A 72089-nucleotide genomic window follows, 5' to 3' on the forward strand; every position below is an offset into this window, starting at 1 on the left:
TATATATCAGTGAACCTTGAGTAGCAGGGGCTTGAACTGTGTGGGTGACTTCTTATATGATAATTTTCTTATAAGCAAACTGACAATATTCATAAATATTGTACATTTCTCTACCTTTATTTCAATTTCCTCTTTTTATGTGTGTGTGTGTCTAGGTTTATCACTGAGGCTCGGTGCAGGCACTGCAAACCCACTGCTCCGGTTGTCCTTTTTGAAATATTTATTTATTTACTTCCTTTTTGTTGCCCTTGTTTTTATTGTTGTAATTATTATTGTTGTTGATGTCGTCATTGTTGGATAGGACTGAGAGAAATAGAGAGAGGAGGGGAAGACAGAGAGGGGGAGAGAAAGATAGACACCTGCAGACCTGCTTCACCACTTGTGAAGTGACTCCCCTGCAGGTGGGGATTTGGGGGCTTGAACTGGGCTCCTTAGGCAGGTCCTTGGGCTTTGTGCCACGTGCGCTTAACCTGTTGTGCTACTGCCCTACTCCCCTGTTGTCCATTTTTCTTTCCATTTTATTGGGTAGGACAGAGAGAAGTTGGGGGGGCAGGGAGGGAGAAAGAGTGGGGGCAAGGGGTGGCAGAGCTGGTTAAGCACAGACATTACAGTGTATGAGTGTAGGGCTGAGCTTCACTGATGGGAAACAGCCCAGGACTCATGGTTGAGCTGTAGGCAGTATCTCTTTATTCATGCGGAATACAGCACAATCTAAGCCGAGCTAAACTAAACTAAAACTAACTAAAACGAACAATGCTGTCCTTATATATACTTTCCAAGTAGGGTGTGAACAGGATGTGACATAGAGAGGGTGGAGAGAAAAGTAACTGGTGAAAATCAGGGTGTGACAAGGAGAGGGGGCGGAGCAGGCGAGAATTCTACCACTGAACCACTAATGCCCTGGAGGGAGGGTGGTGCTTTATGTAAATGTTAAAGTGATTTATGTAAATAGACCACGGCTTTGAGTGGGATCAAACCAATCCCATACAGGCATATCGGTGCTTGGTTAAGCAGAAGCCAGGGGGAGCTGGCATACTATCCAACACATGAGGACCTGGGTTCAAGCCCCTGGCCCCCACCTGCAGGGAAAAAGTTTCATGAATGGTGAAGCAGGGCTGCAGGTGTCTCTCTGTCTCTCTTCTCTATCCTCTCAAGTTCTCTCTATATATCCTCTCTATATATTCTCTCTATATATCTATATATCTATATATATTATTAATAATATATAATTACATTATTAATAATAATATAAGATCATTTTTTAAAAAGAGAGAGGGAGAGAGAAAGAGAGACACCTATAGACCTGCCTCACCGACTGTGCAGCATCCTTCCTGCAGGTGGGGAATGGGGTCTCGAACTAGGAACTTTGTATGGGTCAGTAACTTCATTAACACTTAATTTTATGTGCATTTAACCAGGTGCACCATCACCTGCCCCCCTCCACAATATTTTCTTTTCTCTAGCCTAGTTTATTATAATACAGCCTAGGACACATATCACGAACAATGTATATGTCAGTCATGTTATCAGTAAAAATTCTGATTGGCCTGGGAGATATCACAATGGTGATGCAAAAAGTTATCATGCCTGAGGCTCTGCGGGCCCAGATATAAGCCCCAGCACCACCATGAGGCAGAACTGCACAATGTCGTGGTCTCTTTTGCTCTCTGTATATCTCCAATTAAAATAGAATGTTTTAAAAAAAGAGAGATTCTGGTCTAAAGGAGACTATTATTAAAAGGAAGGGAGAGTCAGAAACTAGAAGCATGTTTCTTACTGTGTGGGGAGTTGTTCAAGGAAGGGTCAACTGCATACTAAAAAAATCCCTCTCAGGGGGAAAAAAAAAGAAAGAAAGAAAAGAAAAGAGCTGGAGAGCTCCAAGCAGAGTGAATATAGAAAAACTACTACCTTTATTTATATATTGGATAGAGACAGCCAGAAATCAAGAGGGGAAGAGGAGAGAGAGATAGAGAGACAGACAGAGAGAGAGAGGGAGAGAGAGACATGCTTACAAAGCTTTCCCCCTTCAGGTGGGGACCAGGGGTTTGAACTCAGTCCTTATGGATTGAAACATTCCACCACCTGGCTCCAGTACAGAAAAACTATCCTCATAAGTCAGATAAACAAAACGGGGACTAACTAGGAAGAATTTTGTGAATCTTGGAGACAATGACAGTGATAAGCGGGTAGGAAGGAAATGTGGGGCAAGGCAGCAGGAAACACCCACAGGGTCTGCCTCTCAGTGAAAAGCACAGGGGTTAAACTCTGGGGAAAGCTGACACGGAGTCATCCTTAGATGAACAGACAGAACAAGCGGTATAACCAAAGGTGGGAGTTAAGATGAAATAAAGGAGAAACCTCCTACTCCACACCCCCAGGCAGCACCCAAGGTTGGAGCTGAAGTCTCCCAGAATCCAGGGCTGCTTTCAGTCCTCTCTTGCTGCCCTCTGGCCCTAACCCATTCTGATGGGAAGGACTGAAACCTTCTACACTCAACAGCAAACCTACATCATTGTTACAAACGGGGTCAGAAAACAGGATGTGAATGTCATCGCTCTCTATGTGGTTCAGTGAAGTCAGAGTTAACGGATTATCAACACAGTCGGGGGGGGGGGGGGCGTAATGCTTCCCACAGGGTGTTCCCAGTGGCCCTCATGGGAGAAACACACAGGTGCACAGAGCAGATCCTTTCGAGGGGGGTGGGGGGCACTCTCCCGGCTGTGGTGAGCGGTGGCCTCTCATCCAGCGCATTTCACCAAGTCCGAGTCCTGGGAAGGAAGCTGGGATCCAGGGGCCTGATCTCAGTCACGTCCTTTCTCCATCTCAACTTCTGCATCCACACTGACATCTTTCTTCGGACACCCACAGCCACCCTCTCTTACTGGACCTGGTCTTTCCGCAAGGATCCCACGTACCAGTAGAGCTCCATCAGGCATGGTGCCCACCGTGGGGATCTTGGCACTTCAGCTGTGATGGGAGAGAGGGCGGGTTCAAGGACAGGTCATTGCTTCTCGGGGGTTTTTAATGGGAGATACTGAGACTTTTGTAAGGAAGAAAAAAAAGTCAATGGAGAGGTTTACAATCAAAGGATGAGGCTGAACAAACAGGAAAGGAAAAGGAAATCAATAGCAGGTTTTGAAGAAGGCAGTTTTGAAGTTCTGAAGAGGAGATGGGGGTCAGGAAAGGGTGGAGCCACTGGCCTTACAGTTAATTAAATTTGCAGTTTATAAACTCACAAAATGACACTGAGTCAGCAAGCAAATTCTGAGACCAAACTTAATTACTTCAAGAAAGAATGAAATAGGAAATGAAGAATCGCCAACAGATGATAAAAAGGACACAGTAATAGGAACACTGATTTTATTTTGTCAGCATGGTTATCACTGAGGCTCAGTGCCTGCATGAGCCCAGTGCTCCCTGAGGTCATCTTCATTTTTCCTTTTAGATAGAGAGTTAGAAAGAGAAAGAAAGACAAAAGGAGAGATAACACAGCACTGTTCCACCACTGCTGAAGCTTCCCCTGTACTCATGCTCCCGTAAGGTAGCCAGAGGCTAGAACCTGGGTCCTTGCACATGGGAATATTACACTGACCAGGTGAGCCACCTCCTGGCCCCATGAGCACATATCTTAGAAGCAAGTATAAGAGATAACATCATAAATTAATTCTGTTAAGAAGGAGATTTACAGAGATTAAATGAAACTCTTAACTTTAAGTCTTAAAGAAACAGAAAAGTAGGTAATGAATGTAATTAAGAACCATAAAGGTTAGGAACAGGAACATAACTTTAACCACAACTAAGAAATCCACTTTTTTCTTACATGATATGGACACTACTTCAACCCTGCTGATAAAGTTAAAAATCACCATAAGTGAAATAGTATCTGATAACTATAAATGATAAAAATCGATTTATGAATTACATAATTAAAGTAATTCTATAATCACAGATAAGCCTGAAAGAATGGTGACAGAACATATATACGTAGTATATAAAATATGTATTTGCATAAGTGTTAGGTGAATTATTTAATACACATATACTAATAATATATGTATATTAAAGAAGTTGTACACAGGAAACATTCATATTCTCAGAGAGAAGAAACTTAGAGTTGTCCCCAGGCCCATGATCCCTTATTTACAATCTCTAAGACCCTAATGCTCTGCAAACACAGTTTGCATATAAAACATTTGAAGGCAAAGCCTGACTGAAACTCATTTAGCAGTAAAACTTGACTTGAATTGATATCTGTGTATCGATCAACTTCTCATCTGTCTCTCAGTTCATCCAGCCAGCCAGCCAGTCATCCTTCCACCCACCCATCCATCCATCATAAATCTGTATCAATATCTATAGCTATGTGGTCTGTATTCCAATTACTGCTTCAAGTCATGGTGTGAAATAGTAACATTTTCTTATGCGCTGCAGGCCCTGGATCCCACTTGGTGAGATGTGTGATATACAGAGTTATGCTCTTCATTACCTTTCTGAATTATGAGATATAGATGGTCCAAAGGTTGAAGAAGAGGCTCTGTGGATCTGGACAAACTATTAGAGAGCACTGAGAGAAGATGAGAACTATCTCAACTGCATTAAGAAGCTTGTTAACTCTCATCAAAATTTGGCAAAAGACAGTTCGCTCAAAAAGGAAAATTTGTAGTCTGATTGCTTTTAACTAGGGAAGCACAAAGTTTGGGTAGAGGATGATTTTCACTTTCTCAACTCAGTGATTAAAAAAAAAATGCAGCCATCACTACGTCTAAGACAGTCTCCCCAGAGTTCCATGTGGAAGTGCTCAGCATCTGTACCTGATGGTATGGCTCATTTTCAACATGGAGGATTTAGAGACATACATGAGTTCAGATGAGGTCACTGAGGTGGGCCCTACTCAAATATGACTTGTGCTTTTTTTCCATTTTTATTTGTTATTAACAGTGGGCTATTGGATTGTAAATACACAGAGTATATTTCTGCATCACGCCCACTAAAAAGTTCTATATTCCCTTCCTGCCCCACCTCCCAGTGAGAACCACCAGAGTTCTCATAAAGTCTTAGAAACAGTTTGTTTGCTTGTTTTTGTTTCTTGTTTTTTTTTTCCGAAGTTCATGTGTATCAGTTTTCCAGATTCCACATGAGTGATGCCATTCTTTAATTGTCTTTCCTCTCTCTACTTATTAAGCACAATCACTTTCAGTTCCATCCACTTTGTCCCAAAGGACATAATAACATCTTTTTGACTTCAGAGTAGTATTCGTTGAACATATGTCCCATAAGTTCTTTAGCCAGTCATCCACAAGTGGGCATTTAGTCTACTTCCACTCTTTGGTGATGGTTCATGATGCAGCTATGAACATAGGGCTGTATATGTCCCTTAAAAATTATTGTTTCATGTCCTTTGAAAAAATGCCCAAGTGGCATTGCTGGATCACAAGGTAATTCCATTTTTATTTGTTTAAGGGCTCTTTATATCCCCACCATGACTGGTGTCTTTTATGAAGAGGAAATTGGGACACTGACAGGCACGGAATAAAAGTTCACTTGAGGATACTGTGGTGGTTAGCTCCAAACCAGGAGAGAGGCCACGGAAGAAGTCAACTCAGCCAATACCTTGATCTCGGACTCCTAAGCTGTGAAGAGTATGAAGCAACAAAGTTCTACTTTAATCCACTCATACTGTGGTGATTTTCTGTGACAATCCTAGCTTACTGAGATGCTTTAATGGTCAGGTCTATATATCACTGATACTCATCCTGCTCTCATAAATTTATCTTTATTTTCTCACTAGGTGCCATTTTTATTAAAATTCCAAGAATTCCCAGGTCTCTTACTCCATGCAAATAGCCACAGCTGATTACCAAGTGACTAACAAACTAGCTAATCTGACTGGTGCACCACAGGACTAACTATATTGTGACACAGTGCCTGTTGCAAACAGGTGAGCCAGAAAAAAAGGATCAAGCTTATCAATGGCCCATACTCCAGCACTAGGGGTCCACACCTCAGGGTCACTGTCCCAAGCCTTGGCATACTTGAGGCAAACACTGCACAAGCCTATCTTGGCGAAGGTCTCAGATCACAGGGTAGGAAGAGGCTGCAGCTCTTCCCAGGTAATAAGCTTGTGTGAGGTGATTCTCCACATTCAGTGGCTGAGCTCCACACACTTGACCATTCCCTTTAAGGTGCTTGAACCTTCCCAAAGTCACTGAGTCTAGCATAGGGGGCTGGGCATCATCATATCACGCACACTGACTTAATATCCTGCCCTATACACTCAATGTCTTGGCCTCATGAGGAATAGTCATCCTTCCCAGAATAGATTTCAAAGCCTGCTTATTCCTGTCTAGTGTGGGGCATGTTATTTTCCAGGGGTATATCTGACTTTGTCAAATAGAAGTTGACCTGGGAAAATGGAACAAAATCAAACAGAACCATGCAAAGTGGAAAGAGGAGTGCTCTGTAGCTAGGCTGAGGTTAGGTCTGCAAGACAGCTCACCTGGGTAGTGGGCCTGCTTTGCCATGAACACAGATCAGGTCTGAGACTGGCCAGAGTTAAGGTTATTCCAGGAATTCAGCGTTAATTAGAAGAAAACCAGAAACATCATCTCACCAAGTAAAAGAAGAAAAACTAGTTTAGCCATGGAAAGACAAAATGATGAGTCCAAGTATGCATTTAAACGAATTCATACCCATAATCACCAAATCAAAGGTTGTTCATAAACTAGGAATAGAAGGTGAGCTATTTTGACAGAAAACAAGCAAAAATCAAAACAGATCTAAAGTCAGACATCAATAATTGCTGGTTGTAAAATGTAGTGTGCCCACTTTCAGAAAACAGTGACACAAGGTCACCACAGCCCGGGTCATTATTACAACAGTCTAGAAGCTCTAGACTTATGCCGTCCAAAATGACAGCCCTGAGTCACTGAACTGTGGCTCATCCAAATTGAGATGTGGCCAGTGTGAAATACACAGCAGGATATGAAAAACAAGTCTTTTTTTTTTTAATTGCCACCAGGGTTATCTTTGGGGCTCAGTGCCAGCAGGACAAATCCATCATTCCTGGTGACCACATTTTTATTTTTCATATCTTTATTTGCAGGGACAAGAGGAAATTGAGAAGGGAGGGGGAAGTAGAAAGGGAGAGAGACAGAGAGACACCTGCAGACTTGCCTCACCATTCCTGAAACTCCCCCCTTCCCCAACATACACACACAGGTGAGGGGACAGGGACTGGAACTGAACCCAGGACCTTGCACATAGTAACAGGCATGCTTAATTAAGTGTGCCACTGCATGGCCCCCATATTTAAAATTTCAAAGAATTCAAAATAAAGAACCAATAGCAGTGATTTATGTCAAAATAATATTTGGTATATATTGAGTTAAGGAAGAGTTTATTATTGAGTTAACTTCATGTGTTTCCTTTACTAAAGATTTCAGTGATTAAAATTATTTCTGCCACTGGAATTGTATTTCTGTTTGACAGAATTCCTGTAGACAGCGTAATAAGGTAAATGAAAAGAACAAACCTTCAAGCACAAGAAATAAGAAGGTGTGATTATCACTGTTTGAGGATTAGATTTCTGTTTAGATGAGAAGCTATTAAATATTCTAAAAAATAATTATCTAGAAATTAATGACTACTTCTGTGACAGCATCAGCTAGTTAGAGAACAGAATGCAAAAAAAAATAAATAAATCCAAAAATATCTACAAAATACACAAAGTAATTAAGAATAAATTGTATATACAATGCAAGACAACAGTAAATAGTGCTAACAGTTTTAGCTGCTTCCTCTTTGTCTATAGTTGAGGGAAGAACCAGTGGTGTTCTGTAAATGGATCTTTCCTTTCCCACTGCACTAGTCATTATACCTATCAGACCAATAGCAGATCCTTCACCTCCTCTTCCTTCTCCTCCTCCTCCTTCTTCTTCCTCTTCCTCTCATCATCATCATCACCATTATTATTATTATTATTATTATTATTATTATTGTTATTATTATTTTGTAGACTAGGGTTTCACAACACATCATTTCTCCACTCCTCTGCCCATGTTTTCATCCATAAAGAGAGACAGAAAATCAGAGGAGGAAATGCTATGATGTCAGAGTTTCCCCAAGTGCCAGGACACTCCCATCTGGGTCCAGGGCTCAAAGCTGGAATGTGTGTCTGATGGGCTACCTCTCTTGTTAACCCCCTCCTTTTTTCACACTATGAATCCACTGTTCCTGGAGGTCATTTTTTCCCATTTTTGTTACCCTGGTTATTATTATTTTTAATGTTGTCATTGCTGCCATTGTTGTTGGACAAGACAGAGAAATGGAGAGAGGAGGGGAAGACAGAGATGGGGAGAGAAAGACAGACACCTGCAAACCTGCTTCACGGCCTGTGAAGTGACTCCCCTGCAGGTGGGGAGCCGGGGGCTCGAACCGAGATTCTTACTCTTTGCACCATGTGAGTTTAACCTGCTGCGCTACTGCCCAGCCCTCTCTCTCTCTTTTTTATGTAGAAATAGTTCTTCCCCTTCACCTAGGTGAGGTGAGCAGTCATCCTGCAATCCCTTAGAGATAAACACAGTCTGTGTTTCTTCCCCTCTGTTTTTCTTTCTTTTTTGAAAAAAATTCTTAATGGAACTACTTTGTTTATTGTACTGTATATACTATGTATATAGTCACTATATAATTTGTAATATGTACATATAATCATTTGGGAAAGTGTATAAGCTTATTTATGGGCAGAGATGACTGTCCCTTATAAGCAGAGAGAGAATCATCAGAAAGGGAAATGACTGCATAAGTGAACATTGTACCAGGCTTTCCAGTTTCAAGGGAAAAATGCACAAAGCCAGCATGTGTTCTGGGCACTGGGAACATCTATCTCCAGCTATGAATAAAGGTGAATTAAACTTCTGAGGAGATGCTACATCTCAGATTCTTGCAGGACCCTTCCCAGAGATTATCTTTTGAAAAATCTTACTGGAATTTCAATAGTTTTCATTTTAAAATTTTTGTTCTAAGCAGGCAATTTGTTGAACCACAGTTGTGTTAGTTAATCACAGATTTTCAGTAAGATTGAGCCTTCTCAATATATGCCTTTGTATTTCTTCTTTGCCATTCTTACAGAGAATGTCAGTGCTATTCTACATTTCAAATTCTACCCCAACTCTTCTGTTTTTTTTCTTCTTAAAGACTTTATTTTGATTTATTTTCCATTTTTGTTGCCCTTGTTGTTTTAATAAAGAATATATATATATATATATATATATATATATATATATATATATCTTCCAGGGTTATTTCTGGGCCTCAGTGCCTGCACCATGAATTCACTGCTCCTGGAGGCCATCTTTTCCCCCTTTTGTTGTCCTTGTTTTGGTAGCCTTGTTGTGGTTATTATTGTTGTTGTCGATGTCATTTGTTGTTGGATAGGACAGAGAGAAATGGAGAGAGGAGGGGAAACCAGAGAGAGGGAGAGAAAGACAGACACCTGCAGACCTGCTTCACTGCCTGTGAAGCGACTCCCCTGCAGGTGGGGAGCTGGGAGCTCGAACTGGGATCCTTAAGCAGGTCCTTGTGCTTTGCTCCACATGGGCTTAACCTGCTGCGCCACTGCCCAATCCCCTGTTTTATGTTTTCTTTTTTTTATGTGTAAAGATATAACTCCTTCTCATGCTGGGCTTCTGAAAATTCAAGTTTACCACCCTTGATTTTGATAAATCCTGCAGAGGCTATGGAACACTGTGGTCTAGTAGTTGTCAAGATAATTCCTACTTACATATGAGGACATTTCATACTGACTAAACTTTTGCACTGTATTTGGATGTTAACTACGATGTCATTGGAGGGAGGGAACTGGTATATGATTTCCCTGAGTCCCTCACATTCCATAAAGGCAAGGCAGAGAACCATTTTCTCATGCAGGGGCCTAGGGGACTTACTGACTGTGGGATGTGTGGAAGGCAGGAGGCTCTAGGCTCACAGGAAAGGGCAGGTGTGATATTTCCCAGTACAAAGAGCAGCAAAATGGGAAGGTGAGGAGCTGAGTTGGAAACATATTTACTTACAGATTTAAGTTCCAAGTGAAGACCTTCAGATCTGGGATTTGGGAAAGACAGCCCGCTTCGAGACTCGGGTAGTAGTAAACACAGACCTAAACCCAAGGGCCCTTCTTCTTTCTCCCTAGCAAATCACCTGGTTCCCCATGTTAAAGGGCACACAGATGACATATTTCAGAGGACATACAAGAGGAATCCAGAGTAGCCAAACTGACCTCTCTCACAACAGAGGTGGCTATGAACTTCTGAACATTGTATGTCCATTTTCAGCTGTTGCAAAGCAAGCGATCATCGGGAAGGGTAGTGGCAGCGGTGTACCTGGTTAAGCGCACATAGTATGAAACTGAAGGATCTGGGTTCCAGCCCCCAGCACCCCACCTGCAGGGAGGATGCTTCACATGCAGCAAAGCAGGTCTGCATATGTCTATCATTTTCTCTCCCTCTTTGTCACCCCCTCCTCTCTCAATTTCTCTCTGTCCTATCCAATAAAGTGAAAAAAAAAAAAAAAAGGCCGCCAGGAGCAATGGACTTGTAGTGCCAGCACTAAGCCCCCACGATAACCCTGGAGGCAGAAAGTAAAAAAAAAAAAATATCACAAACTAAGTGGCTTTAATCATATACTTTCATTATCTCATAGCTTCTAGAGGTCAAGGGCATGGGCTTAACTGAGCTGGATATTCTTCTGAAGGTCTCACACAACTGCAGATACAGTTTTAAGTGGGTTGTGTTCTCATCAGGAAGTTTGACTGGGGAAGAGACTGGTTTTCAAGCTCACTTGGTTTATTGTCAGAATTTATTTTCCTGTGGCTTAGGGCTGAAAATTCTAATGTGACTAGTTCTTTGCTGGCAACTGGTGAGAATATTACACTCCATCCCCAGGGACTCATATTAGCTTTCCATATGTCATCACTTTCTTCACCAAGACACCAAGAGGAATATTTGGAGTAAACCTACCAGCAGATTATAGTTTCTTATAACACACCCTTAGGAATAACTCCCATCATGCCACCACTTCCTGTCATATTGCCAAATTGGTTAGAAGCAAGTCAAACCCAATGCACACTAAGGCTTACATATTACACAAAGTGTGAATAAGTCAGAAGGAACAGAGGGAACCATGTCAGCTACATACATGGTACACAGGTGGGGAAGACATGGAAACATGGCAGGAACTGTCCCCACAGGGCAAGCATACAAGGTACAGGACCATCCATCATGTGTTCTACCAATGGCAAGTCAGAGAAAAGATCCTCAAGAACAAAGACCTGGGCAGTGAGATGAGAAAAAAATGCATTTTGGTTGCTGTCCCCATTAGCCACTTACTTATTCCTTTTCCTTGCTAAATAAAACCCACTGGGCTTAACTCCACTGTGAGAATCCCTAGCATACATGTTAGAGGTGTTCAAGGTGAGGGGGAAGAAAGCTCATAAGCCACCTGACCATAGCCCAAAAAACGTATTACCTGGGATAATCTTCAGGGAGCTGACAGACATGGTGAGCTGAGCTTTGAAAGGAGACAATGACTGGTCAAAGAATATTATGGTGAATTGCTTTCCCTGCTTTCCTATGAAAAAGAGAGGTTTCTGTGAGATCGCAGAAAGTAATCTGAAAGCTTCCTTCATTCAGTAGTCAAAAATGTACACATGGACAGTGTCTCTAGGAAAGGCCGCCAAGTTTATGAGACATGGGCCTCGGCTGACCTGCCTGTGGGCTAACTCCCAATCCCAGGGCCTCCCTGTCAGAGCTGGCAGGGACTCCAAAGCTGTCCATACAGAGAGTTTGTGCAGTTTTGTCTCAACCTTTTCCCCGCCAGAAGCTTGCCCACAACACTGCCATCTGCTTGGCAATATGGCATCCAGTGACACGGTGGGGACACTCAACCTTTCCTCTTTCCAGGGCCCTTTCCTCTTGACACCGCAGAGCTCGCCTTCCCCCCTCTGACACAGGACAGGCTTGCCCTATTTATCAAAGACCCAAGCTAGCAGAATCACAAATATCATTTTCACATCTATGCTGTTGCTTTCCATAATGAATGTGAATGCCATCTTTTTTTTTTTTTTTTTTTTTGCCTCCAGGGTTATTGCTGGGCTCAGTGCCTGCACCATGAATCCACCGCTCCTGGAGGCCATTTTTCCCCCCTTTTGTTGCCCTTGTTGTTGCAGCCTCGTTGTGGTTATTATTGCCATTGTTGACGTTGCTTTGTTGTTGGATAGGACAGAGAGAAATGGAGAGAGGAGGGGAAGACAGAGAGAGAGGGAGAGAGAAAGATAGACACCTGCATACCTGCTTCACTGCCCGTGAAGCGACTCCCCTGCAGGTGGGGAGCCGGGGGCTCTCACCGGGATCCTTACACCGGTCCCTGCGCTTTGCGCCACGTGTACTTAACCCACTGTGCCACCGCCCGACCCCCGAATGCCATCTTTTATGAAGGCAACTTGCCTTTTTCATGATAGAGATTTTTGTTTGTTTGTTTGATGTAATCAATAAACTTTGGTATGATAAAAAAAGAATTGTAAATCTCTTCTAGGTGATCCTAAGACTTCAAGTGTATCTAGTAGGAACGGAACCCCATGTGTTTGACAGCTGCTTCTGCAAAGCCAGATTCCATGAGATGGTTTGTGGTGAGAAGGGACCCCTGCAGAGGACCTGGTAATGCATGTGCAGAGAAACAAGCAGGGAGGGAAGTACAGCTCCCCCAAGAGGCTGATGGGGAGATCCATTGCCCTTCCCTTTACCTCCCCACTCTGTCACAGACAGGGGAACCAATACCACAGAAAGTACACAGAAGTCAGCTAGGTCAGGTGTTATGCCAAGGGGGAGGGAAGGTAGATACAATTTCACTTGGATTCTGAAGATGTACCTATTGGATGTGCCTTGTTTCTTTGCTCTCTTTCTTTGTCCTTTTGCTCTGGTAAATTTCCGAATAAAGTGGTGTTCAGGGGACACTTTGCCAGTTTGCAAAAACGTACAATGAAATAAATTAAATAAAAATAATTTAGGTCATTTTTTAGAAGAGACCCCCAGGTCTTTAGAAACAACTCTAGCTCACTTAAGTCTACTCCCTCGTCTATAGAAAGGCACTTAATCTCGGGGCCAGGTGGTGGTGCGCCTGGTTAAGCACACACACACACACACAGACACACACACACACAGACACTCACACACACACACAGACAGACACACACACACACACACACAGACACTCACACAGACACACACAGACACACACACACACAGACACTCACACACACAGACACACACACAGACACACACACACAGACACACACACACACAGACACTCACACACACACACACAGACACACACACACAGACACACACACACACAGACACTCACACACACACACAGACACACACACACAGACACACACACACAGACACTCACACACACACAGACACTCACACACACACAGACACACACACACACAGACACTCACACACACACACAGACACACACACAGACACACACACACAGACACACACACACACAGACACACACACACAGACACTCACACACACAGACACACACACATATACACACACTGCACACACACACACACACACACAACACACACACTCTGCACAAGGACACAGTTTCAAGCCCCTGGTTCCCACCTGCAGGGGGAAAGCTTCATGAGTGGTAAAGCAGGGCTGCAGATGTTTCTCTGTCTCTCTCCTTCTCTGGCTCTCCCTCCCCTCTTAAATTCTCTGTCTCTATCCAATAAAAAAGAAAATTTTTCTTTAAAAGGCACTTAATCTCAAGGGGTTATTGCCTTGTGAACACACATGGAGTGGGCACAGTACAGAAGCACACAGCAGAGTTGACGTCTGCCTCTGAGCTCCCACACCCACTCAAGCACCACACATCTTGACACTAAGACCCATGCTGGGAAAAGGACTCGGCCAAGCTCTCTTCACCAGAAAGACTCAGCTCCGATGAGTGCTTTCATCCATGCTGGCCAGAATGAAGACAGAATGGAATAGCAAAAGTTCTGCATCCCTGCCTGGAACTGGGGAGAACCACTGTCAAGAGTGAGGCTGAAGGAGACATTCTGAGCTGAGTCTTGAACTTCACTACCAATGACAGCTCCATGCTGACCTGTGGCCACCCTTGGGCCCTGTGGCTCCAGCTGTCTCTCACACTCCAGTCTGGCCCCAGCTTCTAAAGGAAGGTTCCCTGCAGGCTGACAGGTCTGCATGTCTGCACAGGGCAGCCCCACCTTGCGGTGCCTTGAAAGCTTCACGCACATATCTGTTTACTCCACTCGCCGATATGCAGTTTGCATAATATTGAATCTGGAAAGGACACTGCCTCCTCTGACAGGAATTTTCCCAGCTGGAAAAATTTTTATAAAAATATATATAGAGAGAGACTAGAAAGAAACCAGCTTTATGTTTTTTGGTTTTTTTTTTAACATTTTCGTGAGGGAAATAAAGACATGCACATCATGTGCCAGGTTTGGTGAGGATGATGGCAGGCTTGTGGCAGGGTGGGGCAGGCCAGGCCCTGTCTGCAGTCAGGCTGCATTGCCAACACCAAGGCATTGTCAGACGACTTTCTTGTAAACACTCTTGGCAGCTCCCGGGATGGCTCTTTTGGTAAAAAGGATGTGCTGGAAGGAAGCATGGGCCTGCCGCCAACACACATTTCTTCCTATAAAACAGAAAACACACACAAGGTCATGCTGAGATCTGAGCTGAGGTGCAAGGCAGGGCGCAGAGCTCCCAGGATCTGGACCACCCTGTACCCCAGTTAGCTAGTTTGCTGACTGATCTGATTGTTCTAAATACCCAGCTTGAAGGCCAGTGCCAGAGGGTCCTTCCAAAGGTAGAAAAGCAGTTTCAGAGCACAGAGCCAGGGGCTGGGGAGGAAGCCCACCAGCAGTGGATAGACTCTGGGACTCTCTTTCCTCACTCACACTATGCCAGGCCCTTCTCCACGGCATAGCCCTCCGGCCTCCGCAGCAGGCTCCATCTCCAATGCAGAGCTGCATGGAAGCAAAGGCCACTACACATATGGCATGAGGCCCAGGGCCTCCTCCTCAGTGCGTGGGCCCAGAAACAACCATGAGAGCACCATTCCAGGAGTCAGTCACAAATGCAAAATCTCAGGCCCTGCCCACAACTGCTGACTCTGAACTGTGTGTTTGCAGATTCCCAGGTGATTCATAAGTATGTTTCTTGTTTGAGCGGCACAGTCCCAGGGGTTTACTAGAACTTTCTCCAAGGTCACACCTGCTTCCTTCAAGATGTTACCTGCTGAGGACAGACAGCAGAGTGTGAAGTGGCAAAGCCCACCCTTAGTCAAAGGCGCTGTGACTGACAGATGGCATGTCCCCCAGACACTGGTTATCTCAGCCACTGTCCTGTACAGAGGGAACACGTCTGCTCCATTCTCCCCCAGCCTACAGCCTCCCTGCAGAGGGAAAACCAAGGAGCTCAAATCCAAGATGGCTACAGACATCAAGGCAAAGCAAGGCAATCAGTTGTAGGGCTGCTCCTTGTGAACCTCTTACCCTCTAGCTGGTATGACGTTAGCTCCCCCAGTGACACAGTGAGCAGAGATCCCATGAATCTCGGTGAAGGTGGGTGTGTTCCTTTGTGATTGGGTGGACACAGAGTGCCCAGGCCACACTGCATGGAGCACACCCCCAGCTTGGAGCCCACATCTGCTTCCTCACTTGGTTCATTCAGCGCTGCATCTGGAGAACGGATGAGCTCACTTTTGTACAGGTCACCAAAGTCTGCAGATGACTCCATGCCAGTCCCCAGTCAGGGGCCAAGTGGCCCTGCACACCAGTCAAGATGGAGACCTGGAGCTGCCCTGACCACTTAAGTGATGCCAACATGCACATTCAGCCACCAGTGATCACTAAACTAGAGCTGTGGGTGTATCCACACCCCTTCCTGGGTGTGTGTGTTGGGGGGGTGTGTGTGTCACAGGGACCACTCTGTCTGGGTCTGGGCCATAGGTATTAGGGTCATCTCACGCTGTGTGGTGGGCGTGGCACCTGGGAAGTCTCTTCTTCTTTGGCTAGTGCTCTGGCTTACATTACACCTTCTAAGAACAGCAGGCAGGGTTGGTCAGACACTCCACAGAGGAGAGTTGCTTGGTATTGCACACCTCCATGGTGGCAGTGGAGTTCTGGCCCATCACCTCCATTTATCATCAGTCATGCCTTCAAACTGAAGCCCAGGGTGAGCGGGGACTCGGCCAAGGCCACGGTTCAAGTTTTGTTTTGTTTTGTTCTGTTTCGCTTCAAGGGCTGCTCCAGTGAGAGAGTCAGAGGAGCGCCAGCTGTCTAAATCTTGTTCAGATTAAAGCAGTTACAGCAGATGACTTTCCATGAAGCGCTGTGACCTTGACTCCCAGTTTTTTCATATTCCAGACCTAAAGTGGTTTTTCTGAAGAGAGTTATGGCCCTACATCCAGATAGATCCTGGCTTATCTCCAAAAGGAGGTTCAAGAGCTTTCTGTTCAGGCAGGAGTTCTTGTAAGGTGACACAGTTTTGACAAGTGTGTGTTAATCTTATTCATACCTTGGGTGACTGTGAGAACATAAGGCTCTACACCTACCCACATCCCTGCCGCAGAGAATATGTGTATACCTGGCAGCTGCCAGGGAGTATAACTTTGAATGTGGTGCCCTAGGTTAGAGGAATGGGCTTTAGAGTGAATTTCTCAAGGGGAATTGCATTAGCTAAGTCTTAAAAGGCAAATCTCAGATTCTCCATGGCCTGGCTTCTCATGCATGCTTCAGTGAAAGTTTCTAGCTGGTTGGCTCTCCCCAAAGCCCTCAGGAGCCCAGTCTTCTCTCTCCCTATGGCTCCATCCTCCACTGGGCCTTTACTGTTTCCCCATTCACCAAGCAAATGGAAAAAAGGAACGAATATTCACTTCCTATTGCTTCAACTCCAAATTAATAATTAATAATAACACCTCAATTCTGCTCATATCCAATGCCAGGGTCACACCTGGCTGCAGAGGATGCTGGGGAAAGCACCCAGGAGGGAAGGAAACACAGGTGAGTTCAGAAATAGCAGGGAGAGGCACTGCTCCAGATCCCTTAAATGGGCCCAGTGTGTCAGTTCACTAAAGAGGGGAGTATCTGGAGGCCACCACAATGCTTCCACAGAACCGCTCTCATGGGACAGCTGGAGGGAGCATTAGAGGATGGAGGGGTCCCCTTGAGGTGCTGCCTAGGCTGCTTGGTACCCACCTGATGAAGCTTCCTGTGGAGGAGGAGTCCAGAATCCTCAGGGAAGCGACCCCTCCTCCCCCCAGGAACTGCTCTGTTTCTGTTTAGCTGTACCGTGACATCCACCATTCCTGTGCTCCTCTGCTGCTGGGACCTACACAAACTTAGCCCATCTCTCACACATCACAGATGTGCTGGGCATCCAAGGAAGAACGGTTTTCAAACCAACCTCACTGGGTTCTAATTAATCACCCTTTCTGCTCCCAATTCTCCTTTGCTTCATTTTCTGGATATTTTTTTCCCCTGGATGTAAGGGTTTTTCATAACTGCCTGATTCCACTGCTCCCAAAAGACTCTTTTCTTTCTTCCTCCTTCCCTCCTTCCCTCCTTTCCTTCCTTCCTTCCTTCCTTCTTTCCTTCCTTCCTTCCTTCCTTCCTTCCTTCCTTCCTTCCTTCCTTCCTTCCTTGTCGTGACGCTGTATACCCCCACACAGTGATGACATCAGGCTTGGTGACAGAAGGCTGACAGAGTGCAGTGGTCTGCACAGGCGCATGGTGGACCGCAGGTGAATCCAGTCTGTGCTGGTGTGCAAAGCATTGTGGGTAGGCTGAAGAGACTTAAAAGGACAGCAGCCAGAACTCTCGCTTTCTTTGGCTGCGGCTTCTTCTCCTGGTCAGATGTCTCTCAGCGGAGGTGCTCCAGGCATCCATCTGCCATGTCTACTTCTCCTGGTAACTGAACACGTGTGACTCTGCTAGCTGGTAAACTTTTAGACCCTCTACAGCCATGAGCAACCTTCACCAGAGCTGATAATTGTTTATCTTATGGGACTAAACTTTGATAACCATATTCAGACTTTATAGAACTAGAGTAAGCTTAACCCTTGATGATAAGTGCTTATTTTGCCTTTTACCTGTTTCACCCTAATAAACCCTATATTGATTAAACCAGTTCCCAGCTCCCTGTAGTGAATCCTTCTATCCTCTATAAGCAGCAGCCCCTACCCCCAAACCTCTTTTTTAACTTCTTTTTTTATATATATATTTATTTTATTTATTTATTCCCTTTTGTTGCCCTTGTTGTTTTATTGTTGTAGTTATTATTGTTGTTGTCGTTGTTGGATAGGACAGAGAGAAATGGAGAGAGGAGGGGAAGACAGAGAGGGGGAGAGAAAGATAGACACCTGCAGACCTACTTCACCACCTGTGAAGCGACTCCCCTGCAGGTGGGGAGCCGGGGTTCGAACCGGGATCCTTATGCCGGTCCTTGTGCTTTGCGCCACCTGCGCTTAGCCCACTGCGCTACAGCCCGACTCCCCCCAAACCTCTTTTTAAGTTAATTTACAACACTTCCTTCCTTCCTTCCTCTTTCCTTTCCTTCCTTCTTTCCTCACTTCCTCCCTCTCTCCCTCCCTTCCCCTTTCTCCCTTTCTTTTTTTTTTCTCTTTTCATTATAAGACTAAGATACAGAGAGCAGGACACAGGTTGAGAGAGAAATAAAGGAAAGACACCACAGTACCGCTTCTCTGTTTGTACCTTTCGCATGGCTCTCCCATGCGGCTCTGGGACTCCAACCTGGGCCCTTCTGCGTAATGAAATATGTGCTCCTCTGAGTGAGCAATCTCCAGTCCACTAGAGGTGTCTGCCTGTTTGTTGTTGCAAGGCATTCACTGCTGCAAAATGACATTTTCCCCAGATATAAAAAGAGTCAAAGACACAGTACTTTCCAGGAAAAGCTCTCATAGCATCTAAGCTTTTCCCCCTGAGGCAGAGGCAGGCTCAAACCTGAGTCATGCCCAGGACGGAACAGGCACACGCTCCACGTGAGCTTTCTTGCCAGCTTTAGGTTGTTTTGGTTTGGTTTGACTTCTTATCATCGTGCTGTAGTCCAACTACCTTCACAAACTCATCTGCAAGCAAAGAGCTTAAGAACATAGTCACAGGGTGCCAGGGGAGCAATGAGACAGGAGCTAGTAGAACATGAAGCACTTCCATTCTTCCCTCTCTTATGACCTTGATCTCATCTCATCATGCTTTATCCATCGTCTCTTAATGAGACCTGGTGCCGTATGTGTGTGTGTGTGTGTGTGTGTGTGTGTGTGTGTGTGTGTCCCATACTCAGTGCTTTGGCAGCCTTACAGAAGACACCTGCCATGTTGTCTCAGTGTTCTCAGACTCTAAGAGGAACCTGCTCCACTTCTCAAGAGGAGAGGAGCCTTTGGGTACATCTTTTTGTGCAGAAGTCCTGGTGTCATCACCGATGCACCCGCCACAGTGCCCTGTGTTTTTTGCCCAGTCTTTCATCACAATGTGCCCGCATGCCAAGAATGGCATGGCCCACCTCTGATGTTACTTTGAATTCCACGGCAGGTTAGAGCAGCTGAGCTCAGAGCAAGACTGAGGGGAGCTCTACCCAGTGTGGCATCAGGCGCTTGACATGAGGCAAGTCTGCAATGAGATGTGCTGTGTGTGTAAGTCACAAACCAGATCTTCAAGATTTAGTAAGAAAGAAATGACATAAATTACCAACTTATAAACTTCTAACATTCTTTGCTTTAAGTAGTTGGAGGAGTGAACCCATAACCTCTCAACCTCTGCTCAATTTTCTTTCTTTTTTTAAAAAAATTTTCCAGGTGGTGGCGGGTTAGTGAGAGGCGTAAAGACCTGCACAAGGATTTGAGTTGGAGCCCCCAATTTCCCACCTGCTGGGGGGGGTCACTTCACAAGTGCTGAAGCAGCAGGTCTGTAGGTGTCTTTCTCTCTCCCTCTCTATCTCCCCTCTTCTCTCAATTTCTATCCTATCAAAAAAAATGGCCACCAGAAGCAGTGCAGGCACTGAGACGCAGCAATAACCCTGGAGTAAAAAAAAAAGTTTACATTCTGTTTATTTATTATTGGATAATGACAAGAGACAAATTGAGAGGGGAGGTGGAGGTAGAAAGTGAAAGAGACAGAGAGGTGCCTGCTTTATCACTTGTGAAGTTTCCCTCTGCACTGGGGGACCAGGAGCTTGAACCTGTACACTATACTCTGTGCCCTTAACCAGGTGCATCACCGCCTGGCCCCCTCAGTTTTTCTGTTATGTTTTCATGAGGGAAAGCCACTAAGGCAATGATTCACCATCCATGGAGCCCCACCTGTCTCTGTCCTTGGTGCCAAGGATAGAACCAGGGCCATGTGCATGAAAGACTTGCAGTCTACCCCTGACCGCCTCTACAGCCAGTCTTCAGGTGGGCACTTGGTCACTAGAGGTGGACCCAGTGCTTTGGAAGAGCCTGGATTCATGTTAAAAGAGAGGGAGTGGGGATTCTGTACCTCTGCCTGTGAGCAGCACCCCCCACCTCCTGTCTGAGGCACTCAGTTCTCAGACTCAGCCCAGAGAACAAAGGCTTCAAGGCCTCTTTCACCTGCATTGTGTGGGCTTTGTCTTCAAGGACAAAAAAATTAACTTAAAGTGAAAAGTCATTTTGGGATTTTTCTTTGGTAAAATTAAATCTTACCTGGAGCAACTTACTTTTTCAAGCAAAGCAACTCTACTGCCCACCCCTAGTCCTCTAAATAGCAACAGAGAGAGAGAGAGAGAGAGAGAGAGAGAGAGAGAGAGAGATGTATTTTCCTATTCAGAAATCACTTCAGCAGCCACAGGCCCTAAGTAGAAGATGAATGAGCAACTGACTTACAGATGTTCACTAACAAAGCCTGACTCTGTGCTTCCCAGGACTTGGCAGGGGCTGTGTGTGGAGTAGAGGTCCAATGAGTGGCAATGTTCTTTTTTTTTTTTAATATTTAGTTTCCTTTTTGTTGCCCTTGTTTTTTTATTGTTGTTGTAGTTATTATTGTTCTTGATGTTGTTGTTGTTGGATAGGACAGAGAGAAATGGAGAGAGGAGGGGAAGACACAGAGGGAGAGAGAAAGATAGACACCTGCAGACCTGCTTCACCGCCTGTGAAGCAACTCCCCTGCAGGTGGGGAGCTGGGGGCTCGAACTGGATCCTTATGCTGGTCCTTGCGCTTTGCACCAGGTGTGCCTAACCCGCTGCACTACCACCCGACTCCCAAGTGGCAATGTTCTAAGTGCCACATATGGGGCAGGGGAGAAGAGCAGGAGGAACTCCAAGCAAGGATACAGGAGCACCTGAGGATGCACATGCTTGCATGACCCAGCTGCTAGAGAGAGAAGCCCCACTCCACTGTACCCCAAAGACCTGGCACACTCAGTGAACCCACCTTAAGCTGCCCAAATGCCTCCATTCCCACCCCTGCACCCTGCCACATCCAGAATGCCTCTTCTCCCCGACACCTGCACTCACTGAGACTTGCCTTTATCTACATGTACAGATTCTCTGTGAAGTCTCCAAGCTTTCTGCTTTGGGAAACACAAAACAGTTCACTGACCAAGTGTTCTTTTGCAGTCCTCTGTGCTCACAGCACAAGCCAACAAGCCAGCATGTTTCATTCTGTACACAGTGGCACTTCCCTAGTCATTGCTGCCTCAGATGCTCTTACTTATTTTTTTTTCCTTCAAAATCATTTTAGAGGGTGGGGGTTTAATGGTTCACAGAACCATTGTTGACATATGGGTATAGTCACGCATCTCCCTACAGGTGTCTGCGGAGCACTCTCACCTCCCACTTAGGTCCTGTCTCTCCACCAGGGTACCAGAGCCCCTTTACCTCCTCCCAGCCATGTTGGGCTCAGTATAGCTGCTGACCATAGGCAGCTGGACACAGCACATGGCTGACGTCAGGTCGGCAATAGCATATGCACAGATCTGCACAAACGCACAAGGGATTGTAGGTGGATTGGTGGAACACAGGCAGCTGGAAGTCCGGCTCTTTTTTTCCTCTGCTTCTTCTCCTGCTCACACGGCCCCTGGCTGAGGCTGCCCAGGTCCCTCCAAGCTGCTCCTGACCAGAGGAACTGAACACATATAACTCCGTTAGCCAGTAAACTCTAGACTCCTCCACAGCCATAATGATGGGGTTGCACTTTTGGTAGCTAATTTATGGACTTATGAGATTAACTTATTTTTAGCCCTGCTGATAATTGTTTATTTTTCAGTACCTAAAATATAACATCTAATACTACTGTACCATTTAGTAAATCTTTGACTGCTTAAAACCTCTCCCAGCCGCCACAGCTTAGTCCTCTATGCACAAAGCCAAGTCTCTTTATTTTATTTACAAGACACCCATCTTCCCCCCAGAGTCCTTTGCACTGGTGCCATGCACCATACCTCACTCATGGTTCACCCTGTGTTCTTCCTTTCCGTGTTCCCTAAGTACTATCTGTAAGTGAGGTCTTCTAACATTGGTCCTTTTCATTTCCATTTATCTCACTTAACATGGTCCCTTTGAGATCATTCACAGAGAGGCGAGGGAGATGGTGTCATCATTTTTAGTAGCTGAGTACTAGTCCATTGTGTGTATGTACCCCAGCTTTCTTAGCCACTCATCTGTTGTTTGGATCCTCCAATTTCTCAGAAGCACAAGCCTTGGAGGTTACAAGAAATCTATCCATTGCCTCAGGGTAGCAGAGACCCCAAATGGAAGAACTTATAGAAGAATTCAGTAGAGTCCTGTAGTTACCGCCAACTGGTTCTGATCCATGCATAAGAAAACCATTTAATCCTTATCGGGGATTTATCCAAAAATTCCTGGAGAGAATTCAGAGATCAGTGAACTTAGGTGGGAAACGTTCCTTTATTCTGTCACCTCTGCCTGAGCTGTACAGCATGACCCACCATCACAAACACAGGTAATGAGCCACAGTAGTTTTGCCCCTAAGGGATTTACTCACGGTAGAAACCAGATATTTTAGCAGATTATGATCACTTCAGATTTCTTAAAATTTTGCTTATTTCAGATGAAGGACAGTTACTAGACCTAAAAGTGAAGCTTTTTATCAATGAGTTAAGAGAAGCAGCACACGATGACTCTCTCACATATCTGTGTTATTTCCGTGTTGATAACTACATGACAATGCTGTTGGTGCTCTTGTAGGCCTCTGTATTTTTTTTAAATATTTATTTATTTTCCCTTTCATTGCCCTTGTTGTTGTTACTGATGTCATTGTTGTTAGATAGAACAGAGAGAAATGGAAAGAGGAGGGAAAGACAGAGAGGGGGACAGAAAGATAGACACCTGCAGACCTGCTTCACTGCCTGACCTGTGAAGGGACTCCCCTGCAAGTGGGGAGCCTTGAACCTGCACTTAACTTGTGTGCTACCACTGACTCCCAGGCCTCTGTATTTCATCCTGCACATCTCAAAGTGTTATTCAGAGAACAGATTCTGTCTTAGTATGTTTGGACTGCTGTAATATTACTATGGCCTGGGACTTAAACAGCAGATGTTTATTTTTCACACTTCTGGAGGCTGCAAAGTCCAGGAGCAAGATGCTAGCCAACTCCGTTTCTGACAAAAGTTCTCTTGCAGAAATTTGTTTTCTTGTTGCCTGTTCACACAGTGGGGGTGAGGGGGTAAATGGAGTCAGCTCTACCAGGCCCCTCTGCTGGCACCACTTGTAAGCCTGATAGAGCTTAGGGAGAATCACCCCAGTCCTTGGATGGAGATTTGAGAAGATAACCTCTTGGTAAGTCTCTCTCAACTGAGGTGAGCATAAGGGGGGAAGCTCAGACTTGCTTCTTTCCTTCTTGACTCTCAGGCCCACAGAAACCCCAGTACTTCCCTCCATTAACTGCAGGCCACATGGCCACAGATTCACTTATTCAAAGTCACCTTCTGATCACAGAAGAACACACCTTATCACACACTTCATCACACACCTCAGACCCCAGACAAGAGAAATTCCAAACTATATGGCTCTTTGATATCCATCTTCTCTCTGCCTCACCCTACGGGTTTAACCCCTATGCTTCTCTCAAATACCTTTGGATAATTAAGTTGCTTGTGTCATGGAGAATAACTGTCTTGTATCTCATCAATTCCTGTCATACCAGCCCCCTACCTTAGGGGCATGCCAACCGTTAAGAAATCTGTAATTTCTGACATATTTCAACAATAATTCCCTTCATTGCTTTTCTATTTAACTCATGTCCACTTCGCTAATAAACGGATTCTAGGATTCTAGGCACGCTAAGAGTCTTTTACTTCGTGTCACCCCTGTCGTGAGAGAGAAAGAACCAGCCCGTTACCTTTCCCCTGGAGACCACCCCACTAGAGAGAGACCCCGAAATTAACCAGAGAGAGAGAGATACCCTGAAACCCCTCATAAGGCCACTCATACCTTTCATGAAGGCCCCAGCTGCACCCTCAGGCATCAATATCCTCCCAAAGGCCCTCCATGCAGCTGCCACTACACTAGGCATTCAGGAGGTCTTTAACGTATGAACTGGAAGGAAGGAAAAGTATCAGCATCACTAACAAAAAGGGGTCTATGGAAAGAAAGAAAGATGGACTAGATCCCTCACCACCATCAAGAGACCCAGAAACTTACTCTCACCTCAAAGGTCCCTGTGATACTGTCCTCGGGGTCTCTGTTTGTGGCACTCTAAGCACTTTGCAGGCCTGAGAGCCTCAGACAGTGATAAATACCTGTACACCTGTCAAAAGCAGGAAAATTCAAAATTTAAAATATTTATACAGAGCAAGGCTAGGAAAGGTGGAAGAGAGAGAGTGAGGAGCAGGACACCAGGGCCCTGGACGTCCCCAGAATCTATGTGCCACCCGGCCAAGGAAAGGACCACTATTCATCCCGTGATGAATAGCAGGGAGGTTGATCCTGTCTTCAAATTAGTCTCCAGCCAGGAGGCGACTGCCAATTCCAGACCAGCGGCAACTCTCATCCCTCCCAGGAAAGGAAGAGGGAAAGTCTTTTGTGAACATAATTCTAAACTGGGTGAGAGATATTGTTAGCTCCTCAATTCCCTACCCCTCACACTAATTAAACAAGCGCTCTGGGTTAATTAATTTGTAGGAGAGAACCATATTGCTGAGCTCACTTTTTTTTTTTTTCTGGGTTTCAACTGCTCTACTTCCCCAAGTTGAAAGAACTTTCTTATTACAACTTTTCTCTCCCCTTTTCACTCTAAACTTGTTTTTTCCTCCTGCAGTTTTGGAGGGAAGGGAGGGTAGAAGAGGGAGGAGGGCAGGGGAAAAAGTTATTTGACTCTTTGAAGAGAGAAATCCTGCTCATGGATTTTCTGCACTGAATCCAATGGAGACAGTGGAGAGACTGAGTGCACAGGCTGTGAGAGGGAGGACAGGGAGAGGGGAGGGGGCTTTGACCTCCTCTGGAGGAGGCACAGAAGCTGCTCCCAATATCTCAGCCCAAGAGGAGCCCAGAGGCTCATGGAGTCCCTTCTGCCACCAGGCCACATCAGACTGACCTGAGAACTGGGGGCAACGGGCTCTTGAAACCTTCCAGAAGCAGGAGCAGGAGACATTGCCTCCTGGAGCTCACTGCCTCGGGCACTTTGATCAGAGGAATAAAAGCTGAGAACTAAGAAATCATTCTGGGCTAGAGCCAAGGGGCTAGGCTGATAAACCTGGGAAATACTCTTTGTAACAGGAGCTTGTATGTCTCCCTTCATCTCCGGGCATAAAGAGCAGAAGCAGAATGCACCGCCATCAATACTCGGTGATAAATGCTTAGAACTTCTGGGTAAGCTCAAGGGCTCACTCTGGCCCACAAAAGAGAAAACTCCAGACACCTAACTTTGGAAGTACACAGCTCCTTCTTCCACCCCTGCCCCATGGAAGAGGGCTCTGGAAATGCACACCTGGCGTTGCAGAGTCAATGTGACATACGGACAGTGGGCTGCATGTCCCAGCAGTCAGGAGTCTGGCCACTGTTCCATTCAGCTTAAAAATAGAAAACCTGGAAGTCGGGTGGTAGCGTAGCAGGTTAAGCGCAGGTGGTGCAAAGGTCAAGAACCAGCTTATGGATCCCGGTTCAAGCCTCTGGGTCCCCACTTGCAGGGGAGTCACTTCACAGGTGGTGAAGCAGGTCTACAGGTGTCTACCTTTCTCTCCCCATCTCTGCCTCCCCTCCTCTCTCCATTTCTCTCTGTCCTATCCAACAATTATGACAACAATAATAACTACAACAATAAAACAACAAGGGCAACAAAAGGGAATAAATAAATATTTAAATATTTTAAAAAAATAGAAAACCTGAGGGCCAGGTGGTGATAGACCTGGTCAGGCACACATATATTACCATGAGCAAGGATCCCGATTTGAGCCCAGCTCCCCACCTGCAGGGAGGTCATTTCACAAGCAGAGAAGCTGGTCTGCAGGTGTCTCTCTTTCTTTCTCCGTCTCTATCTCCACTCCTCTTTCAATTTCTCTCTGTACTATCAAATAAAATGAGGAAAAACATTTAAAGTACATATATATATATATGGAACTAGGGAGATAGCTCAGCAGGTAGGGTGAGTGCCTTGCTCTGCATGCAGCCCAGGTACCGAATGGGCAGTGCTGTGGCACTGGGGAAGCTTCAGTGCTGTGGTGTCTTTCCCCCCACCCATAGATGTGTCTCCTCTCTCTGAATGCACTCAAAGTCAGGGAGCAATGGAAAGAGATATGCAAGGTCTGACCAAAACACAAATAAATAAATGGGAGCATAAATCTCAGGGCCATAGGACATAGTTTAGCATTAGAACACGGGACTTGCATGCCTGAGGACACAGAGGCCCTGGGTTCAGTCCCAAGCATCACATATGACATATGCCAGAGCTGAGTGATGCTCTGGTCTCTCTCTCTCTCTCTCTCTCTCTCTCTCTCTCTCTCTCACACACACACACACACACACACACACACAAATAAAATAAAAACAACATGCTCACACTTGTGAAAATGGCTTACTTGAGCCAAACAGGAAGTGGCAGCTACTGGTGAGGAAGTGGCAAGAACTGAGCCATGTTCACACTGCTGGCAGGAATGTGAACTGGTGTGGCCCCTATAGAAGACGGTTCAGAGAGGACTTGAGTAAACAACATGGGAGTGTCCTGTGACCCAGCAATGCTACTGCTAGGCACATGCCCTAGTGGCATGGAGCACAGACTCAGTGGTACTACGTCTGGGCCCCTATGTCTGTAGCTACATTCACATCTACTCATAAGAGCCGCAGTGTGGGAGCAATCTAAACGTGACAGTGACGGACGGTGTGTGACAAAGAAGCTGCACACACACACACACACACACACACACACACAGGGACACTACTTGGCAACCAAACAGGATGGTATTGTAACATCTGGAACAAAATGGATGAAACTGGAGGTGGTTATACTGAGTGAAGTAGGAGGTGAATGACAACTACCAGATGGTTTCTCTCACATGTGGAATACAGAATACCAAAGCAAATAAACTTAAAAAATAAAATAAAATGGTAACCAGACTGCCTCTTGTTGGTCACAGGAGGGGTAGTGGTGGCGAGTACAGTTTGATGTGTGGTGAGGTGAATTACATGCACCAAGTCTGAGGCATCATGAAACTCCTGCAATCTGATAATCATGGAAGAAACTATGTTAAATCACTAACAAACACCTAAAATAAGACCGTCAGCCTTAGCAACTGTTAAGTGTTAAGCCCTGCCTAGGAGGAAACTGGAGCGAGAGGATGAAGAGCATGCCCCATGGTGCATGCACTGACAACAGTTCATTGCCAAGTACTCTAAAGCCCAGATTCTCAAGGCCAAGGATAACACAGAGGAGCTGGAGTGATGGCTTACCTGCAGAGATGAATAGTAAGTAAGTCTTGGTGAGTGAAGAGTTTAGACCTGGCTTTCTGGGCTCTGCAGCTGGAGGGAAGGGAGCATGGGCAGAAGTGTGTCCTAGTCAGTGTGTGAGCGGATATGGGCAGGTGGGTTCTGTTTCATTGTGGGAGAGAGGGCAGGGGGTCGCCCCACCATTCATGATGCTCTATTTACTTTGGTCATCATGGCTGTTACGCAGATCAAGAGAGCAGTGCTTCCCTGCCCCAACACGTGGACTTGTAGGTGTGTTGATAAAGATGAGTAGGGACAAGGGGGTACGGGTCCAGGCCTCTGGGAAAGGGAATCTACTGGGAATGCAGACCAGAACAGGCCAAAGATGGGGGTTGCCATCAGGATGAAGAAACAGACAGAGGGGCCAGGCAGTGGTGCACCTGGTTAAATTCACACATCACAATGTGAAAGGACCTGGGTTTAACCCCTGGCTTAAGTTTTTGCAGGGAGAAAACTTTACAAGTGGTAGAGCCAGTCTGCAAGTGTCTCTCTGTCTCTCTCCCACTCTATCTCCTCTCCTCCCCTCTCAATTTCGTTCAGTCTATATCCAGTATTAAACAAATAAAACTATTGAAAAAAGAAAAAAAGAGAAAGAAATGGAAATTCCACCCCTGTGACTCACTGATTGAGAAACTCCTGCAATAGGCAAGAGCCGGGAGGGTTTGAGGAGATGAGTCCCCACCACTAACTTTGCAGAGGTGGCAGCTGTGGCCCTACTAGTCTGGTCACTGCCTTCTGGGCCTGCCTGCCAGGAGCACATCTATGGGCCAGGGGTGGAGGGAGAAGAGAAAGAAGGGATAACTGGGCAAGGTAAGATTCAGAGTTTTAATTGTTGCAGTTACTATTGTGGTTAATGATGTCGTCGTTGTTGGATAGGACAGAGAAATGGAGAGAGGAGGGGAAGACAGAGAGGGGGAGAGAAAGATAAACACCTGCAGACCTGCTTCACCGCCTGTGAAGCGACTCCCCTGCAGGTGGGGAGCCGGGGGCTCAAACCGGGATCCTTATGCTGGTCCTTGAGCTTTGAGCCACCTGCGCTTAACCCGCTGCGCTGCCGCCCGGCTCCAAGTTGAGAGATTATAACAGTCAGATTGCTGGGAGGAATGAGGGGGCAGCTATGGGTTCCCACTTTGTTGTCTCTATTCCTTTTCTCTTTCTCATGAACTGCCATGCCGCTCAAATGCTATCTCTTCCAGGAAGCCTTCCAGGAGCCCACCATTGTCTTCCAGACCCTAGACCAGATTTTTACACAGTGCTTACCACATGAGTTCCAACTTTGCATGGCCAAGTCACCAAGACCTCTCATGACTACAGCCAGGAGGCCGATGGGCATATGGTCATCTGGATTCTAAGGACAGAGAACAGACAGGACTGCACCCCAGAGCCGGGACTCAAGAATTAAGGGCAGGAGGCATCCAAGCTTGCTGGGAAGACCAGCAGAGGCAGAACTCTAGACAGAGAAGCATGCAGAGGGAAGGAGAAGGAAAACCAGAATGGAGTTCCACAATGAAACACAGGGTGGCCCTGGGAGGCTTTGCAAAAGCCACCCCCACGCCCACCCCCAGACCCCCACAGCCTGAGCTGCGGGCTGGAGAAAGCTCCAGGATCCAACACTCAGCCTGCAAATTCTGGCAGAGACAGGACAGGATGATCTAATAGACAGTTTCCAGCCTCCGTGTCTATTATCCCCAAACAAAGTGACATGTGCTTCCGAGCAGCTCCTCTCACGTTATGTGCCCTATAATTAAACGCCAGGAGTAAACCCACCTCAGTCTGCACAGAGAGGGTGGGGCAGCCCACTGCAGCACAGCAAGGCTGTCTCAGGCACAAACACAGGCTGGCTTGCAACTCAGCCGCCCCACCTGGCCCATTGGTGGCCTCTGAGAGCCGAGTCCCTTAAGACCCCAAAGAGTGGGAAGGGGGCTGGGAGCAGAAGGATTCTGATTCTGTTGTGTCCTAAATGGGGGTCCCTTCCCAGCCTGTGTCTCCCTTCCATTTATTTGTCCAGGTTAAAAGATATTTTTTTAAAAATTCATTTACTTTTACAAGGACGGGAGGTGGTGGGGGGGTGATTGAACACTGAAGAACTGCTTAGCTCTGGCATAGGGTGGTAACAGAGACTGAACCTAGGCCCTCTGGGACGTCAGATATGCAAGTCCTGTGCTCTGGCACTGAGCTCTCTCTCCAGCCACTCGTTCATCGCCTCACGTGCCCTCCACACCTGGCTCTGCTCTCCACAAGCCTGGTTCCCTCCACCCCCTTGGTGCTTGGCGCTTTCCAGCCCAAGAACCCTTAGGCCTCAACCAGCAGCCACGCTCTGTGACGCATTAGAGCCTCTCGCACCCCAGTCGTCCCCAGAGCCTGCCTGGAAGCCTGTCCAGGTCTTCCCAGCATGTGCTTCAGGGATACACATCTGGATTCCACCGGGGCCATTAGCAAGCTTGGAGTCCCATGCCCCACTCCCCCGTGCACTGCTGCACTCTGGCTGGAGGCACCAACATCAGTAGTGGGGACCCTGAGCTCTGGTGACCGTCCCCAGGGTCTGCGACTTCCATTGGCCAAGTCTACAGCAGGCTCAGGGCAGCAGCGGCCAGAGACTGGGAGGCTTATGCAGTGGGGGTGTGAGACTTGGCATCTGGGGACCACGGTAGGTGACTGGGTTGCCTCCTGCTCCAAGCGGCAACCTAGGAGGCCATTGGCCTCTCCAGACCCAGGAAAGCAACCTGGAACCAGGGAAAATGAGCTCGAGCAGCAGGACCTGAGGCCCTTCCTCACTCTCTTCAATGTCAGCCCTCTCTCTGTACCACCATCACCACCCAAGACATCAACACGTGGAGCCCTTGCACAGCCCTCCGGCCTCTTCCTCCCACCAGAGTGCCTCCCTCCCCAGGCCCTGCTTTGTAGTTTTGCAGCTCCCACCTGAAGGACAAGGTTTCAGTTCACAGGGATGCAGAGTTCCCAGGCTTTACCTGAGGTCCTGAGGTCCTGCTTGGGAGAGATGACAGGGCCCCTTTGATGGCCCCTGGAGGAGCTGCCCCCTTGAGGACACCCTTGGGAATTACCAGGCAGCTACTCTGAGGAGGAAAAATCCTTCTCTAGAAGCTCCTGGCATCGCTGGGATGGTCATTCTCCTCCTCCCATTCTCCTCCTCTTCCAGAAGCAGGGGTAAGAGCAGTGTGTGTATGTGTGTATGTGTGAGTTGAAGGTATGTGTCTGGGTGAGATATGTGTTCTGAGTGAGCCCTGGAGCCCTGCCCCCAGGAGTAGCTGCATTCTGTGTGCACCAGTCAAGAGCTTGTGTTTTCTGAGAAGACCTACCAGTCATCTCCAGTCTTGAGTTTTGACACTGATTACAACTACTGCCAAAAAAGAAAAAAAAAAAAAAAAGGAAAACAAGTTGGGGCCAAATTGAAAATCTGTTCATTACATCTTCTTGTGTCCAGGGTCTCTTGCTGGGGAATTTTTAAAAGGCTCAGCTCCACAGAAGCCAAGGAAGGGAATGGAGACAGATGGAGTCATAAGCTTTCACAGAGATTCTTAAGAAGTGTCCTCATGGAGAGGACTTCTGTCCATCCACACTCCAGCGGGGGTCCCACCCATGGCCTGCTCTTACTAAAGATATTTCTCTACACATCTGACAGCCCAGACTCGTTTTTGTGAAACCCACCTGCACTGTGACCTTCAGGAGCTCAGAAAAAGCCAAACTCATTTGGGGGGGAGTGTGAGGATCACCTTTCTGCCCTGTGACATAAAGCAGGCACAATATCCTCCAGTGGAGGGACTTGCTATCAATTAAACCCACTGTATTCAAGAAGTCACTGGTCTGCATTGGGGCTGGGGGCCTGGAAGAGACACCCTGTGGAGGGAGCCTGACTCAGTAACTGCCCTCAGGTCTGCACTCACTCCCAACTCCCCAACAGATACTTTCAGAGAAGTAGCAGAGTTATTCAGAGACACAACTAACAGGATAGATGAGCAAGAGAGAGAGAGCGAGAGAGACAGAGAGAGGGAGATACACTGACTTTTAGAAGCTGGGTCACTTGAAGAAGGTTAAATCTAGGCTTAAGAACACAGCACCAGCTCTCCCTCATCTCTCCAGGCTGCCTTCTGCTCCCAGGCATGCCTGCCTCCTCTCTCCCCAACAGACACACTCACCTCACTCAGACACAGTGAGTGAGGTGAGTGTGTGACTGTGTGAGGTGAGCATGTGTGTCTGAGTGAAGTAAGTGTGACCGTGTGAGGTGAGTATGTGTGTCTGAGTAAGGTGAGTGTCACCCTGTGAGGTGAGCATGTGTGTCTGAGTGAGGTGAGTGTGACCCCATGAGGTGAGCATGTGTGTCTGAGTGAAGTGACTGTGACCCTGTGAGGTGATAATGTGTGTCTGAATGAAGTGAGTGTGACTGTGTGACGTGAGCATGTGTGTCTGAGTGATGTGAGTGTGTCTGAGTGAGGTGAGTGTGTAACTGTGTGAAGTGACTGTATGTAACTGTGTGAGGTGACTGTGTGTAACTGTGAGGTGATTGTGTGACTGTCTGAAGTGCATGTGTGTCTGAGTGAGGTGAGTGTGTAACTGTGCGGGGATGAGTGTGTGTAACTGTGTGAGGTGACTACGTGTAACTATGAGGTGAGTATGTGACTGTGTGAAGTGAGTATGTGTGTCTGAGTGAGATGAGTGTGTAACTGTGTGAGGTGACTATGTGTAACTGTGTGAGATGAGTGTGTGTAACTGTGTGAGGTGAGTGTGTGACTGTGTGAGTTGACTGTGTGTAACTGTGAGGTGAGTGTGTGACTGTGTGAGGTGAGCATGTGTGTCTGGGTGAGGTGAGTGTGTAACTGTGTGAAGTGAGTGTGTGTAACTGTGTGAAATGAGCATGTATGTCTGAATGAGGTGAGCGTGTCTGTTGGGGAGAGAGGAGGCAGGCAGGCACGCCTGGGAGCAGAAGGCAGCTTGGAGAGATGAGGGAGAACTGGTGCTGTGCTCTTAAGCCTAGATCTAGTGGGGCTGCCGACTGGAACCCAGCAGGTTCGTGTGCCACAGGCTCCTGATCTGGGCAGTTTTGCTCTATGCTCTGAGGGCCGTCAAGGATGGACTGAGGCCCACGCAACTTATGGAGGGCATCTGTGTGACTCAAAGTCACCTGGTTTAAACCTTAATTAACCCCATCTGTAAAAGACCTCTGCAACAAGTCCAACAATGGCTTTCTAAGGTTAGTTTAATTTTTGTCACCAGGGCTTTGTGACTATGCCTCCTATGGACTTTTTTTTCCCCCAGATAAAGGGTGAAAAACTGAGAAAGAGAAAAAGGTAGAGAGAGGAGAAGCCGCAGCACCACTCCTCTGCTAGTGAAACTCCCAGATGTGTGATGTTACCACACAGTGGCCTAGGGCTTGAATCTGGATCGTTGAGTATGCTAGTGTTCCCTCCCCCAGCTGAGCTATCTCCTGACCAAAGTAGCCTGCATAACACATTCTCAGCAGCCTGTGTCCATTCTCCATCCAACCCACTTAGCCAACCTGCCCCTCTGTGCCTCTGGCTATATCAACTTCAGGTCATAGAGGTTCACTTCCAGCTCATTCTGTGCCAAGTAGAGGCTTTCCCCTTCCACTCACAAGCTCCTACTCATGCCTCTGTGACACTGAAAATCCTTTCTTCCTTTCTCCCTCCTTTCCCTAAGACCAAGCTTCAGACCTACTACCTAGGTGGATTCTTCCCAAGCCTTTCTGGGCTCCAAATGTCCACTGCACCCATGCCGCCTGCCTTTGATCACACACCTCCTGAACCACTCCTTCCCTGTCTCATGTCTGAACTGGGAGACCTGGGGAGAATACAAACACCCACTGGGTGACTGATTTCTCTGCCAGGGAAGAACAATGATGGTAAACTTCTCTGCGACAATAACAATGAAAACAGAGAAAGTGTGTTTGAACTGAGCTTGAAACAAACACAGAAGAGAGGCAGGCTGAAGAAGGTGACCTCATTGTGGATAAACACATTCAGTGGCTCCTGTCCAGGCTAATCTGTGGAAATGAGAGCTATTCTGGCCTGGCCACGAGAGCTCCTTCAGAACTGACACGGGGCTTCCAGCAGGCACAGGGACCCCATTTAGGGAGGACTGAGTGATTCACTCTGCAGAGGGGCCTCTCCAAGCAGGAGAGTTACAGGTCCTGCTTTTAATCGATTCAGCGTTGCTATCACTGGGCATCATTTCCTCAGGAGATAAAGGCGGCTCTCATTACCCAATAAGAAGTGCAGGCAGCCTTGGAGAACCCACTGCCAGATGGGGGGAGGGAGCTAGCTGGGGCCTTGCCAGACACATGTGGTGCCCAGCACAAACTCTAGTCCTGGAAGTCAGGATGGCTGGGGCCTCTGGTTTGTGAGCACTGAGAGGGACAGGAAATGCAGTCAGTCATCGAGCACAGGAAGTGGCCTACACATTGCAGTAGATGTAAACAGACAGCACTAAGCCCTGCCTAGAGGGGGCGCACATCCCAGCAGAGAGAACAAATGAAAACAGCAGGCAAGGATTATAAATCATTGCCAAGAGGGGCCCTGGTGATGGTGCACCTGGCAGAGTGCATGTGTCACCAAACACGAGGGCTCAGGTTCAAGGCCCCAGTCTCCAGCTGCAGTGATGAAGTTTCATGAGTGGTGAAGTACTACTGCAGGTCTCTCTCTCTCTCTCTCTCTCTCTCTCTTTCTGCTTTCTCTCCCCATTTTTCCCATACCACTCAATTTCCTATTAATAAATAAATAAACTTAAATTAAAAGTTATCAATCATTACCAAGAGATAATATGCTGGTGACACACAGTTCTCAAATGGCCACAGAGCATCATGGGACTAAAAGGCCTTTCCTTGGTAAGATGGGCAAAGGCAGGGGCAGAGGAGGTGATGTTTCACGAGTGACTGTTGATCTGTAAGTAAAAAGCATCCAGCAACACCTTTGTTCCTGAATCCTCCAGAGGATCCACCCAGCCCAGGGAAGGCTGGCACTAAATGGGATCCCTGCTACTACAACCAACGATGCCCTCCCGACACACACTGTTCTGCCCACGAGAAAGGCTGGTGCTGGATTTTTAACAGTTTTCTTAATCCATAGTCTCATCCACTGGACACTCAGCACTTTGAGGGCAGGGGCACTGCCTCCAGGACTTTTGGAGAATGGGACACATGGGTGGACAAGGTTCTGAGGGCCGCATGTCTGGTGTGCATGGAGAGGGACTTTGCTAATAGTGGAGGCTGGCACTGTTTGGGCAGGTATTATGTGTCAGACACTGCTAAGCACTTGGCAAACATTGACTCATTCAGTCCTGGCAATAATCTTTTGAGGTTGGCATTGTTCTAGGGAGCTAAAATTCCGAGCAACCAAGTGACCTGCCCAAGGTCACACAGCCTGGGACTGGATTCAGACTCAGAACTCTCCCTGCCCACTCCCCCCCACACACTCTAATGCCCACCCCGGGTCCCTGGAGGATAGCCTGCTCTCCTCTGCTAAGAAGGCGAGTCACAGAAACTGCTCCCTGACAGGCGAGAAAGAGCCGTGAGTGGTCAGGGGACATGCAGGGGAGGTTTGGTTGTGGGTGTCACCCCAAAGATGAATCACATAGACCCTCTGTAAGAAGACAGGCATCAGACTTAATGAGGCTTCTCTCATGGAAAGGGGAAAGACTAGGGCAGGACCAGGGTTGGAAATGTCTGGAATCAATGTCCCCTCCTATTCATGGCATCTCTCAAGCTTGTCCAGCAGCCTTCCTGAAACTCAGGGCCCAGAGTCTGCAGGAAATCTCAGAGCCTATCCCAGAACCAGAGAGAGAGAGAGAGTCACCATGAGGTCAGTGCCCAAAGTGACACAGACACCAAAGTGGCAAGAAATCTACCTGTTGTCACCCAGTGAGCCTTAAGTGGGGTGTGAGGAGATGGTGCAGACTGATCTGGCTGCTGTGAAGATAGGCTTCTCCCTAAAGAGCCACTTCAGCTGACTGCTACTCCCCTGTGCGAAATTAAGAGAGAAGTTGTCATCATCCAGAGAAAGGGAAGTCCCTCGCACTTCATCACAAAAGCTCCCGGCCAGCCGCTGGCAAATGGCCCCGCTTCCTTCCTTCCACCTGATTTATACGAAAGCCATTGTTCACCCTGATGGAGCTCAATATATCACCCAAGAGAGCGCTGTGCATCCTGGGATCGCCCCCTCCAGAGTCTCTCAGAAAAAATGGACGCTAATGAAGAGGCCTTCTGTGTTTTCCTAAGAAGGCTATCACCTCTGATAATGCAGAGTGCTGCAGCAGATCGATAAGGGCAATAAATCAATGCAGTTTATTAGATACAAAAAAGCACTTTCTCAGGCAAGTGCTCAGAGCTGAGTCCAGAACAGCATGTCGCTCACACTCAGAACAGGAAAAGGTGCCGGTGGCCACCTATGAGCTAAGGCCCAGCCAGTCCCTCCTAAGAGATTTAGTTACAGCCAGGAGTCGGGATGTTCACAATCATTCCATCTCAGGCCCAAGCTGAGCTCTCCTCTGGGGAGTGGGTAAGCAGGGTCCAAGTTACCACCTCTTCTGCAGAAACACCCAGACCAACTCTGGGGACAGATAACACAGAGCAAGTGAGCAAGGACAAGTTCTAGTGGGCAAAGAAACCTGCCAGTGGGGTGTGACCAGACACAGTGGGTTCCAGAATGCGGGGGTTCACCTCACAGCTGTCTATTCTGCCTAGAGAAGTGGTCAGGACTGACTTTGCATCCTGCCATCCGAAAGTGATCTTCAAGGAGAGTCCACATCCCACCCCGGGTTCTGACACAAAGACAGAGCAAGTTCACCAGCTTACAGGAGAGACAGACCAGGAACTGCTCTTTCTCTGCAAACAAGAATGCCCAGGTACTACAGTGACAAAGATGAGGTCATACTTCTCTCCAGCTAAGCCAGCCCCAAGCTATCATTCCCTCACCTCAGCCTCAGCCTCAGCTTCAACCACAGAAGAACAAAGGGACCCTAAAGCAACTAGAAGGACAGAAATAGCTAAAGTTAGGGCAGAAATAAATAACATTGAAAATAAGAAAACCATGCAAAAGTAATGTTGGTTCTTCAAGAGTGAACAAAATTGGAAAACCTTTAGCCAGACTCACAAAACAAAAAAGGGAGAAGACCCAAATAAATCAGATCATAAATGAAAGAGGAGATATCACAACAGACACTGCAGAAGTTCAACATATCATGTGAGGCTTCTAAGACAACTAAATGCCACAAGCTAGAGAACCTGGAAGAAATAGAAGATTTCCTAGATACCTATAAACTTCCAAATTAAGTAAAGAGGTACTAGATAACATGAACAGATCCATCACAGCTAATGAAATAGAAACAGTTATCAAAAACCTTCCAAGAATAAAAGCCATGGACCATATGGTTTTACAAATGAATTCTATAATACCTTCAAAGAAGAACTAATACCTCTACTTCTAAAAGTCTTCCAAAAGAGTGAAGACACTGGAATATGCCCTTCTAGCTTCTATGAAGCCAACATCACTCTGTTACCAAAAGCAGACAAGGGACACAACCAAAAAAGAAAACTACAGACCATTATCTCTAATGAACATAGATGTGAAAATATTGAACAAAATTCTAGCCAATTGGATATAGCAGTATATTCAAAAGGTTGTTCATCATTACCAAGTGGGGTTTATCCCAGGCATGCAAGGTGGGTTTAATATACGTAAATCAATCAATGTGATCCACCACATCAACAAAAGCAGACCAAACACCACATGGTCATATCAATAGATGCAGAGAAAGCCTTTGACAAAATACAACATCTCTTCATGATCAAAACACTACAAAAAAAGGGAATATATGAAAAATTATATAGCAAACCTACAGCCAACATCATACTCAATGGTGAAAAACTGGAAGCATTTCCCCTCAGATCAGGTACAAGACAGGGCTGCCCACTATCACCATTACTATTCAACATAGTGTTGGAAGTTCTTGCCGTAGCAATCAGGCAGGAGCAAGGAATTAAAGGGATACAGATTGGAAGAGAAGAAGTCAAACTCTCCCTCTATTTGCAGATGACATGACAGTATACACAGAAAAAGCTAAGGAATCCAGAAAGAAGCTTTTGGTAATCATCAGGCAATTCAGTAAGGTGTTAGGCTACAAAATTAACATACAAAATTCAGTGTCATTCCTCTATGCAAGCACTAAGTTAGAAGAAGATGAAAACCAGAAATCAATTCCTTTTACTATAGCAGCAAAAACAATGAAATATCTAGGAATAAACCTAACCAAAGAAGTAAAAGACTTGTATACTGATAAGTATGAGTCACTACTCAAGGAAATAGAAAAAGACACAAAGAAGTGGAAAGACATTCCATGTTCATGGGCTGGAAGAATTAACATCATCAAAATGAATATACTACCCAGAGCCATATACAAATTTAATGCTGTCCCCATCAAGATCCCAACCACATTTTTTTTCTTTTTAAAAAATGTTTTATTTGTAAAAAGAAAACATTGACAAACCATAGGATAAGAGGGGTACAACTTTGCACAATTCTCACCACCAGACCTCCATATCCCATGGTCTTCCCTGATACCTTTCCTATTCTTTAACCCTCTGGGAGTATGGACCCACGGTCATTGTGGGATGCAGAAGGTTGAAGGTCTGGCTTTTGTAGTTGCTTCCCCGCTGAACTTGGGTGTTGACAGGTCGATCCATACTCCCAGCCTATCTCTCTCTTTCCCTAGTGGGGAAGGGCTCTGGGGAAGCGGAGCTCCAGGGCACATTGGTGGGGTTGTCTGTCCAGAGAATTCTGGTTGGCATCATGCTAGCATCTGGAACCTGGTGGCTGAAAATAGAGTTAACATACAAAGCCAAACAAATTTCCCAACCACATTTTTATGAGAATAGAACAAATGCTACAAATGTTTACCTGGAACCAGAAAACACCTAGAATTGCCAAAACTATCTTGAGAAGAAAGAACAGAACAGAAGACATCACATTACCAGATCTCAAATTGTATTATAGGTCCATTCTCATCAAAAATGCTTGGTACTGGAAAATGAATAGACACACTGACCAGGGGAATAGAATTGAGAGCCCAGAAGTAAGCCCATGCACCTATGGACATCTAATCGTTGACATAGGTGCCCAGACTATTAAATGGGGAAAGTAGAGTCTCTTCAACAAATAGTGTTGGAAAAAATGGGTTGAAACCTGCAGAAGAATGAAAATGAATATATTTCACCAAATACAAAAGTAACTTCAAGGTGGATCAAGGACTTGCATGTTAGACCAGAAACTATCAGATACTTAGAGGAAAATATTAGAAGAACTCCTTTCAGCATAAATTTTAAAAGATATCTTCAATGAAACAAATCCAATTACAAAGAAGACTAGGGCAAGTATAAACCGATGGGACTACATCAGATTTAAAAAGCTTCTGCACGGCGCCCTATTCAGGGTGTCCTGAGATTCCCAAACAGATACGTTGGGCCTAGACCTTGAATAAATCCCTCTCTCCATTGTTACTGGTCATTCCTAGTAAGAACAACACAATAGAACCCATTGTGGGCCCCCATAGGGCCTTGCCCTCAACTTGGATCAACAATGGGAGAAAATGTCCCAACCTCTCAAGGGAGGTTGAACAACATACTCTATGCTTCATCTGAATAAGATAGATCCTGATACTTGGGAAGCTTGGAACATTCCTACTTATGACCACAGAATGTGAGCTCAGATCTAGAGGGATACAAAGGTCACATAGGCTGCTAAGCTAAATATGGGCCCCAGATCATATCAAATCAATGGGGTTTAAATCAATAATATTTATGCACCTTTCCCATATTTGGGAGCTATTCTCTTCCCAGATTCAGCTATCTGGTCCTTCTGCCAGCCATGACACCACCTCTCCAGACAACAATTAGAATCTGCCTGCATATCAGATTTCAAGCTCAGGCAAAACAAAAACAAACAAACAAACAAAAAAAACCCCACTAATATAGCCACAGGCCCTTTGGAATATAACTAAAATATGCCTACTAGCTATCTACAAAATGGAGGACTCCCCCAACTATTCATCTGCACTATTCCAGCCTTTAGGCCCATGATTGGCCAACAAATTTTTGGCTTTGTATGTTAACTCTCTTTTCAACCACCAGGTTCCAGATGCTAGCATGATGCCAACCAGAATTCCCTGGGAAGACAACCCTACCAATGTGTCCTGGAGCACAGCTTCCCCAGAGCCCTTCCCCACTAGGGAAAGAGAAAAACAGGCTGGGAATATAGATTGACCAGTCAATGCCCATGTTCAGCAGGGAAGCAATTACAGAAGCCAGAGCTTCCACCTTCTGCACCCCACAATGACCTTGGGTCCATACTTCTGGAAGGGTAAAGAATAGGAAAGCTACCAGGGGAGGGGAAGGGATACATAGTTCTGGTGGTAGGAACTGTGTGATGTTGTACCACTCTTATCCTATGGTTTAGTCATTATTTCCTTTTTATAAATAAAAAATTAAATAAAAATAAATAAATAAAGTAAAAACATTAAAAGGCATAATGTAATGCAAAAAAAGCATCTGCACTGCAAAAGAAACCATCACCCAAACCAAGAGACCCCCCTCATAGAATGGGAGATCTTTGCATGCCATACATCAGACAAGAGGCTAATAACCAGAATATATAAAGAGCTTTCCAAACTCAACAACAAGAAAACAAATAACCCCATCCACAAATGGGGAGAGAACATGGACAGAATATTCACCTTTTGGATAGGAAGAGATCCAAAATGCTGAGAAACACATAAAAAAAATGATCCAAGTCTCTGATTGTCAGAGAAATGCAAATAAAGACAACAATGAGATACCACTTCACTCCTGTGAGAATGTCATACATCAGAAAAGACAGCAGCAGCAAATGCTGGAGAGGTTGTGGGGTCAAAGGAACCCTCCTACACTGCTGGTGGGAATGTCAGTTGGTTCAACCTCTGTGGAGAACAGTATGGAGGACTCTCAGCTAAAAATGGACCTACCCTATGATCATTACAGTTCTTCTACTGGGGATATATCCTAAGGAACCCAACATATCCATCCAAAAAGATCTGTGTACACATACATTCTTGGCAGCACAATTTGTAGTAGCCAAAACCTGGAAACAACCCACGTGTCCAACAACAGATGAGTGGCTGAGCAAGTTGTGGTATATATACACAATGGAATACTACTCAGCTATTAAAAATGGTGACTTCATAGTTTTCAGCTGATCTTGGATGGACCTTGAAAAAATCATGTTGGGGAGTCGGGCAGTGGCACAGCGGGTTATTGCACATGGCAGGAAGTTCAAGGACTGGCATAAGGATCCCAGTTTGAGTCCCCTGTTCCTCACCTGTAAGGGAGTCGCTTCACAGGCAGTGAAGCAGGTCTGCAGGTGTCTCTCTTTCTCTCCCTCTCTCTGTATTCCTCTCCTCTCTCCATTTCTTTCTGTCCTAACAATGATGACATCAATAATAATAACTACAACAATGACAAAAGAAAAAAATCCTGTTAAGTGAAATAAGTCAGAAACAGAAGGATGAATATGGGATGATCTCACTCTCAGGCAGAAGTTGAAAAACAAGGTGAGAAGAAAAAACACAAGTAGAACCTGAACTGGAATTGGTGTTTTGCACCAAAGTAAAAGACTCTGAGATGGGTGAGGAGAGTACAGGTCCAAAAAGGATGACAGAAAACCTAGTGGGGGTTGTATTGTTATATGGAAAACTAGGGGATGTTATGCATGTACAATCTATTATATATACTGTCAAATGTAAAACATTAATTCCCCAAAAAAGAAATTTAAAAAAAAGTAAGAAACATGCAGTAGCCAGGCTGAGGCCTGTGGCTGCGGCTTTGACTTGCACACAGGTAGGATTTGCTTCACCTGTGGTGATCGTCTCGGGAAGACCGCCCAAAGGTTTTACCTCCTGACAGCAAGCCGATGCTGGATGCTGCATATGCATTCAGAGTGAGGTGGGTCAGAAGCTGCCCCTGTGGTCCCAAGGCTTGGAGGGTCCTCGGAAGGAGCCTGGAGTTTCCTCACCCACCCCACCCTCCCTCCATGCAGGAAGCACTGTCCTTTGAGGCTGAGGGGCTCATACTGCAGAGGGATCACCCCCTGCCCGGAGATCCTCCTGAGTCTCCTGGAAAGCCCAGTTGACTTGTCTGGGGCCGGCAGTTCCAGCTCTACAGATCCACATGGTCCTTTCAGTGCTAAATGTATTTTCAATCCTTGCAGCAGCCTGTGTAATTATAACTAATGGGCATACACTAGTTAAGTGACCTGCTGTTGGAAGTCCCCATCTCCCAAAATGAGAATATCCATAAATTTGTGACAAAGATGCCAGGCTAGGTACCAAGGAGACCAAGGAGACCCGACAGACAGACCAAGGAGACCAAGGAGACAGACCCAAGGAGACAGACCAAGGAGACCAAGGAGACCAAGAAGACCAAGGTTCTGGCCCTGAGGCCTCTGACTGCTGCACAGATTTCACCCAGAAGCCATCCACCAGCCCCCGGACACCTGCGTGGTCAGATCAAACCTTTCTGGCAGTGGCGAGGGTGGACAGGATGGGTCATCCTGTTTGTGAGCTGCCATTTCTGAAAGCTCCCTGACAGTAGCAGAGCCCCCGCTCAGCCCCCTATGAGGATGTGATTGACCATGCACATTATTAATGAGCTTCAACGCAAAGTTATTCTGGCTGCATCTGGAGCTTAGAGGACTGGGGAGCACATCCTGGCAGGGTGAAGGGCCTTAAAATGCTATATATATATATATATAATCAAAACTCAAAGAGGAAATCAAAGAGTGGGGGGTGTTGGAGGGCTAAAACAAAAATGGACTGGAAAGAGTAAAAGAAGAAGAATGCTTCATGTACAATCACCTCTGCTTCTGTTCTGCACTGTGCCTCCCAGTCTCGGGGCCACTCTCCTGTCAGCAAGGCCATCCTGAATTGCTCTGTCTGATCAAGCCACTGGCAGAAACTCCACCGATCTCCCTGGATCTTGATGCACTGATCCTCCTGGACACTCCTGCCTAGCAGCCTGTTGGCCCTTCATTCGTTTAATTATTCACCAGAATAGGTGCAGAGCTCTTGCTGGGAAGCAAGTGTAGCAGATGTTCCTCCCTGTGCTGAGAAAGGGAAGCTCTCCTTGCAGGTAGTGTGTCTTTTTCCAGAGGCTGAGTTCTCAAGAGCAGGAAGTGCAGCAGGTAGCTGGCTGCACTGCCCAAGGTCCGGGCCCATCCTGGCCCAGTGGGGAAGGCCTGCTGGATGGTCAAATTGGACTCAGCGTGATGGAGAGCAGCCATGCTGGCCCATTCTCATTGACCTCTGATGGGATGTTGTCGATAACATCATAGTCCATCTTCCTGGGGGACAGCCAGGAGCAGACGACTAGTCCTTCAAGAGGCTGGTTCTTGGGTAGAAACCTTGCTGTTTCCTGGAGGATGACAGAACCCCTGACTCTTGTAAACCCTGCATGGCACCTGGGCCCCACCTATCTGGGGACTCTGGACACCCAAATAATAGAGGTGGTGATGGTGAGGAGACTAGCTCTCGATGGCCAAAGACAGATGGTTTGTTTGTAGCGAGAAACAGACATTTGTTCAGTGGAAAACTTGGGGCCACAAAAGACTGATGAATGGGGAACTCTGTGGGCAGATGAAAAGGATATCGAAGTAGAAACTTGGGAGAAAGATACTGGAGATTGAACAGTAGGGAGATTAATCAGTGCTGACCTCTATAGAACTGATAGCTATCTCAACCCAAATTCGGGGAGCGGCTGCAGAGATCCTGTTCACAGTGGTTCCTGATACAGCACAGTCGTGTTCCAGCCCAGCTCTGCTGCAAACCGAACAGCATCACCTTTGCCACTCAGTGGTCACTCACTTTGTCACAGGCTTCCGTACAGTGAAAGTGTAAGCTCTTGGCAGGCACTGGGAAAGTGACCTGGGATGAAAGTCTCCTGGCTACAGACACACAAAATTGAGGAAAGCCTGTCCTTGTTTGTTTGTTTGCTTGCTTTCCCTTTTGTTACCCTTGTTGTTTTTCATTGTTGTTGTAGTTATCATTGTTATTGTTACTGATGTCGTCATCATTGTTAGATAGGACAGAGAGAAATGGAGAGAGGAGGGGAAGACAGAGACAGGGAGAGAAAGACACCTGCAGACCTGCTTCACCGCTTGTGAAACGACTCCCCTGCAGGTGGGGAGCCAGGGACTGTAACCAGGATCCTTACACCGGTCCTTGCACTTTGCACCAGGTGCACTTAATCCGCTGCACTACTTTCCGACTCCCTGTCCTTGTTTTTTAAAGGTTCTTAAGCCATGCTGTTAATACTCCATCTGCTGAAGGATTTCACACTTTGTACATATGAAATCAAGTTTCCTTGATCCAAATATTTTTCAGAAGTTTCTGTGATGCTTCAGTTACTCTTACAGCTGCAGTGAGTCTACCGCAGCTCGTTCTGGACTAGCAAGAGCTTAACCTGGGATCACCAGGTGCTCTGTCAGCAGAGCCCTGGGTCCCTGCGGGTCTGGCTCCACCTGAGTGCCTGGGGCTCCTCCTGGCAGAACACTGGCCCCTTCCTCATGGAGGAATGAATGAAAAGCCCAGAGGTAGCCCACCATGTCTGCCACCCTTCCAAGAGCCAGGCTGAGCTGTGAGATTCTGGATGGAGCAACATACTGTTCTCTGTAAACTCCCTGCTGTGTCCACATGTCCACAGCTGGCCACTCCTGCACTTGGGGGTGGGGTGGGGGGTTGGGAGGGAAGATGGCAGCTGGCCATGTCATTCCTATTGCAAGATGTGACCAGACATCAGCTTTCTGCCCAAGGGAGCACTGGCTAGGAGGCATTGGGCCTCCACCCACATTCCTTCCTCAGTCACTGCAAAAGTCCTGGAGAGCTATTTCTTTCCATGAGAAGACACCCTATCCAAACCCCAAGAGGCAGACAAGGACATTCTCCAATGGAACACTTTGGCAAGCACAGCACTACATCAGTTAAGTGCATCAGAGTGAGAGCCGACGTCTCATTCTGTACATCTGTTTTGAGTCAGGATCTCCTAGCTACGTGTGGCAAACATCAACAACTCTGTAACGTTTTGCTCTGGATTGTCACATCCAGCTAAAAGCACCTATCTCCCCCTCCATTTTTGGAAAAGTCTCCACGTGCCACGTGTACTCAGCGGGCTGCTGTGTGTGTGTGGGGGGGGGGGGCGCTGTGCCTGCCTGCAGGAAGGGAGCTCATGAGGCTTCATCTTAAAAGCGCACACAGAATCTGTCAACTTGTTCTCTTCTTTCCTGGAAAGGTTGCAGTCTGGGTTAAATAACAAGTGATTACAAAGTGCCTTTCTCATTGAAATGAGAATTAACATTAATGCAATTATATGTTGATGGCTTCAACTTGCTGCTGAAATGGATCAACTTTTAAACTCTATCACTTAACAAAAAAAAAAAAAAAAAGAAACGATTTATCCTACAGAGACTTCCACAGCATGTCAAGAGGCAGAAATGTGCAAAGGACTCTGTTGGGTATCATTTTTGCAAGACTGTTCTAAGAATTAGAGTGGAGGGGTAAATCACACCACTCTCCCAGTCGAAAATGTTTATTCCCATAAAAGGTAACCGTTGATTTATTTTTTACGCAACACTACAAATGTGTTCTTGAAGTCACTGAATTCCTCAGCTACCTCACCTCAAATCACTGCTTTATGGAGCTTTTAAAGCCTTCAAAATTCAGCACTGGAGCTAATATAGGGCCATTCCCCCAAGCCACAGGACTGTAAATGGAGTGCTAAGGGGAAGTAATTCTTTCAGAACAGTGGAAAGCAGAACCATATTTCTTTGCACCCACATGGCATGATTTGGGGGCAGCACGGCAGCATAAGACTCTTCATCCAGACACCCCTGTCTCCCCACTTATCTGAGTCCCACAGAATCTTCCCCTTTGAATCTTTTTGTCAACTTCATTGTCAAAACAAAAAGGCCACTTCCACCAAAATATGCCAGGTTTAGAGAGGACTTGGAGGTCATTGGGTCAGCCCAGCCCTGGCTCAGTGAGGGACACGCAGGCCCAAAGACTCAGCCTAAGTCGGGTGCTAAGCTGTGGACAGAATTTATACGCAGGCCAAGGTCACTAGAGTCCCCACTGATAACTGATAACTGACTCTGCATCCTGAGATAACACACACACACACACACACACAGACACACACACAGGTACGTGAAATGTCTAACCAGACCTATAACCTAGAATGGGACCTTCTTTAGAGACTACGTATTCACAGAGAAGGTCAGCAGGGTACGACCAATGCCTGCTGCACTTGTAAAAAAAAAGGTGTGGCGGGGATGGGTCTTGGACACTGAGATGGATGAGACGCAGCAGAGAAGATGTCAAGAAGCCAAGGGGAAACACCTGGACGCACTGCTCCTGCACAGCACTCAGGAGGCCCAGAGCTGCCTGACAGCCCCATCTATAGCACTTTGTAGGGCGGCCTTAGCACACTGATGTTCCAAATACCTGCCCTTGGGGGATAAGAATCTCTGCATAAATGTCCACATAGATGTGAGATGTTAGTTAGTTAATGTTCATCAGCAAACGTTAATTTGCTTTAAAAATGCTCCAAGTCACTGATTGTCATAGAAATGCACATTAAGACTACAATGAGATACCACTTCACTCTTGTAAAAATGTCACACATCAGAAAAGGTAACTGCAACAAATGCTAGAAAGGTTGTGGGGACAAAGGAACCCTCCTGCACTGCTGGTGGGACTGTCAGTTGGTCCAACTCCTGTGCAGAGCGGTCTGGGGAATTCTCAGAAGGCGAGAAGTGGACCTATCCTATGACCCTGCATTACTCTCCTGGGGATATATCCCAAGGAACCCAACATATCCATCCAAAAAGATTTGTGTACACATATGTTCATAGCAGCACAATTTGTAATAGCCAAAACCTGGAAGCAACCCAGATGTCCAATAATAGATGAGTGTCTGAGAAAGTTGTGGAATGTGTATACAATTGAATACTACTCAGCTTTTAAGAATGATAAATCCACCATCTTCACGCCATCTTGGATGGAGCTCAAAGGAATTCTGTCAATTGAAAGTGAGATAAGCCAGAAATAGAAGGAGGAATATGTCTCCCCTCATGGACATAATTTTAGAAACAAGGACAGAAAGGAAGAAACACAAAGTAAAACTTGGACTGGTTTGGTATATTGCAGCAAAGGGAAGGACCCCGGGGAAGGAGGGGAGGGAGAGGGGTGGCAGGAGTGAGTTTTCAGGCCCTGGTCCATGATGATGGATCTAACTTGGGTGTGAGTGTTGTGTGGACGGTGTATGTTGGTGAGATGAGAAATTATATCCATATGCCAATAACTGTATTTTAAACCATTAACCTCCCACTAAAATGGAAAGGGGGAGCTCGGGTGGTGGCACACCCAAATTAAGTGCACATATTACTAAGCTGGGTTTAGGTCCCTCCCTCCCCATCTACAGGGGGTCTGCTTCAGGAGTGGTGAATCAGGTCTGCACTTGTTTATCTTTCTCTCTTCCTCTCGATCTCTCCCTCCTCTCTCAATTTCTCTCTGTTCTGTCAAATAAAAATAGAAAGGGAAAAATGGCAGCTGGGAGCAGTCAATTCATGGTGTAGCCACAGAGCCCAGCAATAACCCTGGAGGGAAAAAAAAAAAAAAGGAAATAAAAGAGGTCACAATTTTCCAGGCATTGTGAGGTAGCTCATCCAGTAGAGAACATGCCTTACCATGTGTGAGACCCCTGTAGGTTCAAGCCCTGGCACCACAAGAAAACACATGGTCAATGGTAGTGGAGAAGTTTTGGGTGTAGTAGAGCAGTGCTGATCTCGCTCTTCTCTATCAACCAATCAACAACAAGAACGAAAAATCTGGGCCTGAGAGGTTGCGCAGAGGTGCCATGATCTGCATGGCCCTGAACTTCATTCTTTGGTCCATCTTTTTAGAAATGTTAGTTCTTAGAAGATTGCGACCTTGGTGAGAACCCAAGGGCAAGCCAGCAGACCTAGCCAGCAGAGTAACAACAGTATGTTAGAAATGAGACCACTTCCACACAGAGAGGGAGCAAACACAAGCAGCACAACCAATTCCTATTGGCCGCAATGACTTCAAAACTCTTGAGTTCCATCTTGGTGCCTGAGCTCAGACAAGAGGCAGTGAGCTTCCCATCACAGAAAGCAACCCTTCAGCTTCATTACTTGGGTGAGACCTTTCCTTTCATAGCATCCTCTAATTCCATCCCAGGTGGATCACTTTCTAGCAATGTCCCAAAACCTAGATATACACCAGGTTCTGTGAGAGAGAGCATATGTTCACACGTATCCGTAAACAAGTGCAAAATATATTACCCAAAAGCAGAAGTACACTAGAGTATGCAATGAGTACCCCCTAATACTTCCTCTGCACTATTCCATCCTTTGGGTCCATGATTGCTCAACAATTTGTTTGGCTTCGTATGTTAACTCTCTTTTCAGTCACCAGGTTCCAGATACCATCAGGATGCCGGCCAGGCTTCCCTGGACTGAAGACCCCACCAATGTGTCCTATAGCTCAGCTTCCCCAGAGACCCACCCTACTAGGGAAAGAGAGAGGCAGACTGGGAGTATGGATCGACCAGTCAACACCCATGTCTAGCGGGGAAGCAATTACAGAAGCCAGACCTTCCACCTTCTGCATCCCACAATGACCCTGGGTCCATACTCCCAGAGGGATAGAGAATGGGAAAGCTATCAGGGGAGGGGATGGGATATGGAGATTGGGTGGTGGGAATTGTGTGGAATTTTACCCCTCCTACCCTATGATTTTGTTAATTTATCCTTTCTTAAATAAAAAATAAATTTTAAAAAAAGAAAGCATCCAAGCAGAAGCTGGCTATACATCCTAAGGAATCCCTTCCCTGGAAGGAGGGGAGCTGGCAAGTGTGCCCTTTGGCCCCGCCAGCCTTGGGCTTCCCAGAGCTCATGATCATGGCATAATCACTGCCAGTTTGAGTAGTCGGGAAGATTTCAAAGAGGAAAGAAGAAGACAAGGATGGGAGTTGGAGTGGATAGAGATGGCAAGGAAGTTAATGACACCAGTGGGAGGGTTCAGGTGACAGGAGAAGTTAGGAGAAAGAGGGAGGACTGTGCTGAGCAGATTTCGAGCTCTGGGAGTCTCTCGGTCTCCTCCCTCCCTGTGAGTGGGGATCCTGAGTTTCCATCCTTTGTGCAGTCTGACTGGATTGAGGTGAGTCCCTTCCGCTTCAAAAGTCACATGGCATTAAGGATGGATGTCAAGCCAGTGCTCGGAGCCCTTAAATTAGCATTATTTTCCCAGACTGAAGCTCAACACAGATACATACATAATGCTTCTGCCACGCTCTGAGTTAAATTCTGCTGGAGCCAGGCTGCCCACGTATCTGGCATTAGCCTTAATGAGAGCTCACGCGGTGGAGAGGGAGCCCGCCCGCCCGCGTTGTTCCCAGAACAGCTCCCGTATTCATGCAGAGCCAGAACCGCCCAGGTTTGAAGGACTCCACCCTGCAGGCAGCAGACGTGGGTTTCAGAGGTGGCAGCTACAGAACAGAGAACTTGCTCATTTCCAAGCTAAGTCGTTCTTTGCTCCCGCCCCGACAGGTTGCTGTGCAGAGTCTCTGCTTGGTGTGTGACATTTCTCAGCCCACTTCATAAGAGGGAAGGCAGCTTCCTAGTCCCCACCCCCGGGCCCCCAAGGATTTCGCTGGGTCAGTGGGAGGAGAGAATCACTCTGACACTGGGCACAGAGTCCCTGGGAAGGTTTCTGGTGGCCAGTCACTGCTTGGGGGTAGGGGCTGCATCCTTCACTGGGAGGGAGAGCTGAGGGCCCAGGAGGTGCCACCTCTACCTCCAGGGGTGCTCTCCAGGCTGCTGGGGTGAAGGGAGTCTCAGGAAGGGAGGTTCCCATTTCACTTCCACCTCATTATATCTTCCACTTCCTAGAAAACCTGGACTCCAACCAGCATGTCACCCTCCGTCAGTTTCTGAGCTGCATCTGTTTGTTTCTGCCACAGGCAATGGGAATCTGTTAAGGGGGAAAGATGAGAAAAGCCGCTGGGAGAGCATCTTCCCATCCCCCTCTAATATTTGTACTTATTTTGTGATTAGATATATATACAGAGAGAAAGTGAGAGGAAAGGGGGATAGAGGAGAGAGACAGAGAGACACCTGTAGAGCTGCTTCACCACTTGTGAAGCTTTCCTCCTGCAGGAGGGCCAGAGGCTTGAACCTGGGTCCTCGTGCACTGTAATGTGTACGCTTAACCAGGGGCACCACCACCTGGCCCCTTCCATCTCCTTAGGAGCACTGCTGAGTCATGCCAAGCAGGGGCTACCAGAAAGACCACCCACCCCTTTGCTGTGCAAAGGGGTTCCAGGCATAGGCCTGCTTCTCCTGCAGCCAGGAGGCTCAGGGCTCTCCTTTAGCTCTGGCTCAGGAAGCTATTCTTTCATCCATGTCTGTTGTAGATTTCTCATCCCGTTACCATTTCTCCCCTCCCCCAATCAAATGACATGTTATTGTTGGATGTCATTTAATAAATTCATTGTGACTATATATCACTTATTAGCAACTATATATCACTTATTAGCAACAGACAAGACCTTGCTGAAAATAACTGGCTGTAAATAACAAGCATCATCATAAATGTGCTTGTGGTCGAGGCCAGGAAGCTAGCACTGTGGTAGTGCACAGACTTGTGTGCAATACATCCCAGGTTCAATTCCTCCCACCACCAATAGGAAAAGAAAAGTATTTAAGATTAAACATGCAGATGTGGACTCAAACTTCAAAGGTGAAGGAAGAACCTTTTCAGTGAATAAATATACCACATTTTTCAATGAAAAGTGAGCATCTAGTTGTGGATTTTATTTTTCATATGGGAAGACGGGTGCAAGAAGGGGCATGGAGCCTGCCCAAGGTCAGGCCACTGGTCAGGGACAAAGAGCCAGACAGGACACCACGGGGGTGGTGGTGATGGTGGCAACTCTGTAGTGTTGCACAGCTATGCCAGTCCCATCAAGACTTAGAAAGGGGAGTGACTTTCCCTCTTCAATTCTGTTTGCTTTTCCTGAAGTCAAGTCCTTGCTTAGACTGGCATCTTGGTTGCTTTTGAGAGTTAATTGGTTGAGGAGGAAAAGGCATCTTCAGACAGACTGTGTCCTTCGCAAAGGAGCCATGGCCTCAGCATTTTCCCAGGAGCTGCGTGGGAAGTGATTAAGCTTCAAGGGGGACCCCTAATCCCCTGCAGTGATGTGTAAACCACACTGTGTCCCCAAAGTCCCAGATACCTTGTGTCAAGTTTTCTTTCCTCCCACTCTGCAAACAACACAAGGGGAAAAGCACAGATTCCCCTGGAGAATTTGCTGTTCTGCTTGTTCTCAGCTTGAAGTGATAATTCCTTGAGTGAAGAGCCTGCGGCTGGCTGCTGTGAGAACAAAGAGACAGAGGGAGTGCCCCTGGTGACAAAGAACAAGGACCTGTGGACCCTGACAGAACCAAGGTGCATCTTTCCTCATCCCTTTCAAGGGGTCGTCTCTGCACCCTCATGAGATCAAGTTCAGACCCCTTACTTGGTCGGCAGGACCTTTCCTGTCCTGGCCCTGCCTGTTATTCCCCATGACCCCCTTCTTAGTCTTATGTTCCAGAAATGCTCAGCCTCAGGTAGCTAAACCCTGGAAACTCTGCGCTAGGTGCCCCTCCAGCCTTCAAACTTCTCTCTCCTCTCTAGCCTGGGTGCTGGGCTGCTTCCTCTTTTGCATTTGAGGCTCAATTTAATTTTCTTCTGGCAACAGAATTTTCCCACTATTACAAAAAATCCATGCTAATTCTAGAATTTTCTGGCTTCCTTTCAAAGCCCAGGGGTTCCAGAAAATGTTCAAAGTGTTGACACTTTCCTAAGGGGTGATAAAAAATCAACTCTGTTTTTTTAGTGTCAAGTCCTTTGTGGAGCGATGGGATGTTCCCTAAAGGCAGGGAGGGAAAGGGAGGGTGGTATTTAAATTCCACTTCAGTCTTTGGCCCCCTCTGTCCATAATCACAAGAGCCAAGCACCTCTATTTCTGTTACTGGGGAAACATTCCCTCACCACCAGCATGTGTTCTCTCCTCCGCCCTTGGTGATACAGTGTCTTTAGGCCCTGAAGGGCCAGTTGCTCATGGAAAAAAACGAGGGTGTGGGTGTGAAAGGCAGAGCTGGGGGACCCCGGGACTTCTCTGAGTGCTGCACAGATGCATAAGCCAAAGCGGCAGGGCGTGACCCAGACCTTTCTGTGGATGAGTCAGAATCCAAGAGTGACCATTTGTGTAGAGCTCTCCCAGTGAATCATCTGAGCGGTGTTAATTCTGACATTCTTTGGCAAAACCCTTCATACAAGTATAGCTTCATGGGCTGCTGGGAGTCATGTAGGAGCTCCTGTCCCCTGCCTGTTTCTAGAGAGGGTGACTCAGGTCAAGAGGAGGGAAATGACAGAACTTGAGTTTCTGCCTCCATGTGTCCCCAGCCCTCCCATAGGCCTCCTCAGCCAGGGGCCTGGCCTCCTCCAGAACACCCTGAAATGACACAGGAGGAAGGAATCTGGGCTTCTGCCATGAGGTCCATGAGTATCCAGCTTCTCCCGACTGAAGCTGCTACCATCCACATAATGAGAAGGGCCACCTGTCATGGAAGCCTCTCTTTCTCCTGCCCCACAGTGACAAAGTAGAGACTTACCAACATCCTGCTGTCTGAAGGAACTTTCCCCCAACTCTCCATCTATCCTTGAGCCCATCTTCTGGATCAGGGCCAAAGGAGGGGCAGAGGAGCCTTCGTTCCCCTGCTAGGGAGTTTACTTTGTCATGCATAGGACCTGGGTTTGAGTTCCGGCGTCATGTGGGAGAGCCAGGGCACTGGGGCAGGCTCCAATGCTGTAGTGTCTCTCACGTTCACTCTGTCTCTCTTTCTGAATGAAAAACCATACTGGGAGTGGTGAAATCACACATGTGAGGGGCCAGGTTTTGGGTGGAGCACCTGGTTAACAGCACACATTATAGTACACAAGGACCCAGGTTCAAGCCCCTGATCCCCACTTGCTAGGGGAAAGCTTCTTAAGTGGTAAAGCAGGGCTGCAGGTGTCTCTCTGTCTCTCTCCCTCTCCACCTCCCTTCACAATTTCTGTTTCTATCCAATAATAATATGTATGTGTATATACGCATAATGAAATCATGCATATCTGAAGCCCTGGTATATCATTGTTTCAGAGGAAAAGAGAAAGACAGAAGGACAAAGGAGAGGAGTCCAGGGATCCACTCTGCACTGTTGGGTAGAATTTCTGATGAAAGCAGGAACTTCCTCCAGGCTGCAAGAACCTCATGGACAATAATGGAGTCTTTTTTTTGTTGTTTTTTTCCACAGAAACAGCCCAAATTCCTACTTACTTTCCTTTATGTGCAGCTACCACCTAGGCTGAGGTGCTTGAGCTTGGCTGTGTCTTCCCAGGAAGCCAGCACTCAGCTCTCTTAAAGACTTGACTGTATTCTTCTACGGGAAATGAGGCCAGTCTCCAGTGTGCAGAGGAACATCAAGCTGCCTTCCCTGGCCAGTCTCTACTACAGACTCTGAGTGATAGAGAGAGAGAAGCCAATATATCAGTCCACCACACGTGGAGCTCCCTTGCTTTGCCCAGGGTGCCCCTGGGTGTTGAGGACAGAACTCATGTTATGGGCTGAGTCATCTCTCTGCATTCCTAGAGAAGAATTTTTCAGACATGTTTTAGGATCCTGGCAGAGTTCAGAGAAAGGGTCAGAATTTCCCCACATGTGTTGCCTCCCCCAGTACCACCGCTCCACCCCATCAGAGTGATGTGTCTGTTTTAATCAAGGAGGATGTCAAATCAACACATCATAGCCCTAGTCCCCAAGTGACCTTGGGGCTCCCCCTTGCTGTTGTGCCTCATATGAGCTCAGATGACTGTGTAAGGTCATGCATCCTTCATGGCTGTACCATGAGAGTTTTTACAGCCCTAAGAATCCTCAGCATCCCTCTTGCCCCCAACCCCAGAAACTACTGATATTTTTGATGACTTCTTCATTTCCCCATTTTCAAAATGCCTTACAGATGGAACCCTACAGCACATAGCACTGGCAGATGGATTTCTTTCTCTTGAACACTAGGCACTTAAAGTTCGTCTGAGTCTCCACATGTGACTTGACGGCTTACTATTTTAGTGCTGAATACTATTCTGTTGTGTGGATGTGCATTTTTCCACTTGAGTGGGGCATGGGACTCATGGTCCACAGGTGACACAATTTTATACACCACCAGCCGAAGCACATTGTGGCTGCTTCCGAGTTTGGGCAGTTATGAAGGAAGCTACCAAATACAGGGTTTTGTGGCCACAAGCTTTCAACTTCTTTGGGTAAAGAAACACCAAAGAGGATAGTTGCTGGGCTAGCTTCACAGGCGGGAGACAGACGACCAGGGACTCATGGCTGAGCTGGGACGCAGTTCAATCTTTATTGATGAGCAGGGATGCAGTGCAATCAATCCATCTCTGTTCATTAGAAAATCCTGTCCTTTATATCTCCTGAGGTGAAAGTGTCAGAAAGCATGTAGGACAGGGGGTGGGGAGAAGGAAAAAAGCACACTAACCAGTGGGGATTAAATGGTGGAAAACAGGAAGTGACTAGGAGAGGGGGCGGAGTGGAGAAAGAGCGCTGACTAGTGTGGGTCTCAAACAAAACAATGATTATGTAAATAGACCACAGCGTTAAGCAATGCAAGTGCACTTAACATGATGATCAAAACAGAAGGGGTCTTAGAAGAAGAATTAGAAGCAGACCAACACATAGTAGCTGAAAGAAATAGTTATCCTCTGGGAGTCAGGCTGTAGCGCAGCGGGTGTGGTAATGTCAGGTCCTAGCCCCTGGCTCCTCACCTGCAGGGGAGTCGCTTCACAGGCGGTGAAGCAGGTCTGCAGGTGTCTATCTTCCTCTCTCCCTCTCTGTCTTCCCTTCCTCCCTCCATTTCTCTCTGTCCTATCTAACAATGACATCAATAACAACAATAATAACTACAACAATAAAATAACAAGCACAACAAGACAAAATAAATTATATATATATATATATATATATATATATATATATATATATATATATATATATATATATTGTTAAACTCTTTCCCAAGTGACTATACCACTTTGCCATCCCACCAGCAGCGGCATTCAGTGAGCTTTCCTGAGACTCCACAGCCTGGCCAGCAGGTGGCATGATCAGTGCCCTGTGTCTTTTGGTCATGGGGTGGGCTCTGGGGTACCAGGGTTCTCACAGGGCTTCTGTGACTGCACGGCATCACAACTTCTAGGGGCCATTTTTGTTCATTTGTTTGTTCCTTTTCGTTTTAATAGAAGTGAAAGAGAGGGAGAGGAGGAGTCAGAAAGGAGGAGAGGTACCTACAGTACTGTTCTACTGCTTTTGAAGCTTCTCCCAGTAGGTGAGGACCAGGGATGTCAGCCTGGGGCCCCATGCTTGGTGACATTTACTCTATCCATGCACCACTACCAGGACACAGGCCTTCTACCATGTGGATAGTGGCCAGCAGTATCTCATTACTGCCGTCGCTGCTTCCCAGATCACACTGTTGACTATCTCTCCACATGCTTATTTACACTCAGCAGATCTTCATTGGTGAGATGTATGTCGAAGCCTCTAGAGGACCGTTTTTAAACTAAATTTTCCTTATCAGTGATTTTTGAAAATTATTTATTTACTTTTAAATTTTATTTTTCTTAGTGATTAATAATGGTTTACACGAACATAAGATTACAGGATTATCACACCATGCCCACCCCCACCCCAACAGCATAAATTCTTAAAGTAAATAATAGGCAAGGCAGACAATCTTTTGAGAAGCCAAAATAAGCTACATTAGATACAGGGAGAATGATTGAGAAAATTATGGCATTGGAGCCAGGTAGTGGCTCACCTGGTTGAGCATATATGTTGCAATGTGCAGGAACCCAGGTTTCAGTACCCAGTAACCACCTGCTGTAGGAAAAGCTTTATGAGTGGTGAAACAGTATTGTAGCTCTCTCTCTCTCTCTCTCTCTCTCTCTCTCTCTCTATATATATATATATATATATATACATATATATGCACATATATACATATATATTAATTTATTTATTGGGGATTAATGTTTTATACTTCACAATAAATACAATAGTTTGTACATGCATAACATTTCTCAGCTTTCCATATAACCATACAACCCCATACATTTTTATTTATTTTCATTTTAGTCATTGCCAGGGCTTCACCCCTCTAGGATGACTTTTTTCAGATACCAAGATAGAGGCAGAGACAGGGGAAGAGAGGGAAAATACCACATCATTAAAGCCTCTCCAAGTGCAGGGTTGGAGAGGCAGGCTCAGGCCTTGGTTACACACATGGCAAAGTGGAGGTCTTCCCAGGTGAGTTATCCCGGGAGTCTTCTACTGCTGAATTTGAAGAGTTCTTGTCTTTGGTGGCCTAGAGCATTTGGCTCTGTAACTCAGAGACAATTGAAGCACAGAAGTCCTTTGGGGTAGACCAGAGCTTTAGACCCCTGGGCTGGCAAAATAGCTCACCCGGATAGTACTCCTGCCTTGCCATGTATCTGACTCAGGTTTGAGCCCACTCACACTGCACTGAAAGGAGCTTCAATGTTTTGATGCCTCTCAGGGGCTCTTAGTTAGTTTCACTGGGATCTGGAGGTGAAAGGAAGTGTCACACTTCACTTCTGGGAGACCCTTCCCTAGCTTCCATAGAATGACCAATGTGTGCTGTTTTAAGCTACCAATAACTTTATTTTGTTACAGCAGCAATGGGAACCCAATTCAGCTACCAGAGGAAGAAACAAAAGTAAAGAGAGGCAAAATAGCATGACCTATATTGTATCCCCAACAAGGGGCAGACTTAGACTTGAATCTAGGCAGCTTAATTGCAGAGTCAGGATTCATAACTACTCCTATCTGAACTCATGAATAAATGAACAGATGATGGAAAATTGTCCCTGAGGTTGTTTAGCTTAGAATTAAGGTAAAAGATGATAATGAAACAATGAGAGGACCCAAAAGGCATATAAAATACAACACAGAATATATGGTTTTTTTTCCTTTGTAAAAGAGCTGTGAAGACATGACTAAGGCTTGATGATAAGCACGTAAAGTGTAGGGGGCAGAGCAACGGAGCACCCATGTGCACATGCTACCATGCCCAATGACCTGGGTTCAAGCCACCACTCCCCACCTACAGAGGTCACTTCAAGACCAGTGAAACAGATCTCTCTCTCTCTCTCTCTCTCTCTCTCTCTCTCTCTCTCTCTTTCCCTCCCTCCCTCCCTCCTTCCTTCCTTCTCCCTTTCCCCTCTCCCTCTTTCCCCACCTCCTCAATTTTTCTCTACTCTGTCAGTTGAACCATAAAAGAAAGGAGGAAAATGGAAAAAAAATGACCACCAGGAGCCGTGGATTCCTAGTGCCCACATCTAATTCCAGAGATAACCCTGGAGACAAAATTTTTTTAAAAAGCCAAGTATGTAAAGCGTAAAGTTATTCTGAAAAGAAATTTGATGGTTACTCAGGAAACCTAAACGTACAGTTACCATATGACCCAGCAATTCTATGCTCCTAGGTATATTAATATACCCCCCAAAGAAGTTGAGGATAATAAAACAATTGAAAAAATCACTTGTACAGAAAGGTTAATGGAAGCACTGCTAGAAAACACTCAAAGTATACAAATAAACTAAAAAGCATCAGTATACAGATAAATACATTTTAGTATGCACATATGATAGATGATCGCTCAACCTTCAAAATGAATACATTACTGATCAATACTATATGAATGGATATATGCTATATACATGCTACGTGAATGAAGCCAGAACACATTAGAATGACAGAAAGAAGGAAAGAAACCATGCAGAGGAAGGCCTAGATTGCATGACTCTATTTAGATGAAGCAACCTGCATAGGTGATTCCAAAGCACTAGAAATCAGACTGGAGGTTACCAGAACAGGGCTGAGCAGAGCGGCGGAAGGGCATGGAGATCCACTCTTCCATGGATGCTAGAGTTCATTTGAGGACAATGAATATGGTTTGGAACTAAAAAAAAAAAAGATGGTCATTGTACAGCTCTGTAAATGTACTTTTTTTTTTCCACTTTAAAATGACTCATTGTACATTGCATGAATTTTGCCTCAATTAAAGTGATAAAACTGCAAAATAATCTATCAAGGAGAACTTTTCAGAAGATATGATACTTAACTTGGGCACTGCCTGAGTAATGGTCAGGGTTAGGCAGGGCAAGAGATAGACTGGTGAACAAAGGAACAAACTAATGCCCCTTTAGTCCTACAGGACAGTCATTCTTGCATATCTGCAAGTTCCTGCAGAGTCAGCCCCAGGATCACCTCACTTAACCTTCTCCAAGAGCTCTACCAAGCACTTAAGAGATTCTGCAGGAATTACCATGGGCGCTCCACACATTTGCAGATGGTTTTATATAAATTGTGTGAACAGAATACTTACCGGAGAGCAATGTGCTAATATCAGAAAAACTAGGGCATGTTCCAAATGACTCAGAGAGCCACACTACACCACAGATTAGTCTAGGTGCTGTCAGGAGACATCACAGGACTCCCACGCCTGGCTCCTGTGGGTTCCCACAGCTCTGTCCTGTAGCCCACTCACCATGACCTGCCTAGCTTTGCCCCATTCTTCCAGTCCCAAACTCCCCATGGCTCCTGTAGGGGTCTTAGCGCAGGTGCAGGGGCCTGGGGCGACGGCTTCTGGAAAGACACAGGGAAGTCCAATCAGCTGTTCTCAGGTATCAATCTTACAGTTTCAGAAGCACAAACAATGCATGGGGCCTCCCTGAAGGCAAAAGGATGGGGCAGTGCTGGGCTGGGATTTTGAGTAAACAGAAGTTGCAAAGGCCCATGTAAAAGTGAAGGCTTATACTCACTGCAAGCTCTGCTAGGAAGTGTCATCAGTGATCACGCTCATGGGTGGGTCTGTAATAGACTCCATTTTGCTCCCTACATGGATAGACTCCCCCCTCTCACTCCCTTCTGTAGAAGTCAGTCGTGCAGACGTTAAGAGAGGGTAATGATGGACATTATATATCTGCCCTCTTGTCCTGTCACCTGGAATTGTTTAATGATGTTTTTTCAAAGCTTTAAAGGCCAGGACCAGGCCATGCTCTGGTGACTCATCCCACATGAACACCACGTTACTGCCCAGTTTAAGTGGATTCTCAGCTTTGCCACAAGAGAATTTAAGGATAAGCCAAGAGCTATGAAAGGTAGGCACATGCTTAGGGAAAAAGTGAAAGTGCATATTTACAGACCAACTGAGTTCAGTTACCTTCAGAGGGGCAGCAGGGTTTTCTGTTCGTTTCATGGTTTTGTTTGTTTGTTTGTCACAGGAGCCATCACTGTAGCTCAGTGTCAGCACAACAACTCCATCATTCCACGAGGCCATTGTTGTTTTTATCTTTTTCTTTCTTTTCTGATAGAAACAGAGAGAAAAAGGAGGGAGACATGGGGAAAGAGAGACAACAGCAGCACTGATTGATTGTTCATGAAGTTTGCTCCCTGCTGGCTGGGCCAGGGGCTTGAACCCAGTTCCTCACACCTGGTAAAGTGTGTGCCCTAGAAGGCACGCTACTACCACGCTCATGCAGCAGTTCTGACTTTGAACTGCATCGCCATTTTCATGGAGTTTGAAACGATAAGGGACGAGAAGAAGACAATAGAAAAATAGGATGTAAGACTGTATGGTCCATGCACTGAATAAATGTCCTAAGCACAGACAGGGAGAATAGCTTTCTGTGTTTCCTGTGATGTAGGACAATGGAATGTCCTTTCCTCATAATGTTTCCAGCATTTGGGAAAGACAAAGACTGGAGGTGAGAGGTCACCATTGTCTGAGTCTAGTCACCTGGAAATTGTTCTGTAAGCAGTTAAAGAAGCTAGATTGACAACAACCACTAAACATGTCGTTAATAATTAACTGTGGATGCTCTCTTTCCCTCAGACCTGCAGCCTGCATTTCAGCTGGGAGGCAGGGGTAGACAGTTAAAGGGGATAAGATCCTCAGAGAACTATTTTCAATGTATGCTTTCCTATGGCTAATTATGGCACTGTGTTTTAGCTATCATGTCGGCTTTACATCACTTGACAGTGAGCCAATCATTTCTTCCTGCGCTCTGTCTTCTCTAACATAACTGCCTCAACAGCTACCCTCCCAGGAGTCATAAAAGCCCTAGAACAGGCCTCTTACATCAGCCACCTGGTCAAGAGCCAACCGGACCCCTGCTCTCCCTAACCCCAGACTGAGAGAAATGTTGTTGAGATTGTGATTCAGCCATTTTCTCAGGCTTTGCTAGCCCCTAATTAGATGGTATTTCTATACCAACACTTGGTTTTTGATTAATTTTTTAAGCTATAAGCACTGAACAGTGACATTTAGTAACAATCACTAAAACTAACTGAAAGGAGCTTATACACAAAAAGACAACTTAGTGTGGTCCAGGAAGTGGCACAGTGGATAAAGTGTCGGACTCTCAAGCATGAGATCCTCAGTTCAATCCCCAGCAGCACATGAATCCGAGTAATGTCTAGTTCTTTCTCTCTCTCTCTCCTCCTCCTCCTATCCCTCTCATTAATAAATAAAATTTTAGTTTTTTAATATTTATTTTCCTTTTTTTGTTGTTGCCCTTGTTTTTATTGTTGTTGTAGTTATTGTTATTGATGTCATCATTGTTAGATAGCACAGAGAGAAATGGAGAGAGGTAGGGAAGACAGAGAGGGGGAGAGAAAGATAGACACCTGCAAACCTGCTTCACCGCCTGTGAAGAGACTCCCATGCAGGTGGAGAGCCGGGGGCTCGAACCGGGATCCTTTTGCCAGTCCTTGTGCTTTGTGCCATGTGTGCTTAACCTGCTGTGCTACCACCTGACTCCCATAAATTATTTGTTTTAAAGACAACTTATTACATTGGGAAACTTGCCTAGGTTGCTAAGATAGAAAATAAACTTCAAAGAAGAGAAATTGATGAATTTGGTTCTAAATCCAGTGGAGCTAGGGTTCTGTGACAGAAAAAACATATTTAGAGGCCTTTGAGGAAATATCCTGGATGTTTATGAGGGAAAAAGTGGTCATGCTCAGGCCAGGCCCATGTAGTAACCATACTGCGCATGGACAGAAACTGGGGAGAGAATGCAGAGATGCGTACACTCTAGGTTTGGAAAGCTGCATTATCAACTCCCAGTCATCAGTTCTTCTCAGCCTGGGGCTGGGGTCCTGTTCAGTAAAGCTGTCTTGGTCTATTTAAAGCCAGAAGAATATGACAGTGTGGTTGCTACCATGGAAAACATTGTCACTATAAATCTGAGAGCACCGTTTGCATTTTTTTTTTAACTCTGAAGAGGCCATCTCAGTTTTATTGAAGAGAAGAAAGGGTATAAAGTTGCAAAAAGTTGTCATCACTGTTTGTGTCTACAGGATCTTACAGCTATGCAGCTTCACCAGCCCTGGCCAACTCTGTCAAAGAGAGACTGACAGAGACAAAAAGAGAAGACAGCCCCCCCCCCCTTGTTTCAATGTTTCCCCTAGTGCCATAGGGTTCTCCACCAGGTAAGCTTCCTCGTCAACCCCCTCAAAAATTTTGATTATTTGATTATAGGAGTCTGGGGGGCAGCTCGGGGGAATGGGGGCTCGAGGCTCTGAGACCAGTCCAGATTGATAGCCTGTTTCCTGACTCTCAACACTAAATGACTTCAAAGGGAACTTCCCCACACCATCTCCCATCACACCAGGGTCCTCAGACTCTTCTCATCAGTCACAGTGGGATGCAAGGGTGGGTAGGGAAGAGTTCCTGAGAAGCATTCTGTTCTGTTTACAAATTGCTTTCAGTCCTGTGGAGCAAGGTACTTGGAAATGTTAAGTGTTATTGCCACATGAAGGGCAATGCGCGTGACTGATTACTGCTGGCAACCCAGCAAGGCTCGGGCAAAGCTTCTGCCCCTGCCAGGGATCTTCACTTCAGCAGACATGGGGTAATAATAGGCCATCTCTTCATAGCAGTGCATCATCCCAGCTGGATCCAGAGACCTTCTTCCTCTGTGAACTCCTTTGACCTTCCTCAGAGCCATCGTGATGGGATGTGGGATGTCTCTGAATGGTCCCAGGTAGCACACTGGGAACAACACCTAGGACAGAGCAGACCTCCATAAATGTCTGTGTCTTCTAGGACCACTGTCAGTAGGGGCAACTTTTACCACACCACCTCTAAATGTCAAGTCTGCCAGGCTGTTTGGGGACCTTTGCTCATTTCACTCCTGCCTACGACACCTCATCTGTCTCCATGATGTTCAAAGTCATCTGGATGCTGGCATCTCCAAATTCATATCTCCGACACAGATTCCATTTACACTCCAGACTCATTTATCCCATATCCTACAGGACACATCCATTTGCACGTGTCACAGGCATCTCAAGTGATGTGTGAGAAATGGAGCACTCCCATTCTACTAGCCCCTCCTCGTCATCATCATCAAAGACAGTGGTACCAGCTTCCACAATGGCATCATTGAGGAACCTTGAAAGCATTGTTGGCACCTCTCTTCCTCTCACCTCCTACTTGTGATTCATTACAGCAGGCCTCTAACTTCACCTCCAAAGTATATCTTCACTCCACTCCCCTTTCTACTTGCACCTGCCATGGCCCCAGGCCAGGTGTTTTATCTCTATGGAGACTCCCGTTCCTTTACTTGCCTATAATGGTGAAAAGGCCATGGTTCCGTGGTGTTATTTTCATGTTTTAAGTCAAATTGTGAAAGCAATCTCTGCTTAAAACCTGCCAATTGCTTCCCATGGTCCACAAGAGAAAATCAAATTCTGCAAAATGGCTCTCAAAGCTCTTGGGTCTCTGGCCTCTCAGCCCTCCCCAGCCCCATCTTCCCCCCTTTCCTGGTCGACTCTGCTTCCACTGCCCTGGGGCTGCCTTTCTTCCCAGCAGGAAGGCTGCCACCAGCACCTTAACCTTCTTGGTCTCTGACAGTCAGTCAAAGCCAATGAAGACCGACTCAGAATGTATTTGATGCATCAAACAAATACGAGTGCAAATGTTATCATGCTCCAGGAAACTGGCTCAAGCCCCTGGTCCCCAACTGCAAGGAAGAAGTTTCACAAGTGGTGAAGAAATGTTGCGGGCTTGTCTGTCTTCTTTCTCTACCCACCTCTCCTCATAAATTTCTCTCTGTCCTATCAAATAAAATAAAGTTAAAAATTAATTTAAAAAAAACACTATTGAGTCCTCCATTCCCCACCTGCAGGGGTGTTACTTCATGAGTGGTGGAGCATGTCTGCAGGTGTCCTCTCTTTCTCTCTATCTCCCCCACCCCTTTAAATATCTCACCATCTTATCAAATAAAAAAAAAGAATGAAAAAAATGACTGCCAGGAGTGGTAGATTTACAATGCTGGCACTCTAGCCCCAGAGATAATCCTGGTGACAATAAAAAAAAAAGAACCGAAAAATAATAATAAATTTAAAACATATATAGGACTAGAAAGGGCACAAATAAGATCAATACATGGTTGTTGAAAACCTTTTAGTAATTTAATAGTGGTTTACAAGATCATCAAATGACAGGGTCACACTGCATGCCACACCGGCCACCAAGTTCTGTTTTTTTGGAATGCACTTGCAATACATGCTGTGTAGGGGAGTCTGATCACGGGGAACTATGTGTGGTGAGGCAGAAGATGAGGGGTGTCTCTGACTCCTCTGTTTACTTTTGCTGGGAACTGAAAGCTGCTCTAAAATGTCATCTACCAAATAGGGGGAGTATGGATCGACCTGTCAAGGCCTACATTCAGCGGGGAAGCAATTACAGAAGCCAGACCTTCCACCTTCTGCACCCCATAATGACCCTGGGTCCATACTCCCAGAGGGATAAAGACTAGGAAAGCTGTCAGGGGTGGGGATGGGACACGGAGTTCTGGTGGTGGTGATTGTACTCCTCTTATCCTATGGTTTTGTCAGTGTTTCCATTTTATAAATAAAATTTTAAAAATAAAATAAAGTAAAATAAAATAAAATAAATAAAATAAAATGCCATCTACCAGGCAGGGTGCTCACCAAGACCACCTGGACATAGCACAACACAGGAGGAAGCTCTGCTCTCCTTCTCTGGATCTCTTTCTCTCTCCTTCTGTCTGAATGGAAAAGTTGGCCTAACCCTGGGGAAAGCCCCACTCAGTAGATAGATAGATAGATAGATAGATAGATAGATAGATAGACAGACAGACAGGCAGGCAGACAGAGAGACAGATAAATGTGATCTATTAAAACACATATCTGCCCCTTCACCAGGATATTACTAAGATCCAGTACTAGGTCTAATAGTTTCTTTAATATCAACAGGAGGTGAAAGCAGCTCTAACAGTGACAAAGTCCCATGGGTACAATAATATTACTGTGAAATGCGACTGAATTCCCTTCCATTTAAGAGCTCTCTGTGCAAGTCACTCTCCTGTTCTCCCAAGGACTGACTCCTGCTCACCCTGGCTGCCCTGAGAATGCCCTTCTTAATCAGTCCAAACCAAGTGAAGCCCCATCTGCAACTAGTCACCCTCTGGACATGCAGTTGTTTATATCTCATAATTCCTCATGTGAGGATTGCACATTTGTGTGCTGACATGTCAAGCACATATATCACTGGACTGGAAACACTCTGAGGGTTGGAGTAGCACCTACTAGAGTGACTGAGACATCAGTGAATGATGGCATGACAGACGGCCACAACTGGCAGACCACAGAGCATGGCTGTAACATAATAGTCTAGATGCAATGCCGGGCTAGCTTCGCTGGCAGGAGACAGAAGACCAGACTCATGGCTGAGTGGTATGCACTTCAGTCTTTATTCATGTGAAACGCAGCGCAATCTAAGCTAAGCTCTCTAAACTAACTATAATCACAATCCTGTCCTTATATATATACTCGCCAAGTAGGGTGGGAACAGGATGTGATGTAGAGAGGGTGGAGCAAAAAGGGAGTGGTGGAAATCAGGGTGTACTAGGAGAGGGGGCGGAGCAAAAAGACATCGTGAGCCAGTGGGGATTAAACCAATGCCCCGCAGGCAGGGTGGTGCTTAGTTAACAGTGGTTATGTAAATAGAATATAGTGTTATGCAGGGGGGATTAAACCAATGAAACAGAAGGGGTTTTAGAAGCAGAATTAGAAGCATACCAACAATGCAAAGCCTTGGTTCTTTCCCTGAGTCACAAAAAACAACATGTTAGAGGATGTCTGCTTCATGAACATTCCTTCTTTTCTTGTAAAGATATATTTACTGATGAGATGAGGGACACTAAGTGACCAGAGTATCAGCAGGGAGGAGGTGGTACACTGGGCAGCCTCTCTGGCCTCACACACACACTTTCTCCTACCATCTTCCACTGACCACTCTAATTCAACTGAAAAGTCATCTGTGTAGCTATATGAAGTCAGGCCACAGGGAGGTCTCTTTTGCTAAAAGTGTTTACACTTTCAATGGCAGTGTTTGTTAAGAAGACTTGTAAGAAATCGGTTCACATCTGTAAATTTTTCTTTCTTTCTTCCTTTCTTTCTTTCTTTTTAGTGAAAATGTAAATGATCTATTTAGGGCCTAGGAATTTGAAGAACTAAGATGGTGTTAAACTTCACTGAGTGCACTAAGTACTTGTCACTTAATATATCATTTAATCTTGAACTCATCTTTACTTCACAGTTCTGGTCAAGGAAGCAATGAGAAATACACATGCAAAAAGCTACACTTGCTTCCCCTCTACCAGAACATACACTTATTTTAAATTCTCTACCCTCCCAGGAGTGTCAAATTTGGTCAGTGAAATACTACAATTTCAGTGAGCAGAAGGTTAGCACATCAGCCCCTCTGCCTCAACTAGGTCACTCACTGCCCAGGACCATGCTATCTATCTTTTAGCTTGGGATATAAAAAGCAACACTTTAAATTCAAGACTTAAACCCAGGACTGGGTGGTAGCATAGTGGGTTAAGTGGATATGGCACAAAGCACAAAGGCCAGCCTAAGGAACCCTGTTCGAGCCCCCGGCTCCTCACCTGCAGGGGAGTCACTTAGCAACTAGTGAAGCAGGTCTGCAGGTGTCTGTCTTTCTCTCCTCCTCTATGTCTTCCCTTCCTCTCTCAATTTCTCTATGTCCTATCTAACAACAACAACAGCTATGAGAACAATAACAACTACAACAAGTGCAACAACAAGGGCAAAATGAGAAAAATAGTCTCCAGGAGCAGTGGATTCAACGTGCAGGCACCGAGCCCCAGAGATAACCCTAGAGGAAAACAATAACAACAAAAAAGACTTAAGCCCACCTGGGGAAGAAGGGTGATCACAGGAAGGAACCTAGCAAAAGACCTGGCAGCAGAGGGGCAATGAGGGTAGGTGGGAGAGAAGGGGTGGGATCAGATTATGGTGCCACCTCTAAATATACTACTCCGGCTGTAAGGATGAGTCTGAACTGAAACCATCTTAGAAAAAGCAGCCACAGGTAGCTGTCTACAGACCTGTTTGTCTGAATGCAGACCATAGATGTCTCCTTGTGAAGGTGCCCCCTCAATCCAGCTCCCAGTCCAGGAAAGCAGTGGCAGCCTTATTCTCAGGAATGGATGGCAGGGGTCTGCCTAGCACACCTTCTACAGGCCCTTAGCTTCCACTCGTTTTCCCAGATACTTGTCTTCCTACAATGTGCCTTGTCACTTCTCTGTAACTTTATCCCTCCCACACACACAGTTCCTCAGTGATTCAGGAGCCTATTGATATAAGCTAAGTGCTTCTCTTCTTTTTCTTTGGCAGAGGGGGTGGGGTGGCTTTCTCTTTTTTGTCTGAAGATCCCATGTCATGCAAACCTTTTAACATCAGGGAAATATGGGAGCCTTTTATCCTGCTGATCTGCTTGCTGTCAGTTTCTCTCACCAGACCAACCTCCAGACTTAGCAAGAGGGCAAAGGACAGCAGAGGAAAATTCTCCTCCCATACAGATGATAGATGATGAGGGAATCAAATCCCACCTCAGGACAGCCAGAGCTTCAAGATATTTCTTGGCTGAGTGAGGGCTGAGGCTGGGTCAATAGTGTGGCATTTGAACTGCCCAGGGAGGCAGCACAGTGGCAAAGCACTGGCATATTTTTATAAATTTTTTATTTGTAAAAAGGAAATATTGACAAAAACCACAGGATAAGAGGGGTACAACTCCACACAATTCCTACCACCAGAATTCCGTATCCCATCCCCTCCCCTGATAGCTTTCCTATTCTTTATCCCTCTGGGAGTATGGACCCAGGATCATTATAGGGTGTGGAAGGTGGAAGGTCTGGCTTCTGTAATTGGGACTGACATCTTATAGGGTACTTTGTAAAATCCCCAGCCTTGCACATGTCTGAGTGATACTCTGGTTCATTCATCAATGAACATTTTTGTTTGATGTTTAAATTACTTATTTGTTATGAGAGAGTGAGAGGAAAGGGGAAAGGGCGGGGAGGGAGGAAGAGAGGGGGGAGAGTATCAGATCACTACTCAGATCTAGCGTAAGGTGGAGCTGGGGATTGAACTTGTGGCTTCTGAGTCCTCAGGCATGCAAGTTGCTACTCTGAAAGAAAGACTTAGATATCTTCAAAACTTAATAAATAGATCTTAATATAAAATAAAGTTAGCATTGGAGTCCACACCAGCATACTTTAGCTGTGATTAGCATATGGGTGAAGGGCTTGGTAAGGGGAGCTAACTTCCAGAGGAATCTGGCATGGAACCAAATTCAAAAATCACAGTTATTCAAAGAGTCCAAAACACTATGAGGAAAAAAAATTGGGGATCCTCTCAAATTTGCTCTTTAGAGGGTAGAGAGATATCTGTCCCTATAGGTAGAGCACACACTTCAGCAAGCCTGGGGGGTCTGGCTAGGAGCCCCAGAACCACATGGGGGTACAGTTCACAATACCCATGAAAGGTGGAGTGATGCTGAGATGTCTTTCCTTTCTCTACCTTTCTGTCACTCTAACCAAAATGAAAAGGAAAAAAAAGCACATGCATGAGGCCCCAACAGGCAGAAAATAAAGTAACTCTTCAGGCCTGAATTCAGATCTCAGAGAAGATTACCCATCAGATATGAACAAAGCCTGGTGGAAGGGTTTGTGTTCCACTATTTGGGAAGGAGAAACAGGTGTGTGTGTGTGTGTGTATGTGTGTAGGAAAAACAGGTGTGTGTGTGTGTGTGTCTTCATAGTGAAAATGAGGGTCTGCAGAAGCAACTCTATATATGGTTTCACACACCCAGAAGACATCGGGTGGACGCAACACCTGCCCAGGGCAACTTCTCTACTGGGACTCAGAGCTGGCTCCAGCCAAGCACCAAGGGCTCGCCAGGGTTCTGACCTTTCCCTGCCATGGAGTCCCTGTGCCTGGCTTGCTCAACGTTTCCTGCTGTTTAACCACAGCCCGGTCTCCTCAGAAGCAGTTAGGGGCTTCCCCAATTTGTAGCTAACCTAGTCTTCCAGGACTTCTTAAGCAAAGGAAGGCTTGGGGATTCCACAGACAAAGACAAGACATGAGGGAGTCCGGCGGTAGCGCAGAGAGTTAAGCGCAAGTGGTGCAAAGCACAAGGACCGGCATAAGGAACCCGGTTCGAGCCCCCAGCTCCCCACCTGTAGGGGAGTCGCTTCACAGGTGGTAAAGCAGATCTACAGGTGTCTGTCTTTCTCTCCCCCTCTCTGTATTCCCCTCCTCTCTCCATTTCTCTCTTTTCCTGTCCAACAGACATAGGTAATAACCACAATAATAACTACAACAATAAAACAACTAGGGCAACAAAAGGGAATATATATATATATATTTTAAAAAGACATGACTCTGACGCCCTCCAACCTGGAGCAGGGAAGAGGTCCAAGTCTGGCTGAGTGGACTCTGGCTGCAAACTCACACTCCTACTTCCCATGGCCACCTGCTCTGGACTGCAGCCCTTGTCAAGGGGCTTTGCCCATGCAGCTGACCTCAGAGGTGAATGTCTTACCCTCTTATGAGTATGGAGAGCATAATGGTGAGCACTGACTCCTAAAGCAAAAGCAGAGGGGAAGAAATCCAGGCTAAGGGGAGGGGATGAGATATGGAGTTCTGGTGGTGGGAATTGTGTGGAGTTGTACCCCTCTTATCCTATGGTTTTGTCAATGTTTCCTTTTTATAAATAAAAAAGAAAAAGAAAAAAAAATCCAGGCTAACAAAATATGCTTGGAACAGAGCTAGTCTTGCCCAGACCAAAACCCTGCTGGTGACTGGGCCTCATCCAGAGGGAAGCAGGAGAGGACCTCACTGATCAAATCAGACTACACAGTCTGATTATTTGGCACAACCAGTTACATGCACATGGTACTAAGCACAAGGACCCCCACAAGGATTTGGGTTTGAGCCTCGGCTCCCCACCTGCAGGGGGACACTTCACAAACAGTGAAGTAGATCTGAGATGTCTATCTTTCTCTCTCCATATCTACCTCCCCTTCCTCTCTCCATTTCTCACTGTCTTATCCAATAAAATGGAAAAATTTTTGCCTCCAGTGATAACCCTGGAGGCAAAAATAAATAAATAAACAAATAAAAGTTTAAAAGTTTTTTTTTTTAAAGGTTTAGATGCTAGGAAATGCCAGAGGTTAACTCCAGTCATGGATAGGGAAATGGCAAGAAGAATGACCCCAAACTAGGGAAGGTCAACACCACATGGCCACGCTGTGTTACAGCAGGAAGGCCATAGGCTGCTTAGCCTCTTTCAGGAGTCTTCCAGTGAGTCTTCTCCTCCTTCCTGTAATAGTAGGATCTCATTTGTATATGCACTCATGCTGTTTTCATAAGACATGCCTTGGGGTCATTAAAAAATAATAATAAAGGCAGACAACCTTACCAATGTGTCCCGGAGCCCTGCCTCCCCAGACCCTTGTCCCACTAGGTAAAGGGAGAGACAGGCTAGGAATATAGATCGACCTGTCAATGCCCATGTTCAGTGGAGAAGCAATTACAGAAGCCAGACCTTCCACCTTCTGCATCCCACAGTGACCCTGGGTCCATACTCCCAGAGGGATAAAAAATAGGAAAGTTATCCGGGGAGGGGAGGGGATACAGAGTTCTGGTGGTGGGAATTGTGTGGAGTTGTACCTTTCTTATCCTATGTTTTTTGTCTGTTTTTCCTTTTTATAAATAAAAATTCAAAGCAGAATTTGACTGGATTTAGAGTAGGGCACCAAAGTAAAAATCTCTGGGTTGAGGGTGAGAGTGGAAACTCGGCTTTGGGGTGGGGTGGGGGTTGGAACAGAGTCTTTTGGTGGTGAAAATGCTGTTTATATACACTCCTATTAAATTGTACTCATATAAATCACTATTTAATTAATTTGAAAGGGGATAATTGATTGAATGTCTCCAACTTTTTAATGCACAGACCATAGGCTGAGTTTTTGATATGTTGACTCTCTTAAAAGTGTAGACCAAGGAGAACAGAAGCAACCGGTGGCAAAGCTATAAACAAATAATATCAAAGAACATAAACTATGGTGATGTTGTATATGATACAGTAAATCCTAACAAAGGGATTTTTCAAAGTTAACCTAATTGCCAAATAATATGATTATAGCAATAACTACCTATTGCCTTCTTAAACCCAAAGACAACACTTCCTCTATAGACCCTATATTTCCCCCAGTCCTGGAACCCCTAGGGTGGGGCTCACTTTCCTGCATGCTTCTCTCAATTCATACCAAATGATATTGCATCTGCCGATCCCAGCCTAATCAATGCAACTAGTACCACCTCAGCATGCTCCATTTCAGACTGTGTCCAGAGACTCCAGGCATGGAATGGAAACCCTTCACCCTCATTACTTGAGTGAGACCTTTCTTTTCATAAGATTCTATAATTCCATTTCAAGTAGTTCACTTCCTAACATAGTCCCAAAACCTAGATATAGACTAGGTCTCATGAGATAGAGCATATGCTCACATGTATTCATAAATTAGAGCAAAATACATACCTGAAAGAAAAAATACACAATAGTCTGCAGTGAGTCAGTATCAAGCTCATAATAAAATAGTGTCTACTTAGACATAGATACCCTCCTCATCTACTTCCTATTATAGTTCTCTCATTCAATCCAAAGCTAACCTTATGAAAGCAAGACTGCAAAAGCTAAATAAGGGCAAGAGACTGGCATACTTAACAATGACTCTTTTATCACTATCAGGCCACCCCATCAACTGGGACCCTATTGGGGAATTCTTGAGATTCCCAAACAGACATGATGGGCCTAGAGCGCAAATAAATCCCTCTCCCAAATGTTACCAGTCATCTCTATCTGGAACAACACAATAGATCCCTTTGTGGGCCCCATAGGACCTTGCCCTCAACTTGGATCAACAATGGTAAAGAATGTTCCATCCTCCAAAGGGAGGCTGGACAACATACTCTATGCTACACCTAAGGAAGATGGGTCCTGAAATTGGAGCAGCTTGGAACATTCCTACTCATGACCACAGAATGTGAGCTCAGATCTACAGGGATGCAGAGGTCACATAGACTCCTATGCTGAATATGGACTCCATATCAGATCAAATCGATAGGGTTTACAATCAACGATATTTATACACCTGTCCCATATTTGGGAGCTACTTTCTTCCCTGATCCAGCTTTCTAGCCCTTTTTTCCAGCCATGACATCATCTTCCCAGACAATAACTTGGGCCCACCTACATATCAGATTTCAGGCTCAGGGGAAAGAAAATAAAAGTAGTATAATCATGAGCCCTTTGGAATATAATTAAAATAGGCCTACTAGCATTCTATAAAATGAAAACCCCCCACAACTCTTTATCTGAACTATTCCAGCCTTTAGATTCATAATTAGTGAACAACTTGTTTGGCATTATATGTTA

At 46.0% G+C, this 72089-nt stretch overlaps 1 long non-coding RNA gene across 1 annotated transcript; it reads right to left on the reverse strand.

Moving 5' to 3' along the window:
* Positions 1-14439: 14439 nt before the first annotated feature.
* Positions 14440-49657, reverse strand: LOC132537634 (uncharacterized). Its single transcript, XR_009549096.1, has 2 exons — positions 49409-49657; positions 14440-14730 (listed from the first exon to the last, which is right to left on the reverse strand). It is a non-coding gene; the product is annotated as an uncharacterized LOC132537634 (long non-coding RNA).
* Between the last annotated feature and the right edge of the window lie 22432 nt (positions 49658-72089).

Source organism: Erinaceus europaeus, chromosome 3, assembly GCF_950295315.1.
Source record: "Erinaceus europaeus chromosome 3, mEriEur2.1, whole genome shotgun sequence".
Classification (NCBI taxonomy): Eukaryota; Metazoa; Chordata; class Mammalia; order Eulipotyphla; family Erinaceidae; genus Erinaceus; species Erinaceus europaeus.